At 29.1% G+C, this 60948-nt stretch overlaps 1 long non-coding RNA gene across 1 annotated transcript; it reads left to right on the top strand.

Annotated features, from left to right (window-relative positions):
• Positions 1-1657: 1657 nt before the first annotated feature.
• LOC147806720 (uncharacterized) lies at positions 1658-40126 on the top strand. Its single transcript, XR_015435084.1, has 3 exons — positions 1658-1799; positions 5167-5363; positions 39654-40126. It is a non-coding gene; the product is annotated as an uncharacterized LOC147806720 (long non-coding RNA).
• The last annotated feature ends 20822 nt before the right edge of the window (positions 40127-60948 follow it).

The raw sequence follows: 60948 nt of genomic DNA, 5'->3' as shown, positions 1-60948 counted from the left end.
TAATTTGGATGAATATTACAAATGCTTTCTAAAATAATTTTATGAATTGCACCTAACAGTGGTTATGTGTTTTTCTTCTTTTTGTAGTTAGTTGCAGACTTTTATTTAAAGTAAATGAAAAGTTAGGTAGAAACAATTTTTGAAAGCAAAAATTTTAGTTCCTTATCTGCTACATATGTAATTAATTAGCTTATTTAACAATGATTGCTTATATATTTTTAAATTGCTACCTATTGCTATATTGGTTATGAGTTTGTAAAGACAAATTTTATTGCCAATGATAATATCTGACAAAATTATCTTAGAAAACAGTGAATTGAAAATTTATTTAGAAAGCTCAATTCATTTTGTTATCAACTGCATGTACTAATGTTAATAAATTTGTTAACTTAAGTAATAAAATTAAAGTCAAGTTGCCATTTAATGAACTTTCCATTTAAGATTATGTTTTTGTTCTTCTGTGATGTAGTTCATTTATTGTACCCTTATTAAGTAAGTTTCGTTTAACAGAAAATGAATACATCATTTTTGTTTATTTATTCATTTCTCCACATTTTTTAGTACTGTGTATTAGTTTATTTTCTTTCTTATGTATCATAAGGGGAAAAAAATAAGGAACATTTTGATGCATTGGATTTAATAGAGTTCTTATTTCCTGTATTATAAAATTTATCCTGTTATTTCAGTCCAAATATCAGATTTACTATTAATTATATGATATATATTTACAGAATTTTGTTCTAGACTGACCTTACTCTTTGATCACCATAATAGTAAGGCCACTTTTGTAATGACATTTCTTATTGTTTTCCAGTGTATAACTATAATGAAAAGATTGCAATACTTTAATAGAAATCCAGAACAGCCTTTTTTTAATTCTTTAGTGAAAACAATTAACTTTTCCATCTTCCTATACAGTTTGATTATGAGGTTCCTTACAAACCAGGCATGTTAATGACAATAATAGAAGTAACTTTATGATTATAACTAATGATATTTTATTGTCTATATGCTTAATGCAAATACATTTACATATTTATAACTGCCAGCTCTAGAGAAGTTTTCGATAGTTTACTCGATTGTCCAGTAGGTTTCAGGATTTCAATTATTCATTTCATTGTTTTTTTTAAGAAATTTTCGTTAAAACTAGTTAGCTTTTTGTTCAGTGCACTTTTTTTGAATCATTTCTTTACAACTATTTAAAATGAATTCAGTATTGAAAACTAGAATTTGTAAAATATCAGCATAATAAATACTTATTGAGTAGGTATTTATTATCAAATTTTGACTGTTCCCTTTAAGTAATCCTTGACACCATTAATTCTTTTAACAACATGCATTGTAAACTTGAGTTTTCATGCATCGTAAAGTAAACTCTTCTCATTTGCCTTCTAGGGTCCACCTGAGAGCAGCATGCCTTTTTTCTCCAGCCATTATTTGTAAAATTATAAGTGCAAGTAATATTCATGTTCATTTAAATACAACTGCAAACTAAAAGCATGCAGATAATTTAAAATAGCGGTTTCCTTTAATTGTTCATAAAATCTCAAAAATTTCATCCATAAGGTTCGAGAGTTGGTGTGAAATATACATTTTTGTAGAATTCTTAGATTGTTTTTCTTTTCATGTAGACAACTATGCTTATTTATGTAATTTAAAATATATTTTTTTTTTCTATCTTGATGATGAAAATGTTTGACGTGCTTGAAATCTTTTAGGAAACTGAAGGTTGCAATCATGGATTGATGGTGATATCATTAGTAGTCAAAACAAGAAGCTATCAGCTGATCTGATCATTAGTTAGTAATTAAACTACCCTTCTATATTTAGAAATCTATCTTTGCATGTGGCTAAATTAAATTATTGCTTCTGCACCATCATGTTTTTGGTAAAAAAATGAAAAAAACCTTGTTTAGTGTCAATTTTTTAAAGCTATAAAAGTTAATATTGGATTTTTCATTTAATGCTCATAAACTTTAATGTCCTACTGTATAAATAATTTTATTTATTAAATAGTGTTGTATAAGCTTAAAAGTAGAAATAAATATATAAATGCAAAATACACATAACAAAATTAAAATAAGTTTAAATAGCTCACTGTCACTAACACATATTTGAATCTTTATTGTTAAATACATAAGGCTTCACAGTTTTTAACTCTAGCGTTATAAAATATAAATGCAACAGTAATATAAAAGGAACAAATTTATTAATCCTTTTGTTTAAACGCACATCTATTTACTGTATTTATTAAGATTTATATATATAAATATATATAAAAGTTCAAAATGTAGAGAAAACAGGGGAAAGATTACAGAACAATGAAAGAAGGGGGAAAAATAATAATAAAAATAATAAGAAACAGGAAGGAAAAAAAACAATCTGAATTTTCAGATTGTTTCCTCTCCCCCTTCCGGCTTCTTGTCATTTTTATTATTATTTTTTCCCCTTCTTTCATTGTTCTGTAATTTTTCCCTTGTTTTGTCTACATTTTGAACTTATTTTATGAGTTCTATTCACTTGTAGCTTATGCACAATAAATAAAACTTATTATTTTACATTATTTTCTTCGTGTTTTTGTTTATTATGCTATATATATATATATATATATATATATATATATATATATATATATATATATATATATATATATATATATATATATATATAGCACCCATTATAAATTTATAATCAGTAAAAACTAACATTTTATCTGACTTTTATCTTCACTAAAATTAAACTGAAATAAATATTTAATGGTCTTCCATATTTATATAATAAAATGAATAGAAAGTGAAATTAAAATTACATATAATTATAAAGAGTATCAGTTACTTATCCCATTTTCAAAGATTTAACCGTAGAAAAAGAAGACTTCATTTTTAGATAACTAATTTTAACTTTATATTTTTATTTCCAGAAACCAATTGGTCTATAAAATTATGAAAAAAAGCATATATAAACATTTTTAGCTTATTTTTTTAAAACTAGAGAATAAAACTTTAAATTTGTTAATGAACCGCTTAGTAGGAAAAAAAATTGTTTTCAATTTTTTTAAACATATGTTTAAAAGAAACAGTATAAATTATATTAAAATGAAATCTTAAAAATAATATTTAAAAAATCTCAAACAATCAAAACAATATTTTATTCTTTAACTATTTTTTAATAGTGATATAAACTTTCTCAAAATAGTTAAAAATTGCCAGCAAATGTTAAGAGTTAACGTAAAGGTCAAAAAAGTTTTAATTAATTAAAAGGTTACTTTTTTAAAGGTTAATTTTTCTTTATTATTGTTATCATGCACCAGATTCAAAGTGTCCACATTTCTTAATGCTGCAAAACTCGTAAAAGTGAATAGCCATTTATCTATATCATAGTTTACTCCAAATAAAACCGAAAGTTGAAAAGTGTCTTTCAATGAAAGCAGAGGATGCTGGTGCTGAGTGTAAGGAAGAAAAAAAAATTGTCAGAAATTTTGTGTAAGTTTGGAATTTTTTTCACTTTTTTTGTCATGATTTTGCACCATTTTTGTGTTTAAAACTGTTAAATAATACTGTCAAGCATCATCGATTATGGAAAGTATTCAGCATCGGAAGTTATGAGGGCCATAACACCTGGAGAGGAAATTCTAGATGATGATTAGAAAGCCAGTTTTCTGCTAATTGCTCTTGTTTATCATTTTAAAGTTGTCCTCTTGTTTCGATGATGTATGCTAATAAATGAGATGGCTGAACGCTCTGTTGAGATCTTTTTACAAAATGTGGTTCTGATTCATCCATATTTCAACAGCTTCTGAAATTGAAGTGTTTTCTGATTGAAGCGTATTCAAAGCTTTAGAAACAATTGATAAATGTTTTTCCAAATTTATAGCTTCTAGGTAAAGATCAACATTATTTAATATTTTTGACATATTTTTATTGAATCTAATTTGATGTTCAAGAGCAATCTCATGATTTCAATGGTAATTATTGGCAAAAGGTTTTACACAGTCACAATATAGAGCCCCCTCCAATAAAACATAGGCAGGTTTTATCAAAGTGGGCCCACTTGGCAAGCCCTGACTTGTATGAATGGAAACTATTAAAATTCTAAAAAATTTATGTTTGTCATTCTTGTTCAAATTTATTACCTTATTTAAGGAGAAGCTGGTAAGTTAGTTTGCAATGGATGTTAATTAAGTGTCTTATTTATCTCATTATAAAATTTGTAATGCTCATAAATTAAAGTATTTAAAGATAATTATAGTGCTGTTCTAAACCGTTAAAAGAATGTTTCATTTCCTTTAAACTTTTAAGATTGTTCAACACAAAAAGTTATGTCATTTGACCTGCCTTTTTTCCTTTGTCACTTTCTCTTTATGCTGTTCTATCAGGAAATATTTATGGGGTTGGTTTTCATTCTAACTTGCTTTTGTATGTAGAGATGCCAACCATTAAGATTTATCTACAATCATTTATCTTTAATCATTGATTTATTATCAATAATCATATATAATGAAAAAGTGAAGATTTTTCTTGACAATAACATTGTTCAGATGACAGTCTTACAATCGAGTAATAAAAATTATGGTTTTTAGAAAAAGTAATCTGTTTAAAATGTCATTTTTTTTCTTAAACATTAAGAGTTAAGAAATTTTAGTGTAAATAGATATTCTATGATAAATTGCCCCTGCCTCTCTTAAAACTATTGCTGATAGCAAGAAATAGTAAAAAGATATCTAGAAACAAGAAAACAAAAATTGATAGAAGCAAAAAAGCAGGATATCTAATCACCCTTTCACAGTTTTTTTTTTTTTTTGACTGATTAAAGTAAAAAATAAAAGTGCTTGATGCATCACATGAGACATGTTATTAGTTAAATTCATTTTGTTTTCTAAGCTAAATATATCAGTGATATATATTTTTTAATTTGAAACCTTTTCTAAAGCGTTATTTTTTTTTTTCATTTAATCGTAAATAACAATTTTATAATTCATGTACCCTTTATGTACTTTTATAAACTTCAGTAATAAAAACATCTTAAAATTGTATTAGTGTTTAATTTCTATAAACTTTCAGTGCTATTGTACTTCTGAATACTGATAGCCAGTGTATAAATAATAGCTAGTGTATCTCTGCAAGTGTATAAATAATTGTTTTAAGTAAAATCACATTGATTCAATAGGAGCCTGAAGGAAAAGTTCAATCTTTTGGTCAAAAGAAATTATTATGAGCATCAACAAGAAGGTATGACATGAGCTTTGGAAAAAGGCAAGAAGGATCACAAACAAATCAAGTAAAACCAATCTGCATGCATACAAGATGATTCAACCAGGCAGGCTACCATGTCCGACTACAATTTTGTCTTCACTGTTTCATCTGGTAAGTAAGATTTATGCTGATAATTAGTGTAATATTTTTAACATATTGCATTAGTCTATACAATTTAAACATTTTAATTTTAGTGGAAAACATTTAAGAATAAGAGTTTTTCAAAGTAGTTTTTTTCAAGAAATAAAAGTAATTTTTCTTCATTTCGAAGGACATGTATTGTCCTAAATTCATATATATCAAGAGATCGTGTGAAGTCATTTTAATTGACAATCACGAATTTTTTTATTAAGGTTTTTTAACTGTCCAAAAAAAAATAGACCGATTGCAAATCTTAAATAATAAAAACAAATATATGAGCAACATAGCCCTCAAGTGAAGGGAAGAAAGCACATTATGCTTCAAGTTTAAATGTTTATGAGCTTTTCACACATTCTTCTATGTCTACAAATATTAAAATGCATTTATATGTTGCAACTATAAATGTAAAATACCCGGTTATTTATAACTTGCGGTAAATACCTTGGATAATTAGCCTGGTAAATACCCAAAATTCATAAATATCTGTATATTTATCAGTTTTATTGCAAATTCAATGAGTTCTGTATTTTTTCAAAGTTTTACAAAACTATGTATATTTTAAGGCACAATTGAGCTTTATTTGCATTGTCAAATAGTTAATTCATAATTAACTTTGAAGAAAAACTCATTCAGTCAAGCCTTTTTTATCTCATTCAGTTGAGCCAACTTTAAATTCACATTTCTGTTCATAATTCCCAATATTTGTAACTTATGATCACCAATGATCATCATTGATTTCATCAATGATGAAAGTTTTGCCAGAAATATATTTTTGAACTGCAAAATTTATTCAAGTTAAGTCATTTGTTTTAAAAAAGTTAATCATGCAAATCTTTTTTTGGAATATGAATTATCCAAAATGCCTTATTTGATTCATATTCTGTTGTGATACCTTTCTGAATAATAAATGTCTGTGATAAATTGACTGTAAAAGTTTTTGAGTTTCTACATCTTTATTACTAATAAATTAAAAGAAGTGTAGCTTAATATAAGTATGATTTTCAAAGGGATATAAAATATATGCTACATGTTTAAATATTTCTGTATATCAAGTTTGAAAGAGATCATGAAATTTCTACCCCATTGAAATAAAACTAATCTGGGGGAAAAAAACTTTGCCCCCTATTAAAATTGTATGTTTAGCTTATTGAGATACTCTAAGCAAGGATTTATATATTTTACTATGTAAATAGCATAATAAATAGTTTTTTATATTTAATTTTATTATTTTATTCCTAATCTTTAAGAAAGAGAGAGAAAATTTAATAATTCTTACAGGAATGAAGAAAGAGTATTTAATTTTTTATTTTATTTAAATACATATCATTTATTGCTTTTCACTTGAATTTTTTATTTTATTTCATAGGTTAATTGCTATTAACTTAAGTGTGATTAGGACATAAAAAGTGAAATTGCATATAACAAAAGCATTGAAATCAATAATTAATAATTAATTGGAATTAATTTTATTTGCATTAATATCTTTTATGCCTTTGTTTATAATGAAGTATAGAATAAAAAGATGCATGTTTGCCTTTTCTTCTTATGCTAAAAATTATGAAATAAATCATATTACCAATTGCAAGATGTATTTTTAATACAAAACACAAGATATTTTAATTTTTAAAAATATTTAATTGCAATTTAATATTCATTACCGCAAACTTTATTGAATTTACCATTACATTTCTGGATCTTGTCAATTTCTCCTGGTCTATTGGTTTAAGGAAAATTCTCTTCGTTTTTGAATATAAGGAAAATTCCCTAAAATTGAGTAAGTTTCCCTAAAAAAATCCTGATAGAAATCGAATTTTTACACAATTCATCGCTTACTTGAATATTTAAATAAGTGTTACTAACACATATTGAAGGGAATCTCATTCATAAGTATTTTGTTTATTTTAATTCAGAGCTTTCCTTTTAAATTAACTAAAAATCTTTTAACTATTAATAATAAATTACTTGTCTATCACTATTTAAAATTCTACTAAAAAACAATTTCAAGTTCATTTAATATCAATCATAACTGGAAAATATTGTAGACCATTTATAGCTATAAGTATAATAAAGTTTTTACATTATGTCAAAATATTTCTAAAATTCTTTATATGTAAAATATTTAGTATCTTATGCAACAGTTATCATAAAGTTTAAATTTTGTGAAATCTATTGGATTTTTTTTCTATCAATGTTGGTAGTTATGAATATTAAATTGAAAATAGTAAATGAGATTTTAAAAGATACTAGCTGAATACCCGTTCTTCGAATAGGGATATAACAAAATATATCTTTCTTATAACAAAATATACTGTTTTTCTCCTAAAGGAAAATAATCAATAAATCAGTACTGAGAACACAACGCAATCATGCTGAAAAATAAATGGCATATAGGACACAACTAAAAAGCTTAATGGACGAACCAGGTGAATGACAATTTTAAGGGAATTAATAAATTAGAAAAAATAGCAAAGTTTTTGTGTCAATATGGGTATGTTTAATGTAACAGAACTGTTTTTGCTTTTTTCTAACGAAAATAATAAATATTAGTTTTTAGTATGCTTGCATGATTTTTTATTTCAAATACTTGGCAATGGTAAATAAAAGGAAGCAACAAATTAATTGTCCATTCATACCATTGTAAACCATACCATTGAAATAAAAATAAAAAGTACTTAGTATACTTAGCACTTGGCATACACTATCTTAGCTACCAGTGGAAAAATATTTTCTGAAACTATTGAAAATCTGTTGTAGAATTTTTCTCAAAACCAATTTACCAATCACCATAATACCAGTAATACACATTTCCGTCAGTGATAAATATGTATTAAGCCTCAATTGTGAGAGGTTATTTTTTACAATTTTTTAAATAAATTCTTTTAATCTTCCCTCCTTGAGCTTGACTTCTTTAGCACATAGCTTATTTTATTTTATTTTAATTAATACACATTATTATTAATTAAGCACATAGCTTATTTTACTATAATTAATACACATCAATATTAATTGAAGATTGGTGTCAATAATAACATGCTGATTTTTTACGGTTGCTCAAAACATGAATAAATATCTTTTCTCTTTATATTTGCTTTTTAGTTCATAAGTTATTTTTTTTTATTTCAGTTAAAACATATTACCAACATTAATTAAGCAATTATTGTCATCAATGATAGTATGATGATTTCATACGTTTCTTCTAGAAAAATAAATGCCTTTACTCCATTACTTTTGCTTTCTAGTACAAAGCTTATTTCTTTTATTTCAACATGCATATATTACCTTAATTAATTAAGCATCATTGGCATCGATTTTTTATGTTTCTCTTAATCGAAAAAGTACCACTTTCCCCTTAATTTTGCTTTTAAATACATAAATATATATTTTTCCTATTCTATTACTGTTTGTTTTAAATGATTAGTGTTTTAGAAACTTGTAAAATAATTAATATAAACAAAAATAAACAATGTTGTATCAGACAAAGTATACATTTAGTGATGTAAGTCAAGCATACTACCAGGCAATGTTCATTGAATTTATCTGATATGGTGAATATAAATAATTAAATATTTAAATACGTGCAATCAACAATTTTTTTTGTTGATTAAATAGCTAGCAATTATCACTAATGTTATCTTTCGAAATATTTGGAAAATTGAATCGTTAAATTTATGACAATGGTTATTGCTTAACAAATCAAAAAATTCAATTTCGTTCTTCATCATCCCACTCAAATGGTTTGTCAGAGAATGCTCTAATGTCAACAGTGGCCTTTCTTATTCTTTGAACTGTATCCCAAGTTTCATAACTTTCGGTCAGATGATTTAGGAGTGTAAAAAGGACACACACACACAATAATTTTTATGCTATATGCAGATGACTACCTTCAGTAAATTTAACTACCTTTTGGTTAATTTTCTGAATTGCCTTAAGTTTGACAAAAAATTCTGTAATATATTAAAGTTATATTGCATAATTCAATATTTCTTTTGACTAAAATGAAATTTTGAAATTTCACAAATATGGCTGATGTTTAATAATATAATTATTATTAATTAATATAATTCTTATTATTTTAATAAAAATAAAATTAATACACATGAAAGCTGAATATAATCTTGAATTTTTTTTCTTAAAAAAATAATAAATAAAAAACGGCAAATTTTTTTTTAAATAAAATAATTTTATGAATGAATTTAAAATGAAATTTATTGTTTTAGTTATATCACTTATATTAAAGTTGCAAACTCACCCTGAATAAGCAAAACCTGTTTAAAAACTTACTTTCAACGAATTTCATAAATTTAAATTAAATTAATTCTCTGTGATAATTGACAATCTCCTCCATTTAATACAATTTAAATCTAATCATAAATTTAAATTCAATTCTCTGTGATAATTGATCTCTTCCAATTCAATTGAATAAAAAAAAATTTCTTCAAAATGTACTAATTTTAGTTTAAATGAGTTAATATAATGTCTACTTTATTACATTACACATTGCTAACCTTTTTACATTACTTTTCTAATGCAAATATGTATTATTTTAATGCAACATTGTATCATATAGTCTTTTGAAGTATTTATTCTGAAACTGATATATAAGTTTCAAGTTTGTTTGTGAAAACTAAATATAAAATTATATTATTCTCCGTACTATAAGCAAAACAAATCTTGTTTACACACCTAAAAATAAAAAAAATTCTAAAATCCCCGGTTTTGGGTATTCATTCAATGTGAAAGTAAATGCTTGGGTAAATATCCTACACCTTGGGTATTTACACGACCCACATCTATAGCTACAACCTCAATAAATCAAACCTCATCTCAAATATAAAAGTATTTTTGAAGACTTTTCTTTCAAATTTTTTATTACAAAATCAAAAGATTTATCCCTTGCTATAAATTTAAGAAAAAATCATTTATTGCAATTTTTTTTATAAACTATAAATCAGTTAATTTGAAGAAAAAAAATAATGTAATTTTTTTAATGAAGCAAGAGGAAAAAAATATTTGATGTTTCCTTTCATTATTGAATTTAGTTTATGCTATATTTGATTTTGTATAAATATTTGCATATTTTTTATTCCCTTATTTTTAAATATTAGGTCTTTAAACACCCATTAACTTGTTAAAATTTACTTACAGCCCTATCATTAAAATTTGCAAATTCAAGCAATGAAAAATTAAAAACATGATGTTGCAGTCAAAATAATCACTATAGAGGAAACTTGGACTGAAATCATTAAAATACATTCGATTGCTGGAGGAAGAAAAAAAGATTTAACATTATGAAGAGAACAATTTGATTATTATTTATGCAAGCAATTAAACAGATCTTATTGTACACCTTAAGCACATTTTAAGAGTGTTTTTTGTTTCTTTTTTCCATAAACATTAATTTGAAATATGTGTACTTTTTTCACATTATGTTTGAAAAATCTTCTAAAATGGCTAATTAATGGCTAAGTTTTAGTTTTCTATTTTATATTGTAGCGTTTATGACCTGTATAAGAAAAACTGCACCTTAAGGTTTAACATTTTATTTTTATTAATTCAGTTTTTGAAATAACTTACTAATAATTATTTTTTCTATTGTGAGACAATATAGATAGTAACTGAAGGCAAGTAAACTACTATACTGACATTATTAGCATGACTTTGAAATTTTGTACAGCTTTTTTATTTCAATAGAATAAAATACATTAGATGACTATACTCTTATGTATGGACACAGAGGAACGATGTTACTTTTTTTGTTATTTGACATAAAATAGCATAATTTTGAGGTATTTCTCTGTGAAGTTATTTAAAAAAAAATGTGAAATATTTTTTGCCACATTCTTGTCACATTTTTTGCCACATTGAAGTCATTTTTCAAATTTACTACATTTTTTCCCCTTTTTGCGGAGAATGCTTAGAAGAAATCACTCGCAAGTATTTACAGTAGGTAGTTAGAGGCATTTACATTGCAAGTATTTACATAATTAGGAAATAATTTAGGCCAGTAATTCCCTTTCTTGTGTGTTTTAAAATTTTTAATAACTACTGAAATCACCTTTAAATTTATTAATGGATAAAGTACAAGGTCATGTGCTACAATATTAATTTTTAACATGTGGGTCAGTTATTAATTTATTTTTGTAACATAATAAACCTGCTAAATGTAACTAAGGTGCTGGTTTTCAGTCTTGTTACCTAAATGATTCATTTACTATTTACCTTTAAATACTTTACATTACCTTTTATATTTTTAGCATCCTATTATGTAAACACTTTTTTAATTGGTATGGTTACCTATTGATCAATTATCACTTCTTAAAAGTTTAAAATCATCCTCTCATTAATTTTACTTAGTGTTAAATTCTTCCAGTCTTCTTCTTATCACAGGAATAAGAAAAGTACTATCAGCATTGTTGTGAATAGGGTGTCAGCACTGTAACATGCATATTTATCAACTAGCTTAAATTTAATGGAATTTTAAGTCATATCTGTAAAATATGATACTGCAGATAAAATACTGTGAAATTTGTATTTCAATATTAGTTGCTTATAAGTTATATTTTCTAACATTGCTTAGATTTTATATTTTTTTCAAAAACATAAATATTTAATATGCATAAAATGAATATTTATCAACTAGTTTAAATAATTAAGTAATTTCAGGCCAAATCTGTGTACTGTAAAATTTCGATTTCAAAATTAGTTGCTTATAAGTTATATTTTTCTACATTATTTAGATTTTATATTTTCTTCCATAACACAACAATTAAAATACATAGTTAGTTACTAAATTTGCTGTACATATAACAGTCTTAACTTTTTTTATGTGTATTTTTTTAATCCTTATTACTCATTCGTTTTTCTTTTTTACCATACCATGCTTTTAGAATTTATTACTTGGCAAATACCCTGGATATTTACCCGGGTAAATACTCAAAATTCACCAATAGCTCGGTATTTATGAATTTTATTAAAAATTCAATGATCATCTTCTTTTGGGGTTAAAAAATTATATATATTTAAGGTACAATTAAATTTTACTCACATTGTCAGAAATTCTTAACGAAGAAGAAAAATCCCTTCATAAATTATTGGAATCATCGTATTTTAGTTTTTATTTGAGAATGGCTGAGGTTTAATCATCCTCACATTTTGATTCATAATTCCCAATATTTTTGGTTTCTCATCTCATAAATGTTTTTTTAAAATTTAAAATATTTTTCAGATTAAAAAACGTATTATACAAAACGTTCACTGCTTATGAATACTATGCAATTTTAACTCTGATCTATATTTAGTTGTGATGTGATGATGTCTGAACAATAATGCTTATTATGTTAATTTAAATTAGCTGTAAATCTTTAAGTTTTTATATAGTTATTAGTAGTTGATTAAAAAGTATAGAGCTTAATATTACCTTCATATATCTGAAGATATGCATTGCATTTTTCTTCCTTTTTAAAACATATCAACTTGGTCTTTGAGTTATTAAATTTAATTTAATTCTTATTTTCTAAAGAAAAACTTATTTTGATCATAAAAAATCATGTCATATCACAATCAAAACTTAGCATAAAACTAGTCACATAAAAATTATAATTTCTTGCAGCCATATACTCTTTTATCTGAAGACTAAATAATCTTTGTCTATTTTTAAAAAAAATTTCAAAATATTTAAAGAACAACTAATCTTAATATTTACTTTATTTATTCATTTCTTTTTTTTTTTTTTGAGGGGGGGAAGGTTCTCAATAATTCTCATTGACATAATTTTGAAGAATTAGCAGAAAATTCCTCTTTCCATTTTTGGAAGTTAACTATACGGTCTGCCTTCAATATGAATTTTCCTGACTTAGTTTATTCAGAATCATTTATATTTAATTAATTGTAGAGAGATTTTTGACCTATCAAATAGAAGAATTTTTTTTGTTCTGACTTCCCATCACCCTCAGTCGCATGTCAGCTGATAACAGAAGGAAACTAATTTTATTTCTATCAATCTATCTTCTTTGTAATTCCTCTATATATTTAAAAATAACTCGTATGTTTACGTAAGTTACTAATAACCAGAGTTAGTCTTATTCGTTTAATTTATGAATTATACAGTATGCTTTGTATTCACATCGTTTTCAAATTACACATCATGATTTTTATGCTAGCAAATTTAGGAATTCATTGTGATTTGTATTTACACTATCCACATTTCATTTCACTTTGACATGAATTAGAAATAGCACACATCATGCTTGAGAATATATGAATCAGTGATATAGCTGAGTATAGAAAACCATAATAAGTATTAAATTGATTTTAAATCAAATCTTTAGCAACAACATATTGAGGGTATGCTCTTACTATTGCCTACTGGCGGCGGATTAAATTACAGAGTATGTCATATAATTTGAATCAAGATTACTGATTTTTTGTTATAATCAGGTGTCTCCTGTTGTAAATGCTTTTATTAACCTCAATGGGGGAAATAAATGAAATCCTTTTTTTTTTGTAAATATTTTCCTAGATTTAAAAAAGTAATTAGATTTTGTTTGTTAATATGTATACATTACCCTAAAATAATGGTAAAGACACTTTCAGTTTGTTTTGATCTGATTTGACATTTTTTTAAATTTCTCAAAAAATGCAGAGAAAATTATTTATTAACTTTTGAGGTGTTTAGTTCGTGCGATTTTTCTTACTTAGCAATAGAGGTTAATGCCTTCAGAGATTTGAGGTTACCGACAATAATTTACAAAAGAAAAATTTTTTCTGTACATGCGCAATATAAAAGAACTACTTTAAATACTCATGTGTTAAGCAGTTTTAAAATATTTAATTAATATGTTTGTAAATAATCTGAAATATCTCTAAAAATGTTGATTACTTGTGTTGAATATTTTTAAAGCTACAGCAGAAAAACATAGGACAAAGGAATAAGTTTTTTACAATCTCCACAAATATTTAGCATAATATAAATATTTATGGAGATTGTTATTGTTGCAAGCTTTTTTATTTGCTTTATATTCCACGGGAAGACTTTTCACATTTTTGAAGCCCCTCGGCTTCAATGGTTTGCCGATAACAAGAAGTTGAATTTTGTGTGTCCCTGTGCTATTGGCACACAGAAGAACAGTCAATCTTTGCTTTGATACCGTAACATTTCTCTCCCTTAAATGCTCGATCGGGTGGGAGTTGAAAAAACAGCCTGTTATAAACGGTTTATACTTTTGAAGTTCTCTTTCTTCCATTCATTTGCTTCGTTCTTTCAGCAGTGAACTTCTTGTAATTCCCGAAAACGCCAACCATTACCTGTTTTAAAAGTTTCGTTCCCTAACATTAGTGCGAATTTACGTGGCATAACATTATCGGGATATTTGTTGCTTAAAACCATTTTAAGATCGAAAAAAATACCAGCATTTTCTCCTTATTGTACAGAAAGTAACAGATTGTTTCTTCCGAATTCCAGGAATTCCCGAAATTTTTTCCAGAGATTTGTCACCGAGAAGACCAAGATGGTGGAATACAATCCCTATTAACCCTTTAAAGGGATTGTATTGGGATTGAATCGAGCACTGTTGCATGAAGATATTTTTGGTATTGAGATATATTTATGAAAGGAAATTCATTTATCTTATTACTTAAAACTTATTTGATTTCTAATAACGATATTTTTTTAGGAGCGGTTGATGCGGTGGTTTCAAGCTTTTACCTCTAGTAAAGATTTGGCCACTCACCGGAACACATGTGCTTATAAATAGTCAAATAAATGTTGTTGTTGTTGTTGTTGTTGTAAGCCATTAAGTCAAAGGGTGCTATTGTTCTTACTTTCTAGTGACTCCATCTATGGTCAAGAATTTGACTTCAGCCGCACCCATTTATAGGGCGGACTTATTTATTCAAGCACAGATCATAATTTTGAGCTAAACCAAAGAACGATCCATCTCCGATTCAGTACCTCCAGATACATAATTTGTTATGGGAACATGGTGGACTTTGTGACCCGATAGATTTAACGAGTACAAGTCACCACTTACTACACTGCGAGTCTTCGGCATTGTGGATTCAAACTCCCTCTCAACTGGACGTGAGTCCAGTGCCCTGCCAACATGACTATCCCTGCCTAACGAAATTAATGAATTCAGAGGCTCAATTATGCAGCAGATAGAGCCTTCCAATGAGGTAAACCAGGCTCGATACCGGCGATGGCTGGTCTATACGAATACCGCATCCGGTTTGCACGAACCTAAGTGCTGACGTGAAATATACTCACTGGTAGACGGATCATGGGTTAGAGTTCCCTTGCCGTCAGGCTAACAGTGGGAGGTTCTCGTGATTTTCCTCTCCATGTAACGCAAACATGGGTTAGTTGGGTCAAAAAGTCCTCCATGAAGGCAAATTTCTATCAACATTTAATCCAGGAATTCTCTTGTTTTCTGGATTGAATATAAAATTACAAATCTGCGGAGTTGAACACTAAATGTCGTAAACCCAAAAATTGGGTCAGCTGTTCAGCGACTGTTATAAAATAAAATTAAAATTAATGAATTCAGTGCTTAAAATTATAAAAATACTCTATAAGAAATGTACAAAAGCAAAACACGCACCAGAAAAAAAAATGGCTCCCTTGTAACAATCTCTCTTTTTGCTCCCAAAGCAAACTTTTCCCACATTTATGTAAAAAAAGAACAATTCATTGGTATTTTTTTTTTTTTTTTAAATCTATTTTCTAAAATTGTCAACAGATGGTCGTGTTATCATAAGTGGGGAAAAAGTTTCCCATCGACATGTGGTGTAAAAAATACTTGACGCGGCTTCATATCAAGTTAAAAATAAAATGTTATAAGTTATTCTTCATTTTTTTAAAGTTTATAAGTCTTAAAAATTATCTCAAAACGTGAAATTAATCGGGAAAAAAATGCCTTGAAATTAAAAATATCATTTTTGTTTAATATGCAGTCTCTGGCCAAATTATTAGTTGCACTCTAAGATTCTATGAAGAATCTTAATTATCAGGTGACAGCTTTATTGTTTTAACGCTACTGAAACTGGTTTGCACTTGATTGTGTATCAATGGATTCAATTAGACGATATATACTATAAATTAGACGATATATTATATAAATGTAGAATATTTATTATATCAAGCATTATATTAATATATTGTTAGACCAAATTTTTAGACGCACTGTAGTGTTCTAATAACGGCATGATTTACACGAGTGTATAGGCTTTATATTTAAACATACATGTAATGGGTTGATATATAAGGTCACCTGATAATTAAAATTTTACATTGAAACTTAAAGTGCGTCTAATAATTTGGCCTGTAAATAATGACATTGTAAAACAGCCTAAAGTAATTTCAACTTAAGTTTCAGCTCTTAATTACTATTTATATAATTATCTATTTTGTTCTTAATGAATTATTGTTACTCGAGAATGAAAATGGAATGTAAAAGGAGATTTCAACTCTCATTAATTTCGTAAATGGATATTCTAATGTTAATCCTTTTTTTCCACACATACTTTAGGCAAGGGATTCTTCTTGTGCTATACTTTTATCCCCTTTTTATTCATAAAAATATATTTATTATCTTAGATATTTTATTATTTGTTTTATTTTTTCTGCTATTTATCTATATCTTAGGCAATTTTTTTCTTTGGTTTAATTTTATATGCATATAATAAAATTCTACATTGTGAAATTAGAGTTAAGTTATATTACAAAGTTAGAAATTTGATCAAAATGAATTTCATAACGCAAATTTATTTTTTCTTATAGTTTTCTATAGTCTCTAATAGCATTCCAACTTACATACCCTTTGTTGTCTGCCCGTTTCCCACCTCATCTGTAAAGGTAGAGGCACGGGAAAACTCATTGGGTGGAGTAAGATTGTGTTCTGACTGTCTTAACTTGGTTGAGACTGAGGGAGGCCCAGTGTGCCGCAGGTAGTGAAGGTTTTTTCTCTCTCTTTTCTTTTCAATCTTTTTTTTAAACTTATTAAGTTTTCTAATTTAGGATAGTTTGCTTTAAGTTTTACTGACTTCCCAACTAAAAATACCTTTTGTTGTCTGCACGTTTCCCACCTCATCTGTAAAGGTAGAGGTCTGAAAACGTAGAACGCAATTTTACCCACCATTTCATCAGAAAGTTCTTCGGGAAGATGGGTAAATTACCACGAAGTCCCATATCGTAGAGTGTCTTAAGAATTCCGTATCGCCATGTCCGATCGTAAGCCTTCTCAATATCAAGGAAGATAGAGACAAAATGGTTACGTCGGACAAAAGCGTTACGAATTCGTGACTCTAAAGCAATAAGGTTATCAGTAGTAGATCTTCCTTTTCGAAAACCACTCTGGAATTTAGGTATATGATGGTTCTTTTCTGGGAAATATACTAAGCGGGTGTTAACCACGCGCTCAAAGGTCTTTCCCAGACAGCTTGCTAAAGGTGATATAGGGCGATAGCTTTGATAGGGCGATAGCTTGAAAGGCTTGTTATAGGGCGATAGCTTTCCGGATCCTTAGGATCCTTGCCTGGTTTCAATATGGGGAAGACAATTGCCTCACACCAACATGATGGATAAATCTGTTCCGTCTATTAAACAGAACCAGGACGTTACCCAAAGACGTAATATTCAAATGGCGGAGCATTTGGTAAGTTATCCCATCGAGCCCAGGGCTTGTGTTCGCAGAGGCTCCAAAGTCGTTTCTGTTCCTTGTAAGCGGTTGAACACTCTGAATTCCACCAAGGCTTACGATGGCGAGGAGGAGTAGTTGAAGATTTTGGAATACTCTCTTCTGCAGCCTTTCTGATTACAGTATTCACTGCGGCATTTACGTTGTTACCATAGCATCAGTAATCTGAGCAAGTTGAGTAAATAAGTGCCAATTAGCGCGATGATGTATGAAAACTGATGGTTTAGGACTCATGGGAACATTAATAGAATATGAAATGAAAATTATCACTATTGAGCAGATCATTACAAACAGAAAAGTGTATGAAGGGCAAGAGAGCTGGTGAAAATAATACTAAATCGATGGAGTGAAAGGTATGAGTCGGAATATGAAAGTAAGTCTCTTCGCCTTGGTTTAACAAACATAGATTATGGTCCTGTATAAGCTGCCCTATTTTACATCCCCGATCATTGGAGACGGAGCTACCTCGCAATTCACTATGGCCATTAAAATCCCCGAGCAAAATAAAAGGTGAAGGTAATTGTATAATCAATGAATTTAGTTCTGTTTGAGAAACAGATGTATTAGGAGGTAGATAAATTGAACAAACAGTGAGGAGTACATTAATGTGAATTTGAACAACAGTTGCTTGTAATGAAGTTGATAATAAATAATGTGCAGATGGTAATGCATTGCAGGTTAAAATTGCAACTCCGCCATGAGGATGACTTCCATCATCAAAATCATGTCGGATGCAAGAGTAATTACGAAATTTAAAATTATGACATGACGATAAATGAGTTTCCTGCAGAGCGAAACATGCAGGCTGATATTTATAAATAATATCCTTTATATCTGAAAGCTTATTTCTTATGCCACGACAAGTCCAGGATATAAAATTAATTATGGAATGGATGGATATTTTGTAATGTAACGCCAAGTATTTTAAGATCAGTCAAGTATGAATTCTACGTCAAAATTCATCTTCTTCGGAGCATCAGAAGTGGATTGGTTGACGTACTGATTGAACTTAGGATCTTTCTTCTTCCGAGATATGTCAGGTTTTTTAATTAGGGGTATTTTTGTTGATACGAGCTGCTTGGGGAAGGGTGTGTTTTTTCTGAGTTGACAATTTTAGGAGGAGGAGATATTGTTCTGTTTGATGGTGCATTAAAGTTACATTTCGATTTTTGGGCTGCATTTTTAACCTGATGAGATGCAGAATGCAAAGGTGGAAGGCTCGTTTGCGTACTGACAGAGCATTTGGTCACCTTTATAGCCGCAGAATAGGACACGACTGGACGTGGGGCTCGGGCGATTCTGTAAAACTTTGACGGACTGAATCTCCTTTTCCTGTGACCATTTTGTACAATTCCTGGAGTAGGCCGCGTGGTCACCCTTGCAGTTGACGCAATGGGGTGGTAACTCACAGGTTGTATCAGCATGGTCACTGCTGGAGCAACGAGCACGGATGGGCTTGCTTCGACAAGATGCCTTTGAATGTCCAAACCTTTGACATTGGAAGTATCTCAAAGGATTTGGCACATATGATCTAACCGGGCAGTTATACCAGGCAAGCTTGACGGCAGATGGTAAGTTTGGAGTAGCAAATGTAAGAATGAGATGTTTTGTCGGGATAAGTTGACCATCTTGACGAATCTTTATTCTTTGAACAGCAATAACGTGTTGGTCACACAATTCCTCGACAATATTTTCTTTGGTACAACTGATAAATTCGGACTGTGATATAACGCCTTGTGAGGTGTTTAAAGTTTTATGAGGAGTAATATTAACAGAGAACGAGCATATGTTTGTACAAGTAAACAGAGTAGTAGCTTGTTTTTCGGATGAGACTTGAACTAACAAGTCACCTGAAGTAATTTTTTAACTGAGGCTACTTCTCTTAGAAGAGCCTTATGTATCAAAAATGGAGAAACTTTTCTAAATGACGTATTAGGTACTGTTCTCAAAGCTATCAAGAAATACTGAGCGTGTTCAAATGGTACTAAAGGTGTTCCGCTATTTTTGTATTGGTGTGCGGAACTGACCACCACTTCATTTTTATCCATAGAAAATTAAACCAACTTTCAGCTACCAGCGGCACTACTTACCACGGAGTCCAACTAAGGGGATGCAAATAACAAATTAGTGATCCCACAAATTCGCTATTTAACAACGATGCTAACCAATAGTTATACGCCCGAAAGTCACCACTGAAGCAGCCTCCATCCTTAACGAGTTGCCCAGTAAGTGACCTCGAGCTTGACCCTAGCCAACAGATGACGTTTGTGACTAGCACACAGGCCAATGTGCACCTCCCGTTTACCTGAAGCACGGGTAAAAGCAGTGTATTGGGGTACCAAGATGCCCTTCAACTGCCAGGATCCCCCTTTCCAGGGACACGGGTCTCCACGCATGGCAAACACGCGGGTGGTCTCTTTCCATCTGGGTCCGATACTACAGGGTGGTGATCGAGCACAGACAAAAAGCCCTAAACAGTTAATATGGCAACCACGACAAGGGGGAAGAGAAAGAAGAAAGTAGGAAAAAAGGGAGAAGAAAACAAAGGGAGGACAGATGACTAGGGTACCCCGGGGCGTGACTCCCCGTGTTTACCTAAAGAAGATAAACCCCCTGAGGCTGCCCTCTTCTGAAAGCCTGGGTAAGCTTGTTCTGCCCTCATTAGATAGTTTTTACATGCTTATTTCTTTCCACTTCAGACAGTCTCGATAAGGTTGTTTCACTCCTCAGTAGATTGCTTTTGCATTCTTATTTTTGTCGACTTTAGACAGTCTCGTTATGCAGGTTCGCCAAGAGTAAAGTAAATAAGCTAGAATTAAAATAACTCTTATTTTTTAAATTAGAACACCAGGTCTAGATGTGTTTAATGGTTAATGGTTCTCTTTAACTAGAGCAGACATACACTTTTTACTAAACAAACCAATGGTAATGTTATAATCGCTTATGGCCAATATATAATATGTTTATTTATCACTTTAATTTTCCTGGAACAATTTATTCTTTTGCAAAAAGTAGTTTTATAAATAGATTATTCAGCATATCTATTTTCATAATATGCAAACTTTTTCAAACGCTTTATTACTGTAGTTTTGGTAATGTTATAAATCATTGTAATATTATATGCCGTATAAAAACATATCGAATAAAATGAATGAGGATTATAAAACTACTCAATAAATTATTGATCATTTAGTATTCATGGTGGAAGTTATAAATTAAGTATTCTATATTTTAATTGTCCAAAATGGTGGTAAGAGTTCAAAATATTTATGTTGGTGTAATATTTGTAATGCAAATATTTTTTGCTTAATTGCAATATTTCAAGTTCGTAGATGCCCGTTACATAAGAAGGTCGGTTTTTGCACTACAAAGACCGGTAAAAGTCGAAAATAGAACGTGTTAGTAAACATCCTTTGAGGTCAGGACATTAAAGCTTGAAGAGCAATAATCGTTAACAAAAAATAAAAAATCCTAAGTTGAGCAGGGTCATCTTAACAGGATGAAGAACAAACCACTCCTTTGAAAACTTAGTTATAAATAAAGTAATAGAACTCTTAGTCATTAATAGAGTAATTTTCTCATAAACTTGTCTTTAGATAACAATTAAGGAAGAACTCTCCTCAAATATTCAAAATAGGCATTTTTAGAAGTTAATAAGTAATGTAATTTAATGTAGGAAAACATTGTCTTAAATGTTTTGCCTTAATATTCATCTAAATTACATATATTCTGTGCAAAATTTGATTAAAAAAATAAAGAAACACTGCTACCATGAATATTGTAGTTCCATTCCAGAGGGAACTTCGTATCTTGTCTATTGTAAAATCTATTTGAATTGCTCTTGTTTTTCTGTACTTTTCATGTTCTTTTGATGCCTGTATCTCCATCGAGAGTAAACTTTTGAATATTTTATCATACTCGTGATTGCAATTTAGCCCTTTAACGAGCCATTTGTTTCTAGTAAGAGTAAAAAATTATGTATTTTGTGAACATAAAATTGATAATTGGAAAAAAATATTTAGCCTATTAGATAAAATTAATTTCAATTTTAACGCAGTTTTGTGACTTGCCGTCACGGCCTACTGTAATTGTTATGGAAAATTAGTTCCTGAATGTGATGGCCTCGGATAAATCCATTTATTTTGGCGTAAGTTTAAAAATTTATCAAAACAAAAAAATGTCATTATAAAGATTTTAACTCAACATTTGATATACTATATAATTAAAAAACTAATATTCTCGTTGATTGTCCTCTACCACCATCATAAAGATAATTCTACACTTGTTCCATCTCTCTCTCTGTCTTAAAACCACCATTTTCTTACAAAAATATGCCTGCTTTTATAGATCTGCTAACATTCCTTTCCTGATGTCGCTGACATTGTCTACTCTTTGTTTTAAATTCAGCCTACGAAATCTTCAATTTCACTACATGTCACCGAAAAGCAAAAATATGCATCTTTTCTGGCAAATATTTCTCCATTGAAGTGTTCGTCATATTATGACTAACATTAACGCCCCACATACTAACATGCTAATCTTATAAAACTAATATATGTACGCATTATAACAATATATAAAATATTTATATTATAACAATTTTTTTAATCTATACACAAATAAATAACTCTTATACCATCATAGAACTGTAGGGGAGAGTGGGGTCAATTGTAACAGGGTACGATTGTAACAGAGCAAAAATTTCGAGTGTTGGGTTCTAGATTTGGTTCCTAGGTGGCGCACAAGGTGTATTTAATAAATCTACATGTACACCCCTGATGGCAACCATTTTTTTGTACTTTTGAAAGAGTTACATCACAAAAGATATTTTCACGCCACGCAAGTACTTTTTTTGTTATTAGAATATTATATTGTAACAAAGTAATTTTGTTTAAACAAATAAAAATTAGTAACCGAATATGTAAGTGGACACTTTAATTAACATTTCAATAAAAAAAAGATTAGTTTTGCTTATTAACTAGCATTGTTTTTAACAAATGAAGCTGAAATGGCGTCTTAGGGACAATTGTAACAATAAGTAAAGGGACAATTGTAACAATAAGTAAAGGGACAATTGTAACAGCTGAAAATAAATAATCTTATGTTTACAAACCATTACTTAACTCTTTAAGAACCACCAATAGTTTCCTATATCATTTATATTGTGTTGCATGTGCATTATTTTATTTGACACCTTTCACAGCATAAATTAAAATTTTTAACCCCTTAAAGTTAAAAGTTTAACCCTTTAGGTTTCTGCTCATTATTATTTTTACTCCTAAAATATCACTACTATTTTGATCAATAAAAAAATATATCACAACTATAATAATATGAATAATTAACTATGTTTTAGTTGAATTTATGAACTGTTACAATTGACCCCGTAAGTGGGGACAATTGTAACAACTGCACGACTGTCAAAAATTGTTAATAACTAATATAATAATATTTAAAATCAGGTATTTATTTTTTTTCTAGTAGAGGATAGTCTACTTTACTCGTCTGTCAATTAATACTAATAATATATTGGATTTTTTGTTAGTTAAAAATAGTTAAGTAAAAAATGTTACAATTGACCCCACTCTCCCCTACAGAAATAAAAAATTTTATTTACGAAAATTCGTACTTATAACATATAATTGGTACATATAAGTTTAACATAAGTTTAAATTTTATTTTCTAATATTTTATCGTAATTCTAATTTTTACTTCTAATTTTGTCTTTCACTAGAAATTTTGGTAAATAATTTTGTTCTTAACATTTATGATCGTTAATTTTTTAAATTTCATGACTTATATCATGAGTTCGTTATTTCTAAATCCAGAATTATCTGTACACTTTTTTTGTACTTCCAACATATATATTTTCTAAATCTACATTTTTCATCTCAATTAATCATCTAGATCAGGGGTTTCCAACATACATGAGGCCGCGGGTCACAATTAAAAACACAAATTAAATGGCGGGCCACAACTTTATCAAAATTTTATGAAGGTCTTTTTAATGTTTGAAAAAACATTGAATATTACTGTCAGATTTTTAATAAGTTGCACAAAACAAAAGTACTGAATTACAAATTAAAAGAAGAAGTAGATTTTTAAAAATATTAAATAAATAATTAAAATTCGGGCTACAATAACTTTAATGTGCACCTATGTATTAAGCAAATAATGTGCAAAAGATATCTAATTGTAAAGATATAAAACTTTAAAAAAGTTGGTATTAAAACTTACGTAGTAGCACACAAAATATTCAATGAGAAAATTGAGATTTGTATGCTGCAACAACCAGAAAATAGATATTTACATTTAAAATTTACAAATGTGTGTGTAAATATTTTCTTCCAAAATGAGTGAGTGGTTTCAAAAAGTTAAATCGGATAATTTCTTCCAGAAAATTTCTGATATGCTAATTATATTCACATGCTAAATTATATTCACAAAATACAAAAAAAAAAAAAAAAAATGAAGCAAAACAGAGCTACATTCATTATTATTTTTGCATTTGAATAAATATTTTCCTGGGTACAAAACCTGAGAAAATAATTTTTTTGCACCGTTGGTATGCTAAATTTCACAGAAACGAAGAAATTATGTTTTTATTAACGAGAAAAGTATTTTAAACCCATATTGATTTTTTACTAAAATTGTCCTAAAAAAAATGACAACTAATATATTTTAGTTCGCGGGCCACAAAAAAAGGCTTCGCGGGCCGGATGCGGCCCCCGGGCCGCCAGTTGGAAACCCGTGATCTAGATTATAAATTTTTTTTTCCTGTATCAGGCGACAAATTTTTTTCTGCATCTTTTCAAGTAAGTATTTCAAATTCGCCAAGTTTTCTTCATATACCGATCGTTTTCTATCGTTATCTTTTTTTTAAAGTTTTTTCTTCTCATTTTTTAGTCTCTCATATTTTAGTTACAGTATTTTTTCATTATTAACCTAGAGACTAAAAACTTTTGTTTAATACTTATAGAGACTAGAGCACTTAAAGTTTGACTTTATATTTCTACTTATCTTTTCTTCTTAATTGATTGAATGTAGGGTTTAATGACACAAAACTGGACATGCTGCACCGAAGAATACAGTAAAGCATTTTAAAAGACACGGAACACTTTAATTGTCGTACAATTATAACTGATAAAATGGCATAAGTAGGTGAATAGAATAAGATAAAATGTATGAATACAATATAAAATACAAAAGCTTTATATACAGTTAAGAATATCAACAGCACGTAAATATGCAAAAATGTTACAATAGTGAATGCCATCCAACAAATCTTGTATCCATAAAATAGAACTCCCGAAACACGTTAAACGATTGGTTATTGCATTGAAGTGGGGAGGTTCTCCAAACAGCAAATGAAGGTGCTTCAACCTGGTGTGACCAATTCGAAGACTGATAAGTTATACGCCTGCACTGCGCAAGCGCAGTACTGACAAATGGTCTAAATTGGATTTAATGCTCTCTACTTTGTGATTCAGAGACAACCCTTTATTTGTTGTTTTCCTTAGTATTAACCATCATTTTGCTTTTTATAATTCTACCTGCATCTTGATATTTGATTCGTTTTTTGTTTTCTACTTCATATATAAATATCACTAGATGCTGGTATTCCATTTCCTCGCTGCTTCAGCCTTATTCATTGGTTTTTCTTTTTCATTGTGCTATCTACCAATGCTTCACTTTTAGCAAGTACCACTACATTATTTCCATATCATCCAGATAATACTTGAGGTTTTCTAAATTATACAGCAACCTGGTTTCCTATTTCTTAAACTAGTTTCATTAGTAGGCGTTACTTAATAATAATAAATACTTCGATTTGCTTAAGCTAACTGTCGTTTCAACTGTTTTCACTCTTTTTCTGCTTAACATCAGTCTGCAGCAATCAATTTTTCGGCCGGACTATTTCTTGCACGGTACACATTTAAAACTCTTCTTATCCTTTCAAAATCTATCTGTTTCTTGTAATTTCATACCATACTTTAAGAACTTCTTTTCCCCACGTAAATCAGCAGGCTTTAACAATTTATCAGAATTTGATAATATAACAGTCATAGATTAAGTTGTAGAATAAGAAAATTAATTAAGATTTATCTCGTGCAGATTCTATCATTAAAATCAAAAGGTAAATAGTAATTTTCTTTTAACTTTATTTCACATTTAGGTACACTCTTATATTTATTACGGCTTATCAGTTTGAAGGTTTAGATTATAAAAGTAACAAAAATAAACTTGTCAATAATCAAGACAAATCTATTAATTTCTTACTTAATATGAAATGAACGAATTAACCCGAAACACAACCAGTTACTCAACACATCGTAATTTAGTTTTTACAAACTTTGTTTACATTTCTTTAAAAACCTAAATACTTGTACCAAGAAAGACAGTTATTAGAAGAGCCAAATTTATTTCATACCCAAGCCTAATAAGAACATTTTTCGTAAAAGTTTTCTGTACTTCTCGCCAAAATGCTTTAATTCCTTGTTGTCATTCAAAAAGCAAATAGTTTAAATAATTTCGAAATTTTTTATTTTTTTACTACATAATGTTGAAGATATTTTATCATAAAAATTTAGTGAACCCTTTTTTTCTTTGTATATTTATATCTTTTTTCATAATTACACTTTTGAGATTTTATGACTGATTTAACTTGCTTTAAACCTAGCACTCTAGCTTGCCAACCTCAATATATATTTTTTAGATTTGAATACTTTCAACTGTGATTTTTTTTTTCTTTGTGTGTGTTCAACTTAATGTTTAACTTAAGTATTTATGGGGCAATTGGTTTATATTGGAGAAATCTAGCGTAGAATCTACAAATAAAAAAAATATTTAGATTGGCTTAGTTGATTTCTTTAGGTAAATAAAATCCCCTTCCTCATTTTCTGTAGAAATTTTTTACACACTGTTTTGATCAAATTTATTTTTTAATTCTTAATATGCTCTTTCTGAAATGGATCAAATTCTTTATTTTTTAAAAAGTTCGTTTCCCCATGAAGGATTTCATTATTTCGCGGAAAGCAAGTTTTTACTCAAACATTTTATGGATATCACCATTTTTTTTTTCAATAACTCAAGGCACTATTTTGAATCTGAAATAATTTGCTTCATTAGTTCTTTGTCATTGAGTTTTTGCTTTTATTAGCATTTATTCTGCCAACTACACTTCTACAATGTCTTAAAAACATTGCATCAGTAATAAATGTACTTTTAAAGAAGTTATTTGCTTATTACGAGGCATAATCCCTTGCGAATTTCTTTCTTAAAATACGAAAACACAATTATTTTAGAACTAGGAGTCTTTTCCGTAAACATAGGAGTCGTAAAATACTGAGCTGTTAGCAACAGCTTTTTTTTTTTTTTTTTTTTTTTTTTTTTTTTTTTTTTTTTTTTTTTAAGTTTGTTTCTATTTTAGCTTCTCTCATATATTTTCTATTCATATTGCAAACAGCAATAATTTTTTTTTTTTTAAATTTGTCTTTATTTTAGCTCCTTTCATATATTTTCTATTCATATTACAAACAATTTATTCATATTACAACAACATATAAATTTTTTTTTTTTTTTTTACTTTTCTCAAAGTTCCTATCAGTAAAGTTTTTAAACCGAAATTAGGATTTTTCATGTAAAATAACTTTTTAAAGCATTGGTGAGAAAGTTGCATTAAGGACCTTAGCGCATCTGTCCAAAAACTGAAAACTGCAATGAAATGTATGTTACTTAACATGTGGGGTAGGTACCTGGTTTTTTTTTTCTCTCTCTCTCAGGGAAGAATTGATTCGACATTGAAATAGAAATAGTTGCATTTTTTTTTTCGATCTCTCTTACTCCTTGATAAACACGAACGAAATGCTCTAAGAAAACAAACGTTAAACTAAGACATTTTTATCATAAGTAATTGCTTTAAAGGGTTTTTATTACAAAAAAAATTCAATTCATCCATTTTTCCCTGTATTATATATTGTGTTGACCCTTTCGAAACTCTTCGATAATTTGATCCTGAACATCTTAGAAGAAGGATAAAGATTTCGTTTCCTGCAAAAATGCACGCATCGGAAAACGTAAAACCGCTTATAATTGTGCATTTTAATACTTCATTGATTACAGTTGTCCCTCGATAGTTCTGATATGTGTGGCCCTAGAGTTATTATCCAAAATCATCAACGAATTACTCTTCATTAATTGATGTGTTTGGTAAAACTGATAAAAATCTGGTTAATTTTAATTCCCTCCTCACTTTTGTTTCTGTTTCAAGTTGTAAAATATCATCTAGTGGCTTACGACATTTTCACTGTCTATCAGATAAAATTTTGCTATGCTTCTTTGCTCGGATCACAGAGGATATTGTGACACATGATACTGTAAGTGCAGCTGTTGACAGTGTTACGTATGTAATTCTAAAAGCGGCAGAAGAAAGCAGGTGGACTGAAAATTCGTAGGCTAACATAGAAAAAAAATTTTTTTGATAAAATTTCATTTTATTATTCAATATAGTTTCCTTCAAGGGCAATACAACAATTATAGCTGTCATATAATTTTTCGATACCATTTTTATAGTACGATTTGTCTTTAGCCTCAAAATAGGGCTTAGTTTCGGTGACTACTTCTTCATCGGCGCTAAATTTCTTTCCAGCGAGCATTCTCTTGAGGTCTGAGAACAGGAAAAAATCGCTGGGGACCAGATCTGGAGAATATTGTGGATACGGACGCAATTCGAAGACCAATTTATATAATTTTGCCATCGTTTTCATTGACTTGTGATACGGTCAGAGAGATTCTTGGTCCCGTTACGTCTCGTCGACAATACCACATCGTCGACATCTCCCAGACAAGTCTGGTCGAGAGGGCTAACGGCATATCCTGTGAATTTCACCTTCCGGTGTTGGAGAAAAACGGTACAATTTACTCTTCTTCTGTTGACGTTCGTAATATGTTTGGTGAGGCATTTGCTGCTGTCTCTAGTCCAGAGAGTTACAGTTCAGCATTGCAACATTACAAGCAGACCAACGAACGGAATAACATCCACTTTGGTACACGCCGTCTTTTCCTCTGTAACAATAAGTTTAATTTTGAAGAATTACAACGAGCACTCTTGCGGTCTAACACTACAAACCTCGGTCCTGATGGTATCACATGCTCAGCCACTTAGATCGGACGTCGTTGTCGAATGTCCTCGTTCTATTCAATAGAATATAGACAGAACAAACGTACCCGTCTGGTTGGCGTGAAGCAAGTGTGATACCCATATCAAAACCAGGTAAAGACCCTAAGGATCCTATTAACTATCACCCTACAGCGTTGATCAGCTGTCTTGGGAATTTTAGAACGGATGGTAAACTGTCATCTGGTATACTTCCTCGAAAAAAATCATCTCATACCTGACATCCAGAGCGGTTTTCGTAAGGATAGATTTGATAACATCGTTGCACTTGAGTCAAGAATTCGTAACGTTTTTGTCCGACGTAACCATTTCATCTATCTTCTTTGATATTGAGAAGGCTTATGATGGGACATGGCGATACAGAATTTTGAAGACAATTTACGACATAAGACTTCTTGGTAATCTGCCCATCTTCTTCATGAACTTTCTGTTGAAGCGGTAATTTCGAGTAAAACTTGGATCCACCTTTTCTGATCTTTACACTCAGATGGAAGGTGTCCCATAAGGCAGCGTTTTAAGCGTGACATTATTCATCATTCATATTTTAAGCGTCACATTATTCATCATTCATTTTAAACATATGGCGACCTACTGTCTGTGACTCTCTCTATGTTGATGATCTGCTCAGCTCGTGCTCAGGATCCAACATGAGAGCCATCGAGCGACAATTGCAAATAGCCGTAAACAAAATTTTAGACTGGTGTGATCATAATGGCCATACCCTTTCACCTTCTAAAAGTTCGTGCATCCATTTCTGCCGGAAACGCAATTTGCATAATGATTCCGTCATCTCCATTCATAACATTGCTATTCCAGTTGGGAAACACATAAAATTTCTAGGAGTAGTTCTCGATAACAAGCTAACTTTTATCCCTCATTTAAAGCAATTAAGAAAACGATGATGTGAGCAGAAATTAAATAAGTTGCGTGTGCTGTCGAATACGTTTTGGGGAGTGGATCGCCAAGCCTCACTGCGGATTTATCAAGCCTTGATACTATCGAGGCTCGATTATGCATGTGCAGTTTATGGTACTGCAACAGGTTCTAACATACGAGTCTTGGACGCACTACACCACACTGCTTTACACATCTGTTCTGACGCATTTAGTACATCCCCTGTCAAAAGTTTATATGTTGTTTACCATCAACTGCCACTAGACCGACGTCGCATGCAGATGTCTCTCACTTATACTTTCGTATCGTGTCACCTAAATCTCATCCATTAAAGCATGATGTTACTTAATCAAGTTTGGAGCGACTGTATGTTGCTAGACCGTCACATACTCGCCCATTTCATGCTCGCACGCACTCACTCATACAAGCATTCGATATTTGTGAATTGCCTTTGCAATCAGAAAATCACTTTCTTATACCACCATGGACCATCTTACCATATCATTTTATTACACCATTTATGTTATTAATAAGACCAATGTTGCACCCTGCATTTTCTATCAACTCTTTTTTGAACATCGTAATCAATATTCTGAATACGTACCGTATCAATATTCTGAATACGTTATGGTCAAAATCTGCTGGATATGTTGGCTGTGGTGTCATCGCTGTGTGTGAGGACATCTATAGCTATAAAATCCCAGATATATTTGCTGCGTCTTTACTACTGAAGCTTTTACTATTCTTTTGGCAGTAAGCATTATTTCTTCATGTTCTACGCGGAGATATTGTATGTATTTACCCCGATAGTATGAGCGTTTTGAGCCAGTTAGATAATTTTAACAGTAATAATCATCCAATTTTCTGTTTTATTCTTCTTCTGTTGATCACTCTTCATATAAATGGGTTTCGTGTGTTGTTTTGTTGGGTGGCAAGTCACGTTGGCATATCAGGAAACGACCCAGCTGCTGCTCGATCTGCCACTGCTCTCCTGCTCGATCTGCCACTGCTCATTATCTGAGCCTTTCTCGGATGTTAAGCTGCATTTTTGATGATCTATTACATCTTTATGGCAACAAAGATGGGACCTCCAAACTTTGAATAAACTACGTAATATTAAAACAGATTTGAACCAGTTGCCTGTGCTGCACCTCCGTAGTGCAGACGTTAAACTTACTCGAATAGGTCACACCCGGTTAACAAACCTTTATTTGCTATTTGGAGAACCTTCTCCTCAATGTCATACTTGAAATGTTCCTCTCACAATTCACTACATTTTAATATTTTGCCCATGTTTTAACCGACAACGTTTAACCTTTTTTGGGAGTTCAATTTTATGTATACAGGATTTATTGAATGACATTCATCATCCTAATATTTTTGCATTTTTACGTGCCGTTGCTATTTTTAACAATATTTGAATGCTTTTAAGCATCTACAATTTTATTCAGTTTGCAAACATCGTATCATTTTACTCATTGTATTTTATATTGTATTCATACTCCTTTTATCTGAGTTTATTTTTACCTTTTATCTGATTTTGTAAACTTATACCATTTTATCGATAAAAATTGTACAATGAAATTGCTGTATGCACTTTTACCTTAGCCTTTAAACTATTATACCGTATTGTTTGGCGCAGCATGTCCTTATTTGGACTTTGTGCCATTAAACCCTGATAGGAAAAAGGTAGTAAATCTTACCTTGTAAAGGCGATGAGTACGATGAATGGCTGAAAATAAGTTCTTTGAAATTGATTAATTTGTGAACGAGTTAAACTAGCATCATTGAAGAATCATCCTTTTAAGCAATATAGAAATTTAATGATGCATTTTGACAAAACATTTTTACAAGCAGCGAGGAAGGATAAGAATTCTCCCTCAGTTGACGATGCACAAAGAGAAAGTGAGAACTGAAAATCAAAGAGTAATAAAACATAAAAATATAACATTAGTATTGAATTAATATTTAGACCTTGAAAAACATGCGACGAGAGTCACATGACTTAAAAGTTTCAGTTCCCAAAAAACTACACTTCCTGGTTGTAAATTTATAGCTTCAGAGATCATTTTATCCAACAAAAACCCTACATTCAATCAATCTCTTCCACGACTTTCGATTTATCTTTGATCTCCAATTCTTTTTATTAATTGTAAGAAAATCAGACTCTACCGAAATCTCAACTTTCCTCGCTTTCTTGTCACAGTGGATCCAAAAAGCAATATCTTTTCTATTGTATTGCCATCACTCACTGGAATCACACGTGCCATGCAATTAATTCTATTTAATTTCATGAATTTAATAAAATCAGGTTATTTATAAATCGTGAACAATTCAAGGTTAAATCTCCTTCTCCAGTTATTGTTTTCACATTTACACCACCAAATATACTAAGCAAAATATTTCTCTCAGATATTACGATACAATTTTCCTCCAGTATTGTCATTGTCCAAGCTTCAGAAGCATATGTCAAGACAGGCCTGACAAGAGTTTTGTAAATCAAGAACTTTGCTTTGTTAGAAAAAAAACCAAGATTTAATAAATATCCTCAGTCCATAGGCATCCCTATTTTCTAAAATATCAGTTATACTACTTACAATTTTAAACGTTCTAGGCGAGAACTTACTTATTAAATTCTAAACTGTAAATTAATAAAGGAGAAGAAATTCAATAAATTGCTCAAATAAAATCCTAGTTTCTGAACGTAATATATAATTATTTGTAAATAAAAATTCGGTTGTTAATTTCTGTTCTGTTATGTTGAATGGCTCAACTCACGTGCTCTGTTAGACCAACTCACGTGCTCTTAACTTTAATCTATCCTCCAGACCCTTAATATCCAAATTGGTTTCTCGTATTAAGAAAGCTTTTAAATTTAGTATTCTCACAACTCCTAAAAAGATTCAGTTGAAAATTTGATTTTTAGCACTTTGATTTCGCGACTTTCTACTAATAATCATAGCAAAATTGAATTAACACTCAGCAGTGTTATTATTAAAGCGAACAAAGGGAGTTAGCTAACTTGTAGTTTTGGACAAAGTTAAATAACTTAGGGAATCTTAAAAGTCGATGACTGGCCTTACAGAGCATTACCTAATGATCCAAAATAAAGATTTAAGAGTTAAAAAAAAAGAAAAACTAAATATGTCATTAAACTCACTGCAACTATTCCTAAACAACTAAAATGTTCTCTTATATATTTATAGCTTTCAAGATTTTACGTTTTACCAAAATTTCATATGGCTGGGTCTTCTTTTAGACCCAAACTTTTCTAATATTTGCACCACCTCTAATAAAGAAGCCAAGCATTTTATTTCAATTTTTCTCCACTTTCCAGTTTGAGTTCATTCACTGTTAAAGAAATCACATGATTTTGTTCACGAGCTTCGTACACACAAATCTAATGAATCTCATGGTCTCTTTTGCTGTAATATCTTTATTCACTAACGTTTCCATTAATATTAATAATTGCCTCAAACAAATTACAAAAATTCCTCTTTTGCCAAGATGAAATTGAAGATATAAAGCACATAACTCACATTTGTTTAGTATAGTCCACTTTCCCTTTTAATGGTAAATTTTATTTAATGAGGGAATATCTACTATTGATAATCCTCTCAGCTCCTAAGTAAGTTACCAGAATAAGCACTATTATGAATTGAATTGAATTAAATGTGGGGTTTAATGGCACAAGATAAGCACTCTTATGAAGTGGAACTCGGATTTATTATTTGACGATAGGTTGACAACTGTTTCGCATTGATGTTCCACTGACCAAGTTCTTTATATTATGACTCTTAAAAGGCATTCAGTTTACGGTTGCACAAAAAATGTATACTTTCTTTGACGTTCTTAACTGTGATGAATTTCTCTGTTCTGTTTATAGGTAAACACTCTGTCTATAGGTAAACATAATATTTCATCTCATCAACTTTAGCAAAAGTTACCTTATGCACGCTTGCTTTTCACACTTCTTAAATGTGTTCTAATAGTCATCTCCTGAGTAAAAGTTAACTCAAAGCTATTGATCGTGAATTTTCTTCTTATATTATCGATTCCATCAACAGAAAATTAATCACGTAATCAAACAAATTCTTTAGTTTGAAGAATTTGATAGATAGATTTCACGATTTGAACTTTATCCGAAAATTACTCCCCAAATTTAAAAGAAACTTCGATTTAAAGTAGCTTTTCTCCCCTGTAAACAAAGTAAACTTCCCCAAGCCCTGTCGTTGATATTAATAGTGAGAATATTTATCAAATTTTTTGTCAATGTATCGTAGTGAGTACAGCTCTCTTAATATACATATCGACCTTAAATTTCGTCTTGAAAAATAATTCCAAAATAAGGATATAAAACGATCTTTTTCCATCCTAGATAAATAGAATTCTAAGCTTTCTGCTTCTAAAATCATTCAATTCTACTCTTCATAATCCAACCTTGATTTCTGGTAATCATTTCACAGTTTGAAAAATTCTAAAAATTTAGCTAATGATCTTTCTAGTATCCCACCATTTCGTAAAGTTTCTGAAATATATATTAATTTCATCTTTTTTTTTTTATCCAGGGGTTTCTGCCAAACCCTATCACCCATTTCTTATAACTCTTCTTTTTATAAATTTTTTCTAACTTTTACTTAGTCTCTATTGTTTAAACCACTTTCAAACATCACCAAATTTCGTATTTATTTTTCTCAATTATATCAGATTACATATCCTAGGCTTCAAATCTTTTTTCTTCAGTCAATTGCACTTTTCTGTTAGAGAGCATTTTAGAGAATATTTAAAAGCTGAAAGATACAGTATTAAAATCTTCTAAAATTCCAAACAAGTATTTTTTTTTATTAATTTTACTTACTTGAAAGGATCTGTCACTTTTAGACTGATTTGTTTCTACATTTCAATAAACTGTTTCGCCTTTAATTATTTTAATTCTTTTGTTGAAAATTAGTGTTGCTTCATTTACTAAACTCATTTTACAGTTTTATCATTTACTATACAAGCATAATCTTTTAATGGTTCTAATATCCAAAATGTTCTGTATTTATCTTTTAATTCCCCTGACCTGTTTTAACTGTATTGCTTCTGTCATCTATGTATACTATGTCAATTGTATCATAATACATTGAGTATTTCGTACAATCTTCTTTTAGCGTAACTGATTGTAAAGATTGCTATGCATAAAAATTGTTTTTAGTGCAATCATCTTCGTAGTTATAAAACAGTTCTATCCAAACATCGATTATAGAAATGATTTTAAATCTTTTACTTTCCCATCAAGTATTATTTTCTAAAAATCTTGCAATTCTATAACATATTCATTTTAAACATTTTTTTTTCTTTCTAAAGTTACCCCATACTATAAAGAAATTAAACTAGCATAAACCTTAAGGCTGGAATTTTTTGCAATTCATTAAATTTTTTGTCCAATTCATCTTGAGCAGTTTTCTTTCATTGTTTAGCATTTAATATGTATTATTTGCTAGTTTTAAAGTCTATGTTCTTTGAGCTTATAATTCATTTCTAATTTTATTTTTTGCAACCTAACACAATTAATTTTAATATTTCATTTGTTTTCTTTTCAGAATGCCATACTTATGAAACATTCCAACATTTTAAGATTCCTTTCGATAGCTAATTTCACTTCCTCAGTTTTCTGTGTTTCTATGAAATTTATTTTAATATCACAATGATATTGAATTTCTAATTTCATATTACATTTTTTTCTTTCCCATTGTACTGCTAAAATGTTTACTATCAATTGTTTTAGATCAAGATTCACATAAACTAACTATTAATTTTTCTTCCTTGTATGGTAATACAGGAGGATATAATTTTCTAGAATATAATACTATACATTTTATTTATCCGTGACAATTTTCATTGAGCTTTGATAGGATGACTATATATAGTCATCGAAATATATCCCAGTAAGATATAAAGAACATCAATCCATCTATTTATCTTTCTCTTTATTATTCATGTCATATTTCAGTTTTGTAGGTTTTAATGATTCTACAAAATCTCTTTTCCATTTCATTTTAATGCATTTATTAATATTTTTATTATCACGAAAAAATCATTTCTTAAAATAATTTTTGCGTATTTTACAAATATTTTCATGCATGTATTAAATTGAATATTCGTTGTTGGTTTTCTACCGTATCTTTTACTTTCAGCCAGTGACATCCATGAAGTTGATAGATGATGTTTTCATAAAAAACCATCTACTTTATAGTATGCTTCACCTAATTTTAACTTTTTTTTTGTTCTCGAATCTTATAAATTTAATTGAATTGAATGTAGAGTTTAATGACACAAAGTCCACGAAAGGACATGCTGTGCCAAACGAACGGTTTTAAAATAAATCTTAAGTAAAATGCTTAATTTCTCTTACTAAAATCACATGGAGCTTATAAAACTAAACAAAACGAAACAGACTATTCAAAAGTGAATAAAATCAGATAAAATGTAATTACAGTAAACCACCATAAACCAGTTGCATTCGAAACTAACCAAAGCATGTTGGTATATAGTTTAGATAAATAATTTAACCAAGCTACTAATCTATACTACATTGATATTTTTGAAAAATATTTTAAATTGTTAATAGCCATAAATATACTCGCAGAACAAACAAGAAAATGCAACAAAGGAAAGTAAAATGCACTATTTTTTACCGTTTCATATCCTTTCTGACCGGAAGTGAATGAAGCGTCACTAAGTCCAAAAAAGGCTCATACCCTTTGTTAAATTTTTCTCAACGTTAAATTGAATTGAATCAACAAATCTTTTATAATTACCAATCACTTCCCGAGAAATCAATTTGTTTCCTTGATAAACAGTAAACACACACTTAACAAGAAATTCAAATTTTTTAATTGGAGATGGTCTTCTCAATTTTATCTTATGAATAAAGGCAATAATTAAATACTCAATGATTTAATTCGTGTTTTACTCTTTGTCATTACTTTTAAAATGTGTGATATAGCCTTATATGACTCTTGCACTAAGTGATCTTACTTTAATAAATGAAGACTATGTAGCCCCTATAAACAGCATTATTGTTACTCTCTAGACGAAATAACCATTCATATTTTTATTATTAAATTTGTTTTCCTTTCAATTACAATTATGATTCACTTCATTAGTTACTATTTCTTTTATTAGTTTTGAAATTTTAAAAAAAATTTATTTTTCTGTATAAGTTTCTGACGAACAGTAAAAACATGGTCTTTTTTACGTTTATTAATAGTTTTTTAATACAATCATATCTACAAAATGGACTCTTTTTTTTAGAAGCATCATTATTCTTCGTTGTTCTCTTACAAAAAAATATACATTTCTACCTCTTTTTGTTTACATAAATCATTCTTTACAACTTTTATGTTTCATTTTTTCAAATTTATGCTTTTAAGGAGTTTCTTCACTTCTATTAATCTTATATTTACTTTTTAAACATTTTGCATACATAACTTTCATTTTTATTTGGCATATTATGATTATCTAAACATTATTTTACATTTACTTAGTCTAAAACTCTCCTTCACAATTAGAATTTCATACAAAACATCTATCACATTGTAATAAACATTTATGCACGTATTTCTTATCATAACTATTTTGCAATATTCGCAAAAATTTATTTTACTTAAAATCCTTTGATAGTAGTTATAACATCAAAATGATTTAGATTTTTCAATACGTAAAAATACAGGTAGATTTTTAAGTATTATATATTTTTTCATTAAAAGTTTCTCTACACAGTATATATCACATAATATATAATAATTGTATATCGCATAATTCATGTAATTTTTCTGCCAATTTTTCTTGTAATTTCATACAGTCCTTGATTGATATGTTTTAAAGAGCTTTTTAATAATTTAATTAATCATATGACAAATCAGGATTTCGTTTTGAAAGGGCTGTTATAAACCAAGCTGAGCATAAATTATCACAATCTATTATTTAAGTAAATCGAAATTGTTTCATCATTTACTACTTTTAGAAGCTTAACACTTTTTCGTCATTCAAATCATATTAATATCAATCGAACATTGAGTGATATTTGATTCTTTTTAAATTCTATATTATTTCTTTTTTCTAGCAAACTCGAAAGTTTTTTCTGTAGGCATTAATTTTGGGTAAAAGAGTTTACGTAATAATGAGTTGCGCATTGAAAATGTCTACTTTTCTACCAATCTTTCCAATAGTCTTTATTTTCTAAATAAGTCTTGAAATATTATAATACTGTTTAGATATAATTTTATTAACTTGTTTAGTTATATTATATTTTCGATGTACTATACATTTCTTATATAATGATTGATTTCATAATTTGGAATGAAAAAGAAAATAAAGATCTATTTCTGTTTTATTAAAATTATTATTTATACATTTTTCTGGTTTTTGATTTTTAGAATCAGTGTTATGGAATTTCCCAAAAGAATCAAATATTTTTTTTATAAATATTTTCTTTTCCATACAATTTAATGCATGTAAATTTAATAAATCAACTATAACAGGTTTATATATGAAATTTATATATAGTGTGCTACTATTTTAATCCAGAATTTATTTAAATTTTTTTTTCCTTCCACTCTTTACTTTAATGTTTAATTCTTTTAAAGTAGTAAAATTTTCTACAAATGACGTTCTCTATTTATTAGGAAACATTTTTTTAAACGTATCATTTGACTATCAACATATTTATCTGTTAAAGAATTCCAAATTCCATCATCTTTTCTTTAGGATATCTCCATATTTTTAGGAATATTACACTAATCGTATAATTTATTTGTAAAACATTTGTAATCCAAACTCTTTCAAAGTACATGAAATCGAAAAATGTAAAAAACATTTATTTCAAATGTAAAATTAAATTTTTTTTTTAGCTTTCAAAAATATTAACTCTTAATGGGTAGTATTGTTTGAAAAACTGTTCAAAATCTTTTCATAATAAGATTTTTCTTCTTTTGGATCATATAACTACTTTTTTTTTATTTGTTTAGATATTTCCGGATGAACCCTTTCAGCTCCCTTTCCAATAGCAAATTTACTAATTTTTTAGTAGAAAAACAAATTAGTGAGTCATTATCTTAAAACCAAATCTAGCAACTTGCAAGGATGATATTCGAATAAACTTTTTTCACTCCACTTCGTGGTAAAATCTAATCGCTTCGTACGACTCTGATGCTTTTAATTCGATAAATTTTTTTCATGAGCATTATTGATTAAAATAGGAAGATAAGTAGTCACTCTTCTGATCCTTTTAATTTCGGAGCAATTTTAAATTTAGCTTAGTTATTTTTTTATTATTCATTACTTTTTTTATAACTATTTTATTTTTTGCTTTATTTTCTAAGTTGTTTTGTCATTATAAATTGTTTTAATTTTATTTCAAATTTCTTTTGATTTTTGTATTATTTATGGTATCGATAAAATTCACTTGACATTATATTCTTTTCTTTTTGACATTATATTCTTATTTTTCAGGGTAGTGGACGGCTTCTTTAAGTAGTACAAAGCTTTCAACTGTCGTGGAATTGGCAGAATCTTCTTCAAGCCCGTCGTCTTTGAAGTGTGTGTGTGATGGAATTTTAGAATGCAGTTAAAAAAAATCCGTAATATGTAGTGCAGTTTCGTTAATGTCTCTATTGTGAACTATTTCTTCATTTAATATTAACGCTAGTTTTTTTTAAGTAAAAGTTAAATTAGGCTATATAGCGCCAAGAACTTAATGGACATAAAACCATGATTTAAATTAAGGAGAAATAACCTATGTTTTTCAGAATAACAATACGATTTTAGTGTTCAATTGCACAAAGTAAAGTAAATAAGCTAAAAAAAAATCCCAATTAAAAAAATACTGGCCAATACAGGCCATTTCATCAATTACATCGACTTCAAACATTGTATCATTCCATGGTTACGTGTGGGACATTTTTAACATTAAATTGTATTAATGCAGCTTTAATCTTTTGAAAAAAATAGAAATTTTATGTACTTTCCATGATTTAATGGAGTCAATATTTTCTTTTTTAACTAAGAAAAATGCTCCAAGTCAAAAGATAGAATATCTATAATAATCAAAGAAAGTGTCACGTGCTGAATTTAGCTTAAATTACATAAATGTACTTTTAGAAATAAATAGATGATTCAGCATATCTATTTTCACATTATATAATTTTTTGCAGTAATATAAATCATTGAAATATTGCAAATATTTTTTTTAAAAATTGATCATAAGTTTATCACATGTAAGACTCAAGGGAAAATCGAGCAATGTCCGGCATGTGATAATTCAAAATGAAACAACTACAAACGTTTTTTAACTCCACTCTAGCTATTAAAAGTTTAAAAAATGTATTAAAACACTTCAAAATAAATTTTTTATTTTATTAATTTAATAAATGAATATAGTAAAATTTATTATCCATTTAATGTTTCAATGAAATATGAAACAAAACTTTTCCAAAAGTTACAGTTGTATTTTTTTCCTGACATCTTATTTTATCGTGATTATTAACAATCACCATCAGCTGCATTTTATAGGTGGTACAGTTGTTAGGAATTTGTGATTTATAAATTCCTGATGTATCGTTTGCTTCACTCATATTTGAATCCTATCAGCTCTTTTTATGCGTATTGTTTTTTCTGAATAACTTAAATCAAGCAATTTTTATCTCACTGGGAAATTATTCAAATTTTTAACTTTTATTTTATTTTTTCATCAAAGGTAATTAATTACGTTTCACAAAATTACCATAGAATTTTCAATGAATTGCCTAGCTTCCCTACTGCACACGCTAATTGGTTTTATAACAGGAACATTTAATACTGCCTCTAACAATTGCTGTTTCATATCTATATTCAATTTATTTTGGAATTCTTCACTTTAGCATATACTGTAAAATCTATTTCCAGCTGTAGGAGATTTTGTGTGATCAATACAAATGGAATGAAGTATTTTATATGTTCATCAGCATCATCTTTCTGTATAATCTGACAAAAAACTCATCTATTTTTTGCTTAGTTATCCATGTAGTAGTTATTATTTTCGCTTAGTAATTTTCTGATAAACGTGAATTTAGGTTAAGATTAAGGAAGAACACTCGTCATATATCCTAAATAAGAAGTTTTAAAAATTAAATAGCATTGTAATTTATTATAAGAAAATATGTCTTAATATTCATATATTTTGTGCAAAATTTGAAGAAAAAAAACACTACTACCACGAATGAAAGTACTGTAGTTCTATTCCAAAGGAATTTCGAATCTCGTCTATTGCAAAATCTATTTGAATTGTTCTTAATTCTATGACTTTTTTGTATTTTTCATGCTCAGAGAACAGAACTGTTTTGATGCCTGTGTCTCCATCGATAGTAGACCTTCAAACATTATGTCTTGCCTGTGATCTCTTTCATGGGCCATTTATTTCTAATACGGTAAATTAAACTTGATTTAAATTTTAACGCGATATTTCCTAAAAAGTGTCAGAACTTGCCGTTAAGACTGTTCAGAAAAACAAGTTATTTTTTATGGTACAGGAAAATCTATTTGACTTGAAGTAAATTCAAAACTTTATTAAAATGAAAAGAAAAAAAAATTGAATATTTTGAAGATCTTAATACGGCATTTCTCGTAATGTGTATGCATAAAACCATTATTCTCTTTGTTTGCCCTTTTTAACCATCATTTAAATATTTCTTCACATGTTCTACCTTTATCTGTTCTAAAAAACTATCCTCCCTTTTCTCACAAATATACGAACTTCTTCTTAGATCTTCTAACTTTCCTATCCTTATTTCTTGCTATCGCTGAACTCTAGTATTGTTCACTCTTTGCTTTAAATTTACGAATAGCATAAGAAGGCTTCAAATTCCTTACATTTAGCCGACAAGCGAAAAATACGCATCTTTCTTGGCAAACTTTTCTCAGTTGAAGAGTTAATTTGCGTCATTTAAAAATCTTTTTATTCCTTTGAATATTTACAGGTTTTCTTAACTTCTGTCGATTGTTCTTATCAAAATTTTTTACTTAACATTAAATTTAATATTTTTCATACTCGCTCCGACCACCGAACTCAACTCTTGTTATTTTGTTTACATGCAGGTTTTTCTTACATCTCATGCCTGTAACTAAAACATTTCCTTATTTAGAAACAAAATCAAACTTTTTCATTCTCGCTCTGACCACCGGACCCATTTTCCTTAAACTGTTGCTTCCAGGAGTTTTCAATCTCAGACGCGAGCTACCAAATTGTTTTATACTAAATTATTAAATAAATTTCTCACATGCACACTGCGACTACCGGACCCACTTCCTATTATTTCGTGTTTTCACACGTTTTTCTAATTTCTGATGGCTGTTTCTAATATATTTTGCTTCTTAACTAATGAATAGAAATTTTTCTCGCTCGCTTCGACCACCGGACCCAATTGCATTTCTTCATGCATTTTTCGTATAATTTTATTAGAGTTCGACTGGTGGTGTCATTAGCAGACATTAACAGTCTCTAATGGAACATTGGATTTATGCATCTCTTTAATTACTTTCACTGATTAGTTAGGAGGCCTCTAGGGGGCCCGGGATTGACTCGCCATTGCTATTTTCTCCATTGTCTAAATTAATTCATCCCCTTTAAATTTTTATTTCCTCTTGCTTCTTTCCTTGAATTTATTATGATGAGTTTGAATAGTGGAAGTGATAAGACCCTTAAACAGACTCACAGGAACAAAAATGGTTTATCCAGGCCACCTCGAGAGATATCTCCTGAACGCAGCAACACCATCTTCACACAGATCCTTTGAATCTCCTTTTAAGCGTCCAACCTTCTCTATAGTGAGCCTTGACATCCATCCCTCAATTGATTAGAGTCCATGTCTGCCACAGAACTCTATCAACACATCAACCTGTGATGGAACTCTCAACAATAACAATTTGGAATTCACCAGTCCAACATTATCCCCATCTAACTCAATCGTCATTGAGAAAAAGGATGTCTCAGAAGCCTTAGACTCCTCTGATGAATTGGACGATCTGCTTGCCATCCTAGCTACAAACATCGACTACAAATCGGGTGGAAAATTTATACTTCCTGTCTCCCAGAGACTAGCTTGCAAAGAGGCCTTGCTTAAGACTTTCACAAACATCAAAACCCAAAATCCACAAGCCAAGCTGTCAAACTCACATCCCAAAACTTGAACATCGTATCAACGTGGTGTCTGAAAAATTAGGCATAATAAAGGAACAGGTTTCCAAACCATCGAAAGATTATACTTACAGTGAGATGCTCCAAAAAGCCAAATCTCCCACACCTTTTATCATAAAACCTAAAGAGAATCAGACAACAGACGGTTTACTTGAAGATATCCAAAAACACGTTCCCAAACCATTGGTCAAAAAAATCTACAAAAATAACAATTTCATCGAGGTCAAATTTCATAGCAACGAACATAAGAATTGTCTTAAAGAAAAACTGCTCAATTCAGGCATCAATCTCAGCGATAAACAAACAAAACTTAGATCTCTTATTCTGCTGAATGTTCCAACTGATTACTCCCCCGATGAAATTCTCGATTTTGTGAAAACGAACGGCGATTTCATTAACGACGGGGACAGAGTGGAAGTCAACAAAATCTCCATACCGCACAAAAGAGATCCTCTCAAGCACCATTCAAATGTTCACATCTCCTGGCAAACAAACTATTACAGCTCAACTACATCTTTGTCGGTTTCACGAGATGCTTTATTAAAAACAGATTAGTCCTTATCAGATGCCGGAATTGTCAAGAACCTGGTCATCACCAAAACAACTGTAGCGTCAACTGCTCTTATTGTGGAAACTGTGGTGAAGAACATCCAACATCCCATTATCATTCAAATCAAATACAGTGTGTCAACTGCTTATACTACAATCAAGATCACCCAGAGGCTAATCTCAACACCAACCGCAAAGCATCCGACGCTTTTTGCCCAACATATCTACTTAGACTAAAAGAACTTAGATTTAATCTTCCCAGATCATAATTGACTCTGCAAATTCCTATTTAAAAGGAGAAAAAAAAAGTTTTTAACACTTTCCTTTCTCAGGTCAAACCATTTGTTTAATTCTATTTTGATGTCTCCACTAAAAATTTCTTTCTAAAATATTTTGTTCAACGTCGAATTCAACAATTCGTTCCATAGGTTCGCCTGTTCTTCACTTATGTATTTAAACATTCTTTTTCAAAATTTCCTACTAAAAAAAAAAAAAGTAATTACAATAATTTTAAATTTAACTTCCTTTTTTCTTTATTTTTTTTATTACTTTTTTTATATATTTTTTTTTTCATTTTCTTTTTTCTTTTCTCTTGCAACTTCCCCCTTTTTCAAAAAAAAAACTTATTTGTTCTTACCCTTTCTTTAAAAAAAAAGAAAAATAAATAATAATTATTATAACTCTCTATCTTAGTAAAATATTTCTTCTTATCCTTTTTTAAACTAATAGACTTTCTTGTTTAGGATTCAATTTTAGGCTTTTGATAAATTTCCTTTTCTAAAAATTATATTTAAAAAAAAAATAATAATAATTTTATTTTTTTATTTTTCAAAAAAAAAAGAATAATAATAATAATAATAATTTTCCATTACAGTCTAGAATTTTTCTTTTCTTTTCTAAATTTCCCTTTTGTTTTTCTTAAGTGTTTGAATGCTTTCCAGTTACAAAACTTTTTATTCTTACCTTAAAAATTTTGTGACGTTGTTTTCAGCTTCATTTTCTATTCTCTGTATAAGCCATTATTATTGTTGTAATTTTATGCGTTTTATGTATGTTTAATGTATGTTTTATCTATAGAATACATGTTCTACTCTCGTGTGCCCTTGAATAGGGTGGGTCGAGATAAGAATAAACAATACACAAATAAAAAACTATGCCATTGTACCGTTATTGAACTACATAGAAATCAAAATTCTTACTAATGTTATGTGGTAATGTAACGTTCGTTTAATACATATATTTTTAAATTCTTTGCTAAACAATTTTACTTCAGAATATTTATTCTAATTTTGACTTTCGGTAAAAATTTTTGTGAATAATTTTGCTGTTAATAATGCTTAAGAACATTAATTAAGTTCTTGACGTGTAACTTATGCCATGAATTCATTATTTTTAAATCGAGAATTTTTTCTTCACTTTTTTTATTTTTTAAATCTTCATTTTCACCCACATTAACCATCCAGATTAAATAAATGTCTTCCAACTTTATATCATGCTTAGGCAATTCATTATATTTATTCTGGCTTATTAGCTAACGCAAAAAACTATGTAATATTCAAGAAAAATTTACCTAATTCGTATTTTAGAAGAATGGACAAATTAACCCAAACCACTATCAGTTACTCAAAATATTATTTATCTGAAATGTTTTTTTTTCCTTTTTTTTATTATGTCTACATCTTATTACAAAATCAAACGCTTGTAACGAAAGAGGTAGAACTAGCATGGAAAGATCTAGCCAAAAATTTATTTTATTTCTAAGCATTTAATGAAAACTCTTCACAAAGTATTCAGCGTCAAAATGTTTTAATTTACTCCCTGGTGAAAATCAACTGCAAATTGTTCAAATAATTTTAAGTAACTTTTTTACTTTTTTAATACATAATGTTATCATAATTATACATAAATTTATCATAATAATTCTAGGAATCCTATATTTTTTATAAACGTATATGTGTTTTCATAGTTGCCTTTTTCAGGTTTTATGACTGATTTAACTTGCTTCAAACCTGGCATTCCTGTTCGCCATCCTTCTATATGTAAATTGTAGTTTTGAATATTATTCTTAACTCATTTGTGTTTTCTTTTAATATGTTGATGTTTATTTTATTATTATTTGTAGTCATTGACATAGACCTAAATGTTCAAAACTGGCTCATTCAATTTACATCTACTGTTTTTTCTGCTCATGTCTATGTGTATCGTATTGTATTGTTTTGAATTATTAAAGGTGTTTCACATCAATAAAAAAAACAAACATCAAAAGAAATATATTTTATCATTCTTTCTTCTATCGATAAAAAGAGCGAATTATTCTGCCTTTCTTTTAACCTGTTCACAATTTTTTTTTTTGAGATTTAAGTTTTTAAAAAGTTCTTTTAGATTCACAGTTTGTTAAGTATATCCCAAGATATATTTTAAAAGTGGTGTTTAAATTTAGTATATATGCGGCAACTGGTCTATATGAGAAAAATCGGGTGTGAAATCTACAAGATAAAAAATTATTTCGATTGTTTTATCCCTTATTTAGGTAACTAACACATTCTTCCTCATTGACCGAAGAAATTTTTCGAACACTGTTTTGCCTAAAAAATTTTGCGCTTTTTAATATTCTTTTTTTTTTAAACTGGATCAAATTATTGTAATTGCTTGTAAGTAATTGCTACTAAAATTTCTTTAACCACCAAATATTTCATTTTTACTGCGAAAAGCGAGTCCTTTTTTTTACTTTATAAATTTCGCAGTTAACACCATTTTTTTTCCAATTATTTACGCCGATACTTTGATTCAGAAGTTATTTGTTTCATTGGTTCTTTGTCATTGAATCCTTACTTACATTAACAAATATATAAAAAAAACACACTTTCTCAATGTTTACAAAAAAATTTGTCTAATACATAGTTAAATGCGAATTTCCTGCTTGAATATGAAAACACAATTATTTTAAAACTAGAAGTCTCTTCCAGTAACAAATGATATCACTATTGATGACCTAGCGTATTACAAACGTCTGCATGAGTAAATGGAACCGTTTTTCTTAAATATCGGAAGTCGTAATTCGCGATATATATGCCATTAGCTCTCTTAAAACTCGACCAGATTTGTCTGGGAGATGTTTAAGATGCTATGGACGAGGCATAACGTGACCAAGATTCTCTTTAACTTTTGTGTCTAATCTTTCGTGCTATAGCTTTGCCCGTTTAGAGGCTAAAAGTTTAACAGTGTTAGGGTAACGGCGGAAAATCTGTCTAAAGTTACCCCATACTATAAAGAAATTAAACTAGCATAAACCTTAAGTCCGGAATTTTTTCCAATTCATTAAATTTTTTGTCCAATTCATCTTGAGCAGTTTTCTTTTATTGTTTAGTATTTAATATGTATTATTTGCTAGTTTCAAAGTCTATATGTTCTTTGCGTCTATATGTTTCGTTTCTAATTTTATTTTTAAAAACCTAACATAATTAATTTTAATAGTTCATTTGTTTTCTTTTCAGAATGCCATACTTATCAAACATTCCAATATTTCAAACTTCCTTTCGATAGCTAATTTCATTTCATCAGTTTTTTGTGTTTGTATAAAATCTATTTCAATATCGTAATGATATTGAATTTCTTATTTAGATAAGTAATCTTACCAAGCTACTGATACCTACTGCATTGATATTTTTGAAAATATTTTCAATAGCAATTGTTACGTATTTGAGACTGTTAATGGCCATACATTCACTCGCAGAACAAAAACATATAACAAAGAAAATAAAAATATGTCACATGTTATGTAAAATATGTTACTTTACTTGTTTCTACAACATTTAAAAAAAATATATTGAAAGTAAAATACATTATTTTTTACCGCCTTTGCTGAAATGAAGTGAATGGCCCAAAAAATGATCTCTTATTTAGGTAACATTATTCCGTATTGACTCAAAAAGTTTTTCGAACTCTGTTTTAGCAGTTTTGATTTTTAACATGCTTTTTTAAACTGGATCATTTTCTATAATTTATCCATGAAATATTTCATTTTTGCTGCGAAAACCTTTTTTAACTCTATAAATTTCAGAGACAACACCATTTTATTCAATCACTCACGTCAATACTTTGAATCAGAAGTTATTTGTTTCATCCGATCTTTTCCATCGAATCAGTACTTACATTATCAAATATTATCGAAACTACTCTTTTACAATGCTTAAAAATTATTGTAGCATCAATAAATTACTTATTAAGAAAGTAATTTGTCTAAAACGAGACATAATTAAATGCGACTTTCTTGCTTGAATATGAAAACACAACTATTTTAAAACTAAAAGTGTCTTCTAAGAACATATAACTGACCCCCCCTTTTTTTAAAAAAATAATTTGTTTCTATTTTTGCTCTTCGTTTTTCATCTCCTCTCATCTATTTCCTATTCACATTACTAATATCAATACAACCAAATTTTTCTTTTAGTTCTTGTCAGAAAAGTTTTTATCTAACATTAAGATTTTACTATTAAAATACACCATAAGCCAGTGATGATAAAGGGGCATTTAAGACCTTGACTCATCTATTTGAAAACTGTTAAGAAGAGCTATTATTTAACTACGGAAAGGGGTCAAAGGTTTTCCTTTTTCAGGCAAGGAACATTGAAATGAAAATATTAATTTTTTTTCAATTTCTAATTCAAACTTCATCAAGTCGATTGTTTTATTTTACCGGAGAATTTGTCAGCGAATTTCTGATTTTGTGCAAATTTTGATTTAAAATTGTTTTCTAGCCCGTAAGCAAATAAATTAGAGTTTATATTAATAGTTAGGATATTTTTCAAATTTTTTTTGTCAGTGTAGTCTTGCGTATAAGTATACTCTTAAATTTCGATGAAAGGAACATGAAAAATGTGAAAAATCGGGATATTAAACAATTTTTCATCTCATTTAATTGTTGGAAGTCTAATCATTGGTTAGAGTTTTCTGTTGCTAAAATCATTCAACTTTGTTCTTCATCTATCAACCTTTACTTCTAGAAATCTTTCCATATTTTGAATAATTCTAATAGTTTAGTTAATGATCTTTCTAGTATCTCATTATATAGAAATTTATCCTACTAATCTTTGGTTCCTTGGGGTTCCCGGTTAAGCACCTCACGCATGCTTATTAACGCCTTTCTTTTTTCTTTTTTTATCTTGCACCTCAGTTTTCGTGGGAAAACAACTTCGTACGCAATTGTCTCTTCACTTTTTCCTGCATTTTCGTCATTAGACACTGAATAAGGATTTTGTTTAGAAAACTGAAACTATAGTATATCCCCAGTTGTACTTTACTTTTGTATTATTCAGGTTTATTAGGTTTTATTTTATTTTATTGGGTTTGTTTTGTCTTACATAGAACAATGTCCTTTTTTAGGATACAAAAACTCAGTAAAAAATTCTGATTTTAACTTTTCAAGAGAATGAAAATTTCTCATATACGAAGTAATTCCATATGAGTCAATATTGCTGATACTTATCGTATCGAGTAATTTCTATATTGATTGAATATCTAAAAAGTCATTTCGATAAAAAATTGCAATGTACATTTATAATATTAGTTAAAAATATTACATTATTAGGTTACATACTTTGTCTGGCATATTTTAATGCACAGAATACATTGAACCTAGATTAAAATAAAAGTCTAGGTAAAGCACTGTCATCCACTCGTGAACTCCATATACTCATAATTTTGGATCAACACTCTGCTTAATCTGTAGTTTTATTTATTTAAGATTGTTGCATACAAGGAACTGTCTAAGCTTTTAAGTTACCGCTTGTCGCAACAAAACTTCATCCACAGCGTCTGAAAAGTTTCCAGTTATATATATATATATATATATATATATATATATATATATATATATATATATATATATATATATATATATATATATATATATATATATATACACTTTTTACTCCTTAAAACCATAAAATTAACAACAAAGTTTTACTTTATCAGCTCTGGGAAATTGGTTATTATAACGTATATCAATTACTGCTTTTTCCCCCGTTTCAATCATTGTGAAAAAAAGGAATATTAGAGTCAACTTATCATATAATGCTGGATCATTAATTCAAAAAGAACTGAAATTAATACCAAAAAAAAAATATTAAATTTAAAAATGTTGACAAGTTGCGTGATTTTATCAACCAGAAAAATTCACTTGTTCTCTTTTCTTTTTAGCCACAAGTAGTTATATTTAATGCTGTATATGCAAATCGTTTTCTTTTAATAAAATGTTTCGCTTTATTTTATGTTGTTTGAAGCATATTGGCTCAAGAATGGCTAAGCTAATTAAAATGTTACTATTATTTTTTTAAGCAATGAATCTAATCCTACTGTTTTGAAAAATTTGATAAGTATGTTCGGACACCAAGAAAAGATTCAAAACCAGGATAATCGGCAGCCAAAATAGTTTTCTCCTCCTATTCGAATCGTTTACAGAAATAAAATCAAAAGTGCATTTTAGAAGACAAGAAACACAATAGTTTAAAATTTTCTGTATGATTTTAAGGCTTCATTTGACACAATATTATCTGGTATGCATGCAATTTAAAAAAAATATGAAATAGTCTAATGTGTATCATTTTCATGCTAGAATGTCCAATAGATTCCTTTAGATTATTGGAGCAAATTTTCTCTTAATTACACTAGGATGGGCATCAGTAAGATTGGACCTCACCTTTTGGCCAGTCTGTCTGTATGGGATTGCAAAAATGTCATTTCAGGTGATGAAAGATAAAGGTAGCTACAATTTTGCCTTATTAATCATACATTATGGTGTATAATATACCCTTACAAAAATCACATTGTCCTAAATCTAAAAAATTTAATTTACTCTTAAAAAGTTTATATATCAAATACTTCAGTTTTCTAAGCTATTTTAGGGCTTAGCAAAGGCACTGTAATTTCAGATTTCCTTAAAAATATCACTAAATTCAGTATTTTTCCAACTCAAATATTTATTTCATTAATTTGAAATAATCAGTAACAAAAAAACTCATTCGTATCAATGTTTTGTTTTTCACTTTTTTCAACATCATTTACATGAAATAAAGTCACCACCAAAGGTAACAATGAAACTTATACATATTGAAGTGTTTTTTTTAACTTATGAATTTTATTTTAAACTGATTTCTAATCTTAGTTGAATTTTTTAATCTAGTCATTACTAGACACTTTCAACTACAATTCCTGGTTGGCGGATCAATTTCGCCTTAAATGCGTCTTAGAATGCTCTGTAATTACTTTGTTCTCATATAAAATACCATCCCATTATTTCTTAGAATTAAATTTGTGGTTTTGTAAAATCACTAATATCATATAAAAAAGATGGTACCGATTGCTTTTTTGAGTAACAAAGTTACACCAAATGAATGGAGAACTTTAAAAACCAATTTAACCAAAACTCTTTTTAAATTGCAAGGTAGACATGTAATGGATTTTGGAAAATATAAATTCTCACAGCAAATACACTTGCTTCTGATTTATCTGGAGCAAAATTCTTCGTTTTCATTTTATGTAAATGAACTTGACTTAAAAACTTACCCAAAAATGCATCCGAATTCAACACAACATCATACACAAAGAAGGAGCATTAAATTATGTCAATGACTAAGCAGAACAAGGAGTCAAGCTAAGCAAGAATCGACAAAATGTACAAAAACGTTAAAAAAAATGCTCTGCGAGTTGTCGGGCAAGATAGACATCATCAGAGAAGTCTCCAAATCTCGTCAAAATTCATTTTAACTGAAATTGAGTGTAATTGTATGTATTAAAAAAATTGCAAATGAGAACTGATGCTGCTATAGCCTTTTTTACATCACACGAAATATCAATTTTTAATATTCCACAAGATAATACGATATATTTTATTTTGATTTATTATATGCTTCTTTTCAGAATTTGTTGGAATATAGTGAACCACCTAAATATCACTCACATTTTGTACATGATATTTTTTTTTAAATTTCCAACAAAAATAACAAGGAACAATTCCTTAAAAATGTTTTTGAAAAGCATTTGAAATTGGATGCACATGGACATGTGCAATATGTTTCACAAACTGCCAGATCTGTTTTACAAATTTATAATTTTTACCAATACATCAAACTGTATAATCATGCGCTGCCTCCCCGATGTTATATGAAGATTAAGCAACTGTCTATTGCGCATTTTTCTTAGATTCAACTACTAAAACAATTTATTGATAGGTCTATTAACGAAGCTCATGGTTCAAAATGTGAAACTAAATCTTTTTCAAGTATTATGCTTTAAGAAAATCGAGAAGTATGTTTATAATATATTCATTTTTTAATTTAAATCACTCCATGATATTTTATCTTATATATTCGAAATAAGAAATTTTAAACATTTAATCGTACATTAATTTTTATAAAAAAATTTTTTTTCGTTATATTTCGAATTAATATCCCTGTGAATTACATATATTTTGAGCAAACTTTGATAAACAGCTACCATGAATAGCAAAACAGTAGTTCTATTCAAGAGAGAACTTTCGTCTATTGCGAAATCTATTTAAATTGTTTTTATTTATTATTTTTTCTTTGTATTTTTCATGTAGCGCAGTTTTTATTCATCCGTCTTCATCGATGGTAAATCTTAGAATATTTTGCCATGCTCATGATTGTGCTAGAACCTTTTTATAAGCCATTTATTTCTAGTAAGGGTCAATTGAAATAATTTTAGAATTAAAATTGATATCAGAAACGAATTCCCGTAGCTCATCAGATAAAATTATTTTAACTTCTAAAACCATTTTTTTTGTAAGCCTGCTTAACACCGCCTATTAGGTTTTTCAAAAAGGTAGGGAACTTAATAGCTTTTGCTTTTATATTCAAAGAAAAAAACTTCGCAAATGATAAAAACTAAAAATGAAAATATATCTTATTTAATTTTTAGCATTTCCTAAAGCCAGCATGTGGATACCAATTTCATTTTAACGTACTTCATCAGAGCAGAAGTTAGTAACAAATACATGCCCAAATGAAAAATGGTTTATATTTTATAATGGAATTTTAAATCGGTTTTAAGAACCCTAATTACTAATTTGAAAGAAAGAAATTATAATTTATCGTCCACTAAACTACATATGCAAAACGTATAATTGAACTTTTACATATATATATATATATATATATATATATATATATATATATATATATATATATATATATATATGTATTATATACATTTATTCTATCTCAATTCCTATTTATAGATTCATTTGTTTCTTCTTTTTTTTAATATCATAAAACCGGAAATTTTATTTTTTTTAATTCTCTAAAATAAGGACTTCCTTCCTGTTTTTTCAAGACTTGTTCTTTTTTTCTTACGTTTGAAATGTACTCGATGTCAGTAAGATTCTTAATATGGATTCGATGTAGAGAGTCACCAAAAAGTAAGTTGAATAAAGAAAATAACAACTAAAATATCGTCTTTCAGTTTTAAATTTGGAACACTGGGTCAAGATGTGGTTTATAGTTAATTGTTCTCTTCAACTCCAGTTAGCAGACACTGGTTCGTTTAGTAAAATGTATAAGTTAATTTATCTTGTACGACCAATACGTAATTTGTTTATGAGAGTCTCAATATTTCTGGAGCTATTTACTGTAATAAATGCATAAATCGTCTCTCTAGGAATCCTTCAATAATCCGACCCTGTATATGTCAGAATCAGATTCAATATTTCGTATTACTGCAAAAGTATACGCATGATGCACTTTTGCAGCAATATGAAAAAGTGTTCGTAAAAGTGTACGAATGATAAATTGTAGAAATATTTACATCTGCCCATTCCAGCACTTTACTCATTGCCTGTTGTTGTCATTCCCTCATTGCATCCCTTTTTACTTATTTTGTCAACCATGCAGACTAATGTGGTATGGCTGTTTGAGGAGATGACAGACTTTGTTACCTCGTCAACCTTTCTATTTTTATTTATTATTATTATTATTTTTTTGTTAAATACAACTGTGTTATGAAGTAGTATTCTGCTTGCTTGCCATAGTTATTAACCATTTTTACGTACCTTATTTTCTTCAACATGAATACAAGAGGGAAATTAATTTTATCTATGCATAATTTTTCTTTGCATATTATACACTAATCATACTTTTGGTGTATACTTATAACACGTAGAGAAACATTAATTTTATTTTAAGCTTTTTTCGATTTGTGTATCAACAAAACTTTTCGCATTCTGAGTGCTGACGAAATGCCAGAAAAATTTCGCACATGCAATTCTTGCATTGCTATCTAATATCGCTCTATTTCAATAACAAGTAAAAAGATTCGGAAAAATCTGCAAAGGGAATTTAAGGACTCCCTAATTAAATCATAAAATAATTACATTTATCAGTAAATCATGCATATTAATTCAAAATTATTTTTTCAAAGAGGTTTTTCGGTATTTACTAGGTTTTCGGGTAGTAAGTGTAAAATTCTCTTGGCGCATTTAAGCTTTTTCACCATTGTAACAGTGTGTATGCTTTCATCTTGTTTTTGCATAGGATAATACTGATCTTATAGTATATGAAACGATAATATTCATTTAAATAGTTAAGCTTATAATTCATAACAAAACGTGTGATAGAGTTTTCTCTCTCACTCTTTTCTTAAATAAAAAAAACAGAATTAGTTCATTCATCGATATTACACATATTATGTTCATAAAAGAAAAATAATTTCATACAATACAACTCTAACAAACATAATTTTTATTTAATCGTTTGCGAACCGTATTGTATTCAAAACTAGTAAGAAATCACAATGCGTTTGCAACTTATGACTTGAAAAACGATGACTTATGATACTTAATTTATTCATTGTAGGCATGTAACAATCTATACTGATTCCATGTCCTCCTTACAAGCCCTGGCTGACCCAGAACCCAGTTCAAAAATTATTGAAGAAACAAAGCAACTATGGCACAATAACATTAAATTGAACTGGGTCAAAGCACATGTGGGGATCCAGGGCAATGAGGAGGCAGCCAAAAACGCCATTAGTTCTAGCACAATAGATCTCCAGGTACTGAGGACCCCCAAACAGGTTAAAACAAACATTAGAAATTTCTTAACTTCAATATGGAAGAATCAATGGGAGAGCAGTTATAAGGGCCGTCAAACATTTAAATTTATTAAGTCAGTTAAAAGATTACAAACAAATTTTTATCTGAACCAATATTTGACGGGGTCTACCAAAAAAAGTATTTTAATAAAAGTGATACCTGTAATAACTGTGAAGACATTCAAACCATTGAGCACCTACTCTTTCACTGCGACAGATTCCGGACACTCAGACAAAACCACTTCCTCGGGAGAAATGAACAACAAATTTTCGTAAGCAATACTTGCAAATCCATTATTAAAGAGATCATTAAAATTACTCTCGAGGAGATGCTGGCCCAAATTAACAACTAATTTGCTCTCAACCCCCCCCCCCAAAATATAGTTAATTACTCTTTGAACCACTTTATTTAATAATTTTACTCGTAGTATTTTAAATTTCAAACTTTTGGTATATCATATTTTAAATTTTAGATCTTGTATTTGCATTTTTTATGTTTTAAACATCACTTTACATTTTACTCAACACTTTTTAAATGTTGCTCGGCTGGTTGTTTTACACTGGTCTGATATTGATTTTTAACTGTTAATCATTCAACTTTTAACTGATTTTCATTTTAATATTTATACACAATTAGCTTTTACCTTTGATTTTGTATACCACCTTCTTTTGGTATTCATCAAAACACACTTTTAAATATTGATCTGCAAACATTTTTAGATTTTAAATGAATTTTATAACATTTACGTCCCTTTTGGACAAATATATTTTAATGATTTTAATCTTAGGGTACATTTTATCTATACTTGTTATTTTATCAATTTTGTCTTTATACATTTTTATCCTATCTTTTATCCACAAATAATTTTATGCATGTTAATGGCTTTGTACAGTCCATTTCTTATTTTAACATAATGTTTTAAAATTGTAATGTTTTTGCAATTTTCATTTTTACTGATTTTTGCAAATTTTATGTCCTTTTGGACAGGCTTGTACTAATGTGTACTTTTACCTTGTGTGTAATTCCTAACTATTTATTGTTACCCAGCAACTAGCTCTCCATTCGATCCTACTGATACCTTACTTCAAGTGTAGTATCTAGTAGGTAAAAATGGGTTTGTGATGTTAGATATATTACGTTACTATAAGGGTCTGTTGGCCTGAACGCAACAACACCAAACACGACCAATATTGTTTTAGTTTACTTTTATGTTAAATCTTTGAACGATATGTTAAATTATAAGGGTCCGTTGACCTTCCTTCTGATGTATTTCAATGTTTTAGAGGTTTGTTGCTATCATTGTTACTGTAAAATTTTTAACATTTTATTTCTATGTACTTGCTGTCAAATTGAAAATTGTTGTTCCATTGTATTCGGCGTATGGGCCTAGGCCGCTGTAAAATTTTCAATAGCTTATTCATTTTAGGCGCATTAAATTTTATTCTAAATTCATGTTTTTAAAATTTATTTTACCCTCACAACAAGATTGAGTAAATACTTCTTAATTTTAAGTTTTTATTTTCAAGAAATTTAGTAAAAAGTTAGTCACTGTTGAGCGCGAATTATATCAGCAATTCTACGTCGAATGATCGACGTTCTTGGTGAAGAGCTCACTCTACACAAACTAATCCCAGAAAAGTAATTTAATAAATTCCTCAAAACTAATCATAGTCCTGAAATTAATACTTAACCACCTATTAATCAAAATTTGGTTGTCAATTTAGACCCATTGTATCCAATATTGGCACCACATCTTATAAATCAACTACGCAGTTTGTTTAATTTTTATCCCGACTTTCTAGTTTGAATTTATTTACTATCAATAACTCGTATGATTTTGTTAACGAGCTTCGTACGTTCATACCAAATGACAGTAACTTTTGATGCAAACTTTATTTCACTAACATTCCCATTGTTGGTGCTCTAATTGCATCGAAAAGACTAAAAGAGACTTTACCGAAGCTGAAATTGATGATTACTCGCATTTACTTAGAGCAGTACACTTTCACTTTTAATGATAAATTTTAGCTTATGGGCAATTCCACGAATTGAATTGAATTGAACGTAGGGTTTAGTGGCGCAAGGTCCAGATGAGGACATGCTGCGCCAAACAATACGGATGATTGCAAGCTTAGTTGCAATAGGAAATCCTTTCAGCCCTTTTTTAAGTGACCTGTATATGTGTTATTATGAAATGATATACTTTGATTAATTAAAGTCCCCTATTATAGTCGATTGCAATGGCCATGGATCATGTTCTCAATAATATGAATTCAATATATCGCATTTATTTCACGTTTAAACAAGAAGGAAAGAAAATTTACTTAGACTTATTCTTAATTGCAATGAATTTTTCACTACTGTTAATCGGTAATCGTTAACTTATTAAACAAATGATTGCTGCCTTACTCTCACTTAATTATCGTGGTTCTCACATTTATTCAAATAGTTATAATCTAAAAGAAAAGCTTGTTTAGCTTAAAGTTCTATTGCTGTTATACACGGAATCCATCTAATACTATTTATTCTTTCTGCAGAATGCCCATGAAACTATATATTTCGAATAAATTGATTACTATACGAAAATCAGCTCTTAAGATTTTAAATAAATTTGGATTTAAAGTAGTTTCTTTTGGTGTAAACCAACTAACTTTCACGAACCCTAAGAAAATAATGTTAATACGTTAATAAAAAAAATTATATTGTTGATATATTGTTAGCAGGAATAATTATGAATTTTATTTAAGTGTAGTCTAGAGTATATTGGGCAAATTAAATTCACCCTTAAATTTAAACTCAAAGAACATGAAATATTTGTAGAAATGAGGATACTAAACGATCTTCTATTGCTCTAGATTTGGAATTCTAATCATAGGTTCTGCTTCCATTAGTATTCAACTTCATTAACTGACCTTAAGTTCTAGGAATCGTATTCCATTTTGAAAAATTCTAATAATTTAAATAAGCCTTTTGCCCCCGTGAAAATACCACCCTCTATATATTTCTCTCTCTTTGTGATATTTCGGGGGTTGAGGTGTTCAAAAGATTAAAACGATTTATTTCTTATGCCGGAATCATGCTTGTTTTTCAGTTTTTAAACCAGATGTCAGTAATAGACATATTTGTAATGTGTTTAGAGATAGTTTATTTCAAACTATATTTCAGCGCTCTTCAAATATGTCAAAAATTAGAACATGCATTCTACATATATTTATTTTTAAATAATCATTTTCAATAACAGCTTGACAATTTTATGACCGCTTTCTTTAAAACTCTACAAACATTAAGAGGTTCAATAACTTGCTAGTATCACGCCTTTTCTTAAGATTTAAAAGACTTCTCTAATTTAATCTTTCGTACTCTATGCTTTTTATCAGGACCCCTTCACTCTTGTTTTTTTTATCACTCTTCTTTTTTATTTTGTTCTTCCGTCCCTATTGTACATGTTTATCGCTTTCCCTTTCTACTGTCATTTTGTGTTTAGACACTGAGGAAGATTGTTTGCTTAAAAGATTGGTTTTCTGTACTTTTATTTGAGCTTTATTCACCTTAGTTTTTACTTCAGACAATGTGGAACTAAGTACATCTTGTACGACTTTTATATATATAGATTTTGGTCCAGCTCTTAATAATATAAAAGTGAATGTGTGTCTGTTTGTCCTCTATAGACTCCTAAACCATCCGAGAGAAAGCTATGAAACTTGGCATACAGATAGTTCAAAGCACGAGGAAGGTTTCTGTAGACATTAGAACATTCCGCGACAAGCCGTTTCAGCGATATCAGCGAAAATCGAAATGGAATTTTCTGATTGGTTAAAAGTTAGCCATTGTTTTAAATTTTGCTATAAACGATACAGTTTTCAAATATCTTGAAGATAACAAGAGTGATTTTTCTATCTTATAGCTCTATTCTTTTTGAAAAGTAAATTACATATACTGTAATATTTAATTATAATTCGAGCAAGTTTCTTTATATTAGGTGAGCACAAGCAAGTAAGATTTCTTAACTATTTTGATTTAGTATTCGCGATCGCAACGCTCGAGTACGCCGTCTAGCGGGAGCCTGTAAATATCAGACATTAATTTATCACGTTTTCATTTAGTTCCATCAAAATCATTGACTGAATCAGACGCCATTTTTAGCAGCAAATAAGAAACAAAATTTCCCTAAGGAAAAGGCCGAAGAACTTTAAAAAAATCTCCAGAATATTAGTAAATCTTTCAGGAACAGAACACGCCAAACATTTGAAGAAAAATTCCTCAATAATTTTTAATTTCTATTATCAACAAACTTGCAACTGATGACTTCCGATTTCGGATACTGTTACAGATGTGTGTATTAATGTAAAATGCATTTCTTCTGTCTCTAATTCATTACGAATTAAAATGAAGTCAACATTGCTTTCGTCATTCCAGTGAATAAATATGAATTCAGAACATACAGAATTGTAATAGTTATAGCATATTCTTCTTCGTTATGGAATAGTATATATTTCTGTATCCATATAATTCAGAAAACAACAATAAAAAATTATCCAAGTTACTTGAAATAGTGCCATTTGTGCTGATTCTTAATTAATTTTAATCGTTTTCTTGGTAAGTATTTTTTAGTTTTGAAAGAATAAGTTCAACTAGAATTCAGCTATTCTGTTTTTAGCTACATATTCGAATTCCTATCAATTATAAAATTTTGCTGTGTAGTATGTTATCTAAAAGTAATGAAGGGATAAACTATGTATCTATTATTTGAGAATAAAGTTTTCAAACAAGGAACTTATCATTTTGGAATTCTCCGGGAATTATAAATCAGGTAAGTGCAATGATTTTTACAATAAAAAATTTGCTTGTAAATATTTTTTTTTTCATTTGATGATGGTTCTCTACAGAATGGTTTTTTACGTCTGATTAAGAACTATAAGAATAATAAAAAAAGAAACAATATGAAAATTTTTATTTCAATGTAAAGAATTCTTAAAATCGTTTTTTTATCCTAAGAATTCTTTATTTTCCGTTTTTTAGTTTATAATTTTTTGATAAAAATTGTTCTCAAAATACTTTTTTTGAAAAATTAAATGGTATAACATTATGTGTTTATGTATACTTCTTGTATATTCTAATGTTTGAAGTAATATGATTCAGAAATGTATGGAATAAAAATTCGGTACTTACGTATTAACGCCACCGCCGCTACAGATTTGGCGATTTTTAAGTGCCGCTAATCTACACTTAAAATTTTTGCGACAATTCATAAAATAAAACACTTTATTTAAAATCAAAATAGCCGATCGGATTTCGGTGGAAAATGAGCCGATATAGAGTTTAGCATAGATTCAAAACAATCATATCGCCATATAAACTCTGATAAATAAGATTCCAAATGAAATAACATTTCCAAAACGTACGTTTACCAAGATAAAGTTTCATGTTGTGGGAATTGGTACATTTTCGTTTTTTCGGTAAAATATTTCCCTCCTGAAAAAATAAAATTGCATCTTGTTTTGTTTTTGGTAAATCCCAAAGACGAATTTTCGTAGCAGGAAAAATGGCGACAAAAAAGAATTGTTTTTTTGTTTTTGTTTAGTCAGCATTCTTTATTTTACGTTTCTTAGTTTCTAAATAATGATTTTTATTGAAACTTGAAATTTTTTGATAAAAATTGTTGTGTAACACTTTTAAAAGCTTCAGTTATAAGATTTTATTAAAAATGTTAAAACAAAATTTATTCATGGTACAATTGTAGGAGATAGTTTTTTTAATCTCCCTTTTAAACACACACTCCTTGGTTACATTTTAAAACACATGGCCCCATCTCAGTCATCCGTTGCCACCCTCAGCAACAAGTGAAGGAAAAATATCACTATGGTGATTTTGGTTGGTTGGTGCGGGGCCGGAGGCTATAGCGATCAACCCGTTTGTGATAG

The sequence above is a fragment of the Parasteatoda tepidariorum genome, chromosome 7 (genome assembly GCF_982258835.1).
Source record: "Parasteatoda tepidariorum strain Cologne lab strain chromosome 7, Ptep-v5.0, whole genome shotgun sequence".
Taxonomy (NCBI): Eukaryota; Metazoa; Arthropoda; class Arachnida; order Araneae; family Theridiidae; genus Parasteatoda; species Parasteatoda tepidariorum.
Note: the sequence above shows the minus strand (reverse complement) of the source record. Positions and strands in the feature narration are given on the sequence as shown.